Raw genomic sequence first — 72,089 nt, forward strand, 5'->3', positions numbered from 1 at the left:
ATTTATTCATTCATGCAATGTGGGTGTCACTGCCTGGACCAGCATATATTGCCCCACTGGTAATTATCCAGAGGGTAGCTCAGAGTCAGACATATTGCTGTGGGTCTGGAGTCACATGTTAGCCAGGTCAGGTTGGAATGTCAGATGTCCTTCCCTAAAGGAGGTAAGTGAACCAGATGAGTACTTCCTACTGATCAACAATGTTTTTATGGTGGCTGCACCAATGTCTTGTACAGCCACAACATAACATCCCAACTCCCACTCTCAATGCTCTACCCAATGAAGGTAACCATCCCAAATGTCTGCTTCACCAGCCTGTCGACCTGTGACACCACTTTCAAAGAACTGTGTACCTGCATCCCTGGGTCTCTGACTGACAACACTACCAGGGTCCGAGCATTAACAAGTCCCACCCTGGTTTGTTTCAATAAAATAGAACACTTCACCTTTATCCAATTAAACTCCATCTGCTATTCTTCAGCCCACTATCCCAGCATTACTGTCCATCCTGTTGTTTCATAGATAACCTTCTTCACTGTCCACTTTCCCACCAATGTCAGTGTCACCCAAAAAAAGCTTACTTACCTGGAAACAAATACTCCCATCAAAACCATTTATCCAAATGACAAACAACAGGGGACCCACTCCACCGCTGGTCACATGCCTCCAGTCAGAAAAACAACATGTCTCCCATCACCCTCTGTCTCCTACCATCAATCCCAATTTTGTATCCAGTTTCCTAGCTCCTCCTGAATGTCATAACATTTTACAGTGATCTGAGCTTATTACCCAGTTTACCACATGGAAAGTAGAACACAGAACAGTACAGCACAAGACCCTTCGGCCACGATGCCACGTCAATCTTTTATCTGACTGTAAGATCAAACTAACCTACATATTCTTCATTTTACTGCCATTCATGTGCCTATCCAGAAGTATATTAAATGTTCCAAATGCATCTAATTTTACTGCCACTGCTGGCAGTGCATTCCACTCACCCACCACGATGGATGTAACGAACCAACCTCGGAAATTTCCCCTTATCCACTGGCTAATCACCTTAACATTTCCAAACAACGCGCTCCACGAAGCCGGAAGCGCCATCTATTCAATAAAACATTTGACAGAGTTAGATGCACGACTTGATCGCCATACCCGTGTTGTCTGCGGCAACCCCACCGGTCTCAATTGTTTTCACAAACAAATGCAAAACATGAAGTATGTGCAGGATGAGGCAGACCTGGTACAGTCTCGGAGGAGAACCAGCCTTCTCTTCAAATCAAAGATTCGTTCATGTTATATTCCTGGATCTCTGTTAATACTTGTCACACGACTTCCAGAGGGAATTCGTTCGCTTGCTCACCTCTCATGCATCGACACTGGAGTTATCATATCACCAGCAATATAATAGAGCCATTAATAAAAGCCAATTACTGCGGATGCTGGAATCTGAAACCAAACGAGAAAATGCTGGAAAATCTCAGCAGGTCTGGCACCATCTGCAAGGAGAGAAAAGAGCTGACGTTTCGAGTCTAACTGATTAAAGATAAAGATAAAAACAAAGGGGGAGTGTTATGGAGCTATTTATACCACGCTGAGAGAAGGTGAGTCAAGGCTCCAGATGCAAAGGTGATAATGACAGTGCATGGAGAGATTAAAGGGAGATTAAGAGACGTGAATTACCCAGGCTGAAGCCAGCGCTATGTGACAAAATATGTGAGGGATGGGTGAAGCAGAGACAAAATGGAAAACAGGGGAGAAGTGTAGCAAAGCGGGAAGAGGACAGGAAAAAGGTATTGAGACAGTGGGGAGCCAGAGAAAGAGAGACAATCAAGAAATAAGAGGTACAGAACAGTGAAAAAAAAACACAACTAGAAAAGTTAAATAAAATAATTGAAATAAAATTACCTTAAGTTTTTTGAATTCAACAACTTCAGACAATTTTACTTCTTTTTTTTATTTATCTTTTTTATCATTTCACCTGCACTATCATAGAGCCATTAGATATGGACAGCACTGAAAACACAGTCTTCGGTCGCACTCGCCCATTCCGAACAGATATCCTCAACTGATCCAGCCGCGATTGCATGCACTTGACCCATTTCTCTCTCAACCTTTCCTATTCAAGTACACGTCCAGATTCCTTAACAGTATTGGAATTATACCATCCATCACCAGCTCGTCTGGTAACTTATTCCAGAAACGCACCACCCTCTGCATGCAGCCGTTGCCCCTCACTGCCTTTCGAATTCTCACCCTCCCACACCAGATTTATAGCCTCTAGTTCTGAACTGCCCCACCTGAGCGAAAGGAACTTGTCTATTTACCCGATTCATTCCCCTCATGATTGAAAAACCTCCGTAAGATCAGCTCCCAGCCTCTGACGCGCCAGGCGAAATAGTGAACGAGTGTTCGGCCTGTAAACGTTTGCACCTTTTCCATTTTCAAATGTAGGATGATGTAGCATGCTGACTGAAGCAATCATTTTAGCAGCTGACCTGTCGCGGACAAACTCTGCAGGAAGGCCTGATAACTTGCTAAATATGCTGTCAAACGAAGATTGCATAAGCAACATGAGTCATTGAGCAAGACGTGCAATTGACATCTGAGCTGTTGCTGACACCAAAGCAACTGCGTCGTTCGGGAGCAGAAAGAACCCCGCTGATAGATTACAATTCAAATGCATTTGGCATACGGTTCGGAGCAGTTAGTCAGTAGCACATAACCCTGACTCCAATGTTCTGTGAGTATCCAGAAGAACAGTGAGCGATCGTTGAAGGTACGGTTCTCCAGACGAAATTTGTCAATGTGAGAAGATGCGTCTGAGCTGGTGGCGTTGCGTTTGAAATTGCATGTGTCCGGACATTGTGCTTAATTTTAGATATCAGAGCAAATGGTTACACTCGAGTATGCGCGTTCGTAAAAGTCAATGCATTTTTTGTTGAAAACCTTTGCAACGAAAGGAAATACTTCAGACTATCGTACGATCGATGAGAAGCAGAAAATGCACTGCCGCATTTGCTTTCATCACACCAGCTGCGCTCATCAGTTAGCTCAGCTGTAACCAGCGCACAAACGCCACACATGGTTAGTGTGGGGATTGAACCCACATTCTTGGCGTTATTCGCACCACGCTCTAACCAGCTGAGCTAACCGACCAACGTGTACCACGTGTCGAAAGCAAATGCCTATATTGCCGGTGTTCACAATCACGGTATCAGGGTTTCCTGCCTCGGGGATCTACCAGGAACTCTTGATAAACTTGAAGGTGGGACCCTGTGACGAAGAGGTAGTCTTCCTAGTAGTTACGGGGGCAGCATGGTCGTCGCTGAATTTTAAACCAAAGAAAGTAGGAATGTTAACACGGTCAATTACTGTTTCCAGGGGTTCTAGGGGAAGAATTTACTGTTCCAGTATTTGAACCTATGATGATAGAAGGTCCGGAGGATACAGTTACAGGGGAACAGTTGTATATCCCTGATATAGGAAGTAACTTAGTAGGGAGAGATTTAATTACCCTCTTAGGACTGGAGATTTGAATTCACGAAAAAAGAATTAGTTGTACAAATGGCAATGTTGACAGAAGATGTGGAGAGAGAGGTAGACCCTATTATATGGGCGAGAGATGGCAATCGTGGAAAAATACAGATCCGTCCCTTAGAAATAAGTTTAAAAAGGTAAGGGGATGTTGTTTATGAGCAACAATATACCATGTCCACAGAAGGTAAACGAGGACTGCAGCCACTAATTGATGGGCTAGAGATGGACTGTTGGAGCTAAGTATGTCTCCTTATAATATCCTAATTCTCCCAGTGCGTAAATCTGATCGAAGTTATCGATTGGTGCAGGAGTTGAGAATATTGAATTGTATGTTATTAAGTACGATCCCTCATGACCACAAATGGTTTAGTGTGATAGATTTAAAGGATGCCTTTGGGAGAAAAGTCGGAATTTTTTGCCTTTGAATGGAAAAATCCCCAAAAAAGGACGGAAACACCAATACCAGTGGACCGTGCTCCCCCATGGGTTTATGCAATCGCCAAATTTATTTGGCCAGATGTTAGAACAAATTTTGGAGAAATTTAGCAGCCTCAAGGGAACCACCCTGTTGCAGTATGTAGACGACCTCTTAGTAACAGGAAAGAGAAGAGAAAGAGTAGTAGAAGCCACGAAAAAAAAATTGCATTTCCTTGGTCAGCAGGGACCGTGGGTATCTAAAAACAAATTACAATATGTGGACCGAGAAGTGAAATACTTGGGACATTCAGTTCGTGAGGGAAGCGAAAGGGAAGCCTGGAAGGGTTAAAGGGAATAGTGGGGAATCTGCTGCCAGGAATAAACGGGAATATCATAATTTTGGGGTTTAACGGGATATTGCAGATTGTGGGTTGATTCTTATGCTCAAAAGACAAATAAATTATATCTCAAACTATTAGAGGAGGAACCAAAGTGTCTAAGTTGGGAAGTAGAGGAAAAGGAACTACCTAAGAATTCAAAAGAGATCTGATCCATGCCCCCGGGTCAGCCTTACCTTCTCTAGATAAACCTTTCCATCTCTTTGCTACCATATATTAAGAGTGCGGCTTTGGGAGTATTAACCCAGAGGTGGGGAGGAATGAAATAGCCAGTAGCGTATCTTTCAAAGCTATTGGATCCAGTATCCCAGGGGTGGCCTGAGTGTGTGCAGGCCGTGGCTGCCACTGCACTGTTGGTGGAGGAAAGCAGGAAGCTTACACTTGGGGGAGCCCTTATAGTAAGCACCCCACACCAAGTGAGAACGATCATAAACCAAAAAGCTGGGCGATTGTTGACAGACTCGCGGGTTCTGAAATATGAGGCAATATTAATGGAAAAGGATGATCTAGTGTTGGTCACACATAATTCTTTAAATGCAGCTGCCTTTCTTTGGAAAGGGGAAGGACAATCCCCTTAGAATCCAGAGCACGACTGCCTTGACATTATAGAATACCAAACTAAGGTCTGCATGGACCTGAGAGATGTTCCGCTTCATGCAGGAGCCTGACTCTTTATCGACAGATCATTCCGGGTGACTGAAGAGAAAAGACATAATGGGTATGCAGTTGTAGACGGGATGGAACGTGGTGTGGTAGAGGCAGGAAGGTTGCCAAATGGGTGGTCAGCTCAGACCTGCGAACTCTATGCATTGGAAAGTGTCCTTAGGGCATTAGAAAATAAAGAGGGAGCAGCAAACAGTGACTCTAAATATGTATTTGGTGTTGGCACTTTCGGAAAGATATGGCAGGAACGAGGGCTGATCAATAGCCGGGGGAAGGAATTAGCACACGAGGAGTTGATTAAACGGGTCTTGGAGTCCCTATTACTCCCCTGAGAAATAGCGGTAGTGCATGTAAATGGTCATCAGAAAGGAAATGAACCAGAAGTTAGGGGGAATAGATTAGACGATGAAGTGGCTAAGGAAGCAGGCATGGACACACAAGGAGTGCTAATTCATTCCCTAATATCTCCTGTTCCTGATCCCCGGAAGCTCTTATATTTACTGAAAGAATTGAAAAAGAATTGACAGATTTTGGGGCTGAAAAAATAACAGCAGACGGGCATTGGATGTTACCTGATGGAAGGGAAATGTTAAACAAAATGATGATGTGAGAAATTATAGCTGTCCTACATCAAGTCAGCCATTGGGCCGTACAAGCAACGTATCTTTTAGTTCTTAGGGAATATGGATGTAAAGGAATATATACAATTGCTAAACACATATGTGAGGGATTTATCATATGCAGAAAGGTAAATAATAAAGTCTTAAGAAAACAGACCCCGGGAGGAAGAGACCCAGGATTGAGACTCTTCCAGAGTATACAAGAAGATTATACTGAACTACCCAGAGTAGGAAGACTAAGATATATACTGGTGATAGTAGATCATCTATCTGGTTGTGTTGAGGCATACCCCCGAGCTACTGCCACTGCGAGTGTGGTGTGTAAAACAATATTGGAGCACATAATTCCCCGATATGGGCTAGTGAACCATATAGATTTCGACCAAGGAACTCATTTTACCTCTAAAGTGTTACAGGAGATAATGAAAGGGTTGGGAATTTCCTGGGAGTACCATACTCCAGGGCACACACCATCATCAGGAAGGTTTGAGAGAATGAACCAAACACTCAAACGACAGCTCTCTAAATTGATAATAGAAACCAGACTCCCTTAGACCAAATGATTACCTATAGCTCTCTTGCGAGTCCAAACAGACCCAAGGAAAGATTTGGGACTATCCCCTATGAAATCATATTTGGATTACCTTATCTGGGAACGAACGGAGAATTGACAATTCCCGAAACTAAAGACTTGTTCTAAAGAAATATACACTGGGCTTGCCCGCCTCTTTGTCTCTCCTCAGGAAACAGAGTTTATTGGCACAGACTCCACCCCTTGAATTCACCGTTCATCCCATCCGGCCGGGAGATTGGGTCTTAGTAAAATCATGGACAGAGACTAAATTACAGCCGGACTGGGAAGGGCCATATCAGGCTCTTTTGACGACCGAAACGGCAACAAGGATGGTGGAGAAAGCCTGGACTCACTACACTCGGATCAAAGGGCCAGTAGAATCTCCAGTTGAGGAAGAAGTTTGGACAGCCGAATCAACGGAAGACCCGCTGAAACTCAGGCTGAAGAGATTTAGAGTAACTGATTATACAGTGGTGACACGAGTGCGGGATTATTTCTGTAGGATTGTGTATTAAGTTTTATTGTACTTCAGCAGAATTTTTAGAATGCTGGGGATCTTAGAGTTATGATGCTAGCTCTCTTAGTATTGGGATTTGGTCAAACAGAATTTCATCTGTATTATTAGCGGTCCCTGCATCTGATAATCCACAAGAAATATACGCTGATGCATGCAGTTTAGTAAATTGTGGGATGTAGATAATCAGAGACAGTACCGCAGCTCAGAGATACATCTTAAGTCCTTTGGGGATGGTACTTGGTATAATGGTCTTGTAACAATACACAGGGCCACCTTGTGGTTTTCTCCCACAATCAAAAGATATGCAGGTTAGGTAAATTGACCATGCTAAGCTGCACGTTCTGTTCAGGGATGTGTAGGTTATATGCATTAGTCAGGGGTAAATGTCCAGTAATCTGAGAGCAGAATGGTGCTGAGTGGATTATTCTTTGGAACGTCAGTGTCGACTTGTTGGGCCAAATGGCCTGTTTCCACACAGTAGGGATTGTATAAACTTAGAATTGTGTTTTGCTAAACAAAACTGACAATTTTTTTAACTGTTGCATTTAAAACTTACCTTTAACTGTCAATTGTCAATATGTAAAATATCTCAATGTTACTGAAATCAATGTTCAAACAAAACACTGCACATAAAGCCGCACAAAGATCGTCATGACCATCTAATTACTGTTCAGAGAATAATCACAGTAAAATTTTATTGTTTCTGAGATCAATCGCACTATCACAGTAAGGAACTGGTTATCATTCCCTTCAATAAATGCAATCGTTGTCCTCTGGTATTTCAGTTCAGTCGTTATACACCATACTGGTTGTTCAAAGCATGGTTATTCTTTATTAGGAAGGGCCAAGTGTTCTAACGGCAAGAGATGTTGTTCGATCTGATTTGATGCATGTTCTCAAACAAGTTTTCACTATAAATATTGCAAAAAAATGTGTTTATTTGGTATTGTTCAGCTGCTGATGCTAACATTTTCAGTTCATGTTCATTAAGCATGTTTGGAGATAGTGAGGAAAGCTGTGGTGTTGCAAAAGTGCAGGCACATTCAAAGAGCAGGAGTATCGAAACGATTCCTGATGAAGGGCTTATGCCCAAAATATCGATTCTGCTTCTCCTTGAATGCTGTCTGACCTGTTGTCCTTTACCGGCACAACGCTCTTGCCATTAGAAATATTTGACTAAATATTCAGAGACAATACTAAAAGTTACCTCTGTCAATTTAATTTACTGTGTTTTCTATTCACGGAACGTTTGATGTTAATTGCTCCTCTTTTTCTTCTTAAATCTGATACAAATTTCAAAATACAGAACACATTAAAATTCACATGAATTATAAATTTACATTCTCGACAAGAAAACCAATGAAAGGCGATATAGAATTCTTGAACAGCCTACACATTTGAATGAAAAAGCAATTCCTTCTAAAAAAATGTTTCCACGTCTGTATCTTTTTCTCAATTCAATAATCCTGCAAGTTTATAATTGTCAGTTGATCTCTCTGAATGAGTACCTAATCAATGTCAATGTAACAGCTGAAACATTAACAACAGATTGATAACTGGGTGTTAAAGACCTTATTTGAAGCCAACAAATGTTTGATATTTCCTAGAATTCCACCAGAAAACATACTTGAATCATAATACAAGAAGTGAGATGTGCAAACCTTATTTTTAAATGAGCAAACTCCAATATTTTCAAAGCATTTCAATCTTACTGTCGAAATGAACAGGTGAATGGAAAAATAAAAACAAGTTTCTGACAATTCATAAACTGAACAACAATTACAAATTCACTTTGATCAAAGTACAGAGTAATAGATAGATGAATCACAACATTTAGTAACAAAGTAGGTAATCAGCTGACTGACAAGTAATACGTGGTAGCATTTGTTAGTTTACTGAAGAAGGTATCAACTTTATTTTCAATTTATACTACGACAGAATAATGTCTAATGTGTTTCAATTTTTTGGACTTGCCCCTTTGCAGCAATAAAAGATCAATCTCATTACTTAGACATCGTAATCTTTAATTCTGCAACATTTTCAAATATTCTCCAGGAATTTATAAGCGACAAAATTAGATACAGGTCTCCCCACTATCCGAAAGTAAAGCGTTATTATGAAACCTTACATAAACTGAAAAGGCGTTTGTCGAAGAAGCATTAATTTATATGGGAAACACCTCCCCTTTTCTTCGTAAAAGTGAAAATCCTCTTCAGATTTCTTTCAGTCAGAGAAAACAGGGACAGATGTAAGTCTTTTGTAAAAGCAAAGTGGCTAAAGCGAATTTTCCAACACATATTTCTTGGTAACCTGACACAAATAAGCATCAGATTTTGTGATTATTGATATAATAGATAAAAGCAGATCTAATGTTGGATTGAAAAGCTCGAATCTCCATTCAGATAGCTCTTGATATTTTTGTGTTGAAGGTGTGATTTGAAACCTTCCCTCGGGTCTAGTAATAGAGACACTGCCACAGTTCCAAAGGCTCCTTTCGTAATGTTCCCACTCAGGACGGTAGGACTACAATATTATGTTTAATATGGTTACACAAATGAAAACTAATCAGCTGTTTATTTTAGTAATTTGAATGGGAATTAATTAGGTAGTTTCTGTGTGTAATGGACTGGAAATGAAACAATATTTTACACGAACAATAAAGAGAATCTCATGACAATTCTTTGAAAGACAAATTGACAAAACTGCGTGATCATTGTACTTTAATTTTAAAAATGCATCAGTCATTCAATATGAACATTCAGCCGAAGACAAGTTCCCTTCCTGTCAACAACGTACAACTTCCACAATTTCAAAATGAACAGTCATTGATAAAGGAAGGAACAAACAGATGCTAATTCTATTTTCTTCACATAAACGTGCGATGAATTTTAAGTAAGTTTCATATATGTAAAAAGGAAACTCTTATTGTGGTTCTAAATACAATAAGTGTTAGCATGAAGTGAAACATAATCAAATCAATTTAACTGTGTTTTCTCAGTTAAAATACCGTTCAATATTCAAAGTAGTCGAGTGATTGTACACTGCAATATCTTTACATTAATTCAGTGCTGAGACATAATTCCACATTTATACCCCTTATAGTGAAGCAAACTTGTGCCAGGAGTCTGAGCAGTTGGGGAGATCTTTACTGAGTACTTTGCTTCAGTATTCACAAGTGAGTCGGACCTTGTTCCTTGTGAGGACAACGTGAAACAGGCTGATATGGTGGAACAGGTCGATGTTAAGACAGAGAATGTGCTGAAAATATTTAAAAATCATGGGGATAGATAAGTGCCCTGGGCCAGAAAGGATATAACCTAGGTTGTTATGGGAAGGGAGGCAAGTGATAACTGTGTTTTGGCAATGATCTTTGCATCCTCACTGTCCACTGGAGTCATACCAGATGATTGGAGGGTGGCAAACGTTATTCCCTTATTGAAGAAAGGCAATTGAGATGATCCTGGGAATCATCGATGAGTCAGTCTTACATCAGTTGTGGGCAAATTCTTGGAGAGAATTCTGAGAGACAGGATTTATGATTATTTGGAAAAGCATAGATTGATTAGAGATGGTCAGCATGGCTTTGTGAGCGGCAGGTTATGCCTCACAAACCTTATTGAATTATTTGAGGTTGTGGCAAACACATTGGTGAGGACAGAGTAGTGGATGTGGTGAATAAGGATTTCAGCAAGGTATTTGATAAGGTTCTCCATGGTAGGCTCATTCAGAATGTAATGAGACATGGGATATAGGGAAACCTGCCTGGTTAGATAATAAATTGGTTGACCCATAGAAGATAGTGTGAGATTAAATGGATAGTTTTCAGCTTGGAGCACGGTGACCAATGGTGTTCTGAAGGGATCAGTTGTGGGACCTCTGCTCTTTGTGGTTTTTACAAATGATTTGGATGAGGAAGTGGAAGGGTGGGTTAGGAAGTTTGCCAATGACACGAGGGTTAGTGGAGTTGTGGATAGTGTGGAGGGCTTTTGTAGGTTGCTCGAGGACATTGACAGGATGCAGAGGTGGGCTGAGAAATGGCAGGTGGAGTTCAACCTCGGAAAATGTGAAATTATTCATTTTGGAATTTCAAATTTGAATGCATATTTTTCAGATTAAATACAGGATTCTTGACAATGTGAAGGAACAGAGGGATCGTGGGGTGCATGTCCATACATCCCTCATAGCTGACATCTAAGGTGATAGGGCTATTAAGACAGTGCATAGCGTGTTGGCTTTCATGAGTAGGGAGGTTGAGTTTAAGAGCCACGAGGTTATGCTGCAGCTCTATGGATCCCTGATGAGACTATACTTGGAATATTGTGTTATGTTCTGATCACCTCATAAGACATAGGATGTGGAAGCTTTAGAAAAAGTGCAGATGAGATTTATCAAAATGTTGTCTGGACTGGAAGGCATGTCTTATGAATAAAGGTTGACAGAGCTGTGGCTTTGGTCATTGCAATGAAACAGGATGATAGTTTACTTGATAGCTTTGGGTAAGCTGATGAGAGGCATAGATAGAGTGGATAATGAAAGACTTTTCCCTACAAAGTGGCATAATTTTAAGATGAATGGGGGAAGTTGTGCGGAGATGTCAGAGATAGTTTCTTTATAGATAGTGGTGAGTGTGTGGAATGCACTGCCAGTGGTGGTAGTAGATTCAGATCCATCAGGGACATCTAAGCGACTCTTGGATAGGCACATGGATGATAGTAAATGAAGGGCATGTTGGTTAGTTTGATCTTTGAGTCGCATAAAATGTCGGAACAACATCGTGGACAAAGGGCCTGTACTTTGCTGTACTGTTCTATATTCTATGGATTGAAATTAACAATTATTTTATATTAACAACATATAGATTTTCAAAATTCTATTACCATACTTAAGAATAATGAAAAATTTCATCTTGTTATTTGACTGTGCTATCTGCAGAAATGAACGGAATTATTGCAGGGAAAAGTAATTAGGATTTTCTAAATTTTTAAAGCTGGAATTACACAGATCATTCAAATGAGCAAAAGTCATATTTTTGACAGTGCGCATTGCATCAGAAATAATGGATTCTTTTGTAGGTGTGTTGATTGGAAATAAAATGGATTTTTATATTACTGTATAGGTACTAGGGAAGATTGGATTAAATTCAAATATAAACTTCACTGTAGTTGTTAGCAAGACTAAACTAAAGCATACTATAATTATTGTCATTCAAATGCATTAACAGTTACTGTTAGAATCCTGAAAAAAGGATATATTGCACCATTTTTGAAAAAGTCAATAAATTAAATTGTGAACCTCCGTACGCTTGTTACCCAGGCCAATTATGATGCAATTGTTGTAATGGTAATGACTTGATAACTAATGCTAAAACCTAAACAGATAAATTGGTTCAATACTTTGTCAGCATGTTCGTCTGAAATTGATTGGATATTTGTGAAGATCGGTAAACTGAGGGACAAAATATTGATCGATTGAATTGAAGGAAAAAATGAGACAGTGTTTACTGAGCAGGATTGTTTTTGTTTAAAAATGCAGTTGATGCAAGAAGAGTATATTTTCCTCCATTGGTTTTCTTGTAGATACACTTTTTTTTTCAATTGTCATGATTCAAGGTTGAGACACTTGTGTCAGAGTCTGCAAAGGGGAGAGTGAGAGAGTAAGAAATTCTAAAAAAGCAGTAAGGAAAGGAACTGGCGAGCAGAGGAGCTCCAACTGTAGTGTCTCACCCTGCTAACATCTTATTGGGTGATTTGGAACGCAGACTAGTCAAGCAACAAGCTGACACAGTCATACGCACAGAATCATAGCTTACAATGCCCTAGACACCATCGTCACCATCCCTGTATGTCCTGTCCCACCGGCAGGACATGGATGTAACTGAAATTCTGGAACATGCAGGGTAATGGACTAAGATCTGCAGAATATGATCAATGTGATTTATTTAACATTTCTCCAGAATATTAAACTCCAGTACAAATTGAAAAGTTACTAGCGCCATCAGACTTGAACTACAAATGTCAGAAAAAGAAATATCAGATATTTACAGCACACTTGGCCAATCCTGGGTATGTGTTGGCTGTAATAGAACTCCCCAGACTTTACAGCTTTTTGTACTCAACATTGAGAGCAACGATTTCAGACTGAACTCTGCCATCTATGCTTTTATAATCTGTTTTTAACATGTTACTTTGGCAGCTGGACACCTTGTTTCCTTGTTTCTTTCCCAGCTCTAACTCCATTCCCCGTGGCCTTGAGGGACGACCATTTCTGCCATTTAATCTCTCCTGCCTTCCCCCGTGTGACAGACTGTCTTTATATCCTTGTCTCACCCCCACCTTGCTCACAATCTGTTACATTTCTGATGGTTCCCAGACCTCAGTAACTTTCACTGCACCCCCTAGGTGAATGGCGCGAGTTTTGCATTCTCTTCCTCCTGAGATAATCAGAAATTTTTCCGGTTGCAGTGTCCCCCAGATTTTATTTTGAAAAGCAGAGCATTTGTGTCAGAGTCAAGTATTTGTGAGCCTTCATCCACAATTCCTAGCATTTGGATGTAATTTGTGACCCTCCCACAGATGTGTAACGTTACTGGCTTGGGCATGCTAACATGGTCGCAGTGTGCAATTTAGGTGGGTTGGGCTAGCCATGGTTAATGTGTGGTTATTGTGGTAGCGTGGGTGAGCAAGTCATTGCAGACTTGATGGGCCGAATAGATCTTTCTGCAACCAAAGGATTCTGTGCTTCTAACTAGTTGTGATTGTTGTCATGTTTTCCTCATGCCAGGTTCATTCAACTCAGATACATATGCTTCCTTTATGATTCTGTGAGTGCTCACTCACTCATTTCCTTTAGTTTTACATCAATTTCACACTGTATGAGAGGGTGGGAATGGATTTGTAAATATAAATACTCCAACCAAAACCCCTCACAGGTCAGGAACTGTTTCTGCTACTTTCATCACTCACAAGGAAGAGGAAAATATAGGTTCTGTCACGGATCTTACAGGACCATAGCGGTTATACTCACCAGGAAAGGCTGAACAGCTCAAAACGCTTTTCTCAAGAAAAGAGGAGGCTCAGAGACAAGCTGTTACAAGTAGAAAGCTTTGTGTCTGTGTTTTCAGAGATTTGTGGTTGAAATCATTTGTTTGGAAGCATGTTTCATTGCCCCAGATCATCAAAGGTGCTGTCGAAATGTGCATATTTCTATCTGTCTGAGTAAACAATCAGATGGACAGGTCAATGTCTGAGTGTCTTACCAAATCCCTGATTGAATCTGTCTCCGCCCACAAACTCAGGTGCCTCACCACTCACTGGGTCATGGAGAAACTCTGCCGTTACAATGAGAACTGTCTTTGCTGTCACTGCTCCTCGTACTTCCGCCTAATCCCCACATCCCTTCATTATATCCCAGCTGCCTCTCATCCACCCACATGGACACGTTGAAGAGCATGACAGGAGATTGGATTGAAACCGAGAGTTCAATAACCCGAATGAAATAGGAAGAAGGAAATAAACGGTGATTGTGGATCCCAGGGGATACAGACTCCAGGATTAGTCCTTGTGGGCATTCCTGCAGTAATACGAGACAGCATTCCATGATGAGAGTTAAACCCGGGTGGCAGGAAAGGGAGCCACTGAACATTAGCAAGTTAATTTCAAACACAGGAGGTTTGTTCAGTCAGTAACAATGTGTTAGACATGGAGGTGAAGTGAGCAGTGAGGGGAAATGTTGCCACAAGCTGACAATGGTTAACTTTCATTGGATCAGGAGGAGGCCATTCAGCCCCTCAACTCTGCTCTGCCATTCATGATGATCATAGCTGATGTGTGACCTAACGTACAATTTTCAAAACCCTCTAATTTCATCAATAAACTCCTCTGCAACAGACAAGAGGAGTATTGGAAAACTAAACATCTGCAAATGCTGGGAAATCAGAAAAAAAAACACAGAAATCGCTGGAAAAATTCAGCAGATCTGGCAGCATCTGTGGAGAGTGAACCTTTCAGGACCAGTGACCGGTCAGGTGACCAGCTGCAGCTGACCATTCTGCATCTTCTGGAACACACTCTGGAACAGGTTCTGGTGTGAGATTGTCAATAATAACTGAGAGAAACAGGAGGACGGGCTCAATCAGAATAAGGAATTCACTTAACCCTCCCAGTGGGACACTCACTGACACAGTCACACTGCGGAGAGGCCGTTCACCTGCCCCACGTATGGGAAGGGATTTACTCGATCTTACAACCTGCTGAGGCACCAGAGATGGCACAGTTGGTTCAGACCCTTCACCTGCTCCATCTGTGAGAAAGGATTCATTCAAATCTCTCACCTGCGGAGACATTGTTGCATTCCCACCGGGGAGAGGCCATTCACCTGCTCAGTGTGTGGGAAAGCATTCATCAGTCCTCTGACCTGCTTAAACACCAGCGAGCTCACTCTTGGGAAGGATCATTCACTTGTTCCCAGTGTGGGGAGATTCACTCAAATACAGGACCTGCGGAGTCCCCAGTGAGCCCACACAGGGGGAGAGGCCATTCAGATGGTCAGTGTGTGAGAGAGGATTCAGTGATTCATCCTGCCCCACTGAGACCCCAGTGAACCCACACAGGGGAGAGCTCATTCAGATGCTCAGTGTGGGAGAAGGGATTCAGTGATTCATCCCACCCCCTGAGACCCCAGCGTGTTCACACTGGGTAGGAGCTGTTCACCCCTATGTGTTACAAGGGATTTGCTGCGTCTTCAACTCGACTGAGAGCCCAGTGAGTGCTCACAGGGAAGTGGTCATCCCCCTGCTCCATGTGGACTGCAGGACTCTGATTCTGATGTTACTGTCCATCAGAGTCAGGAGTGGACCTTGTACATGATGACACTGCTGGAGTATTGATGTTGTTGTTAACCACATTAACTGGGCTGGAGGTGACTGAACTTACATTGCCACTTTCTGAACCTCAGGATGTCTCTCTAGGCAGTAAGTCTCCACAAACAGCACTGTGACAATGAGCAGGGATCATCAGTTTTGATTTAAATTGTGACTGTAGCACGGCAGCTTCACAGCATCAGGTACAAGGTTGGAGTCAAGCCTTGGTCAACGGCCTGTGTGGAGTTCCCACATTCTCCCCATGATAGTGTGGGTCCCCTCCAGGTGCTCTGGTTTCTTCCCACAGCCCAAAGATGTGCAGGTCAGGTGGATCAGTTGTGCTAAAATGACCACAGGATCCAGGATTGTGCAGTCTAGGTGGATCAGCCATGGGAAATGCAGTGTTACAGTGATAGAGTGCTCTGGGCATGATGTTCTTCGGATGGTCGGTGGGGTTTGATGGGCCAATGCTCTCTTTCCACACTGTAGGGATTCTATTCTATGATTGAGGATAAAGGCTACACAGCAGGGTGTCCTTGGAGAAGAAGCATGTGGTGTGCATCAGTGCTCTGGATGCCTTTAGATGGAGGTGGGCACCGCAGGGGATACAGTGCTTTATATCCACCACTGCCCCCTCCTCACAACTCTGATTTAATCCCTTCTCACTCTGTCACTTGTAATGGTTTGCTTGGCCTGTAATGGGCTTTGTTTGGAAATATTTATTTGGTTACACAAATGGTTTACTGCTGTTAATTATATGTCTAGATTAGAGTGGTGCTGGAAAAGCACAGCAGATCAGGCAGGATCCAAGGAGCTGGAAAATCAACGTTTTGGCGAGAGGCCTTTTCCAGCACAACCCTAATCTAGGCTCTGGTTTCCAGCATCTGCAGTCCTCACTTTTGCACTGCTGGTGATTATATGTTAACCAAAAGCAAAATGGCATAATGATAATTTTGATGGTGGGAAGGTCGCTGTGATCACATTTTTGTGTCGGAGAAATAGGGAAAAAGAACGCTTCACAGCTCACAGAACGAGAACTGAAAAGTAGTTCAATCAAACCAAAGGTTCAGATAGGGAGGGAATATTTCCCTGGAGTTTGAGGAACTGGAAAGTGATGGTGTCTGGGAATAGACAGGATTTTGTTTTACAAAGGTTGAAAACTTTAAAACTGTTATATTCAGACAGTTTAATTTATTTTCTTTAATTTTATTTGCTGTGCAAAAAGCTTTTACGACATTTTAAAACCAAAATTTACAAACCTTGTTTTAAAGATAAATGTTAAATAAAATCCATCAAACCATCCATCACTGAAAACTGTTGTGGAAGTGCAATCTTCTGGAGATTCCCTGCCCACTTCTTCCTACCCGGGCTCCATGGCTATTTACATACCTGGGAGATAGCAGCAGGAGGAGACCATTCAGCATTTCAATCCTGCTCCACCATTCAATGGGAAACAGCTGACCATCCAGCTCAGTCTCCTGTTCCTACTGTGTTCCAATCCCCTTTCATGACGTTATGTCAAAGACTATATCCAAGTCCTCCTTTGGTTTCACTGTCTTTTGTTCCAGTGATGTTGCGGTGTTACTGTGTGGATGTAGGCAGGGGTAATGTGATGGTGCTGCTTCCTGGAGGATGCACTCAGCATCCCTCATCATCCTGCAGTAACATCAACTGGGTTTCAGCAACTAGAGATAGAAACCGTTTCCAGGATATGGGCATCACTGGCTCAGCCAGCATTTATTCCCCATCTCTAGTTACCCTTGAGAAGATGGTAGTGAGCTGCTGTCTTGAACCATTCACAGTCCGTTTGGCGCAGAGAGACCGACAACGCTGGGAGGGAGAGTGTTGCAGGATTTTGGCCGAGTGATTCTCCATCTTTGGTTCTTCAAATGTTGTTTAATCTAATCACAATCTGCACATGATTTTGAGATTTCAGTCAGCAAATCTTCACCATCTAGCACCCTGAATAAAGGAATATGTACAGATTAGAAATTCAGAGCAGACAATTCTAATTTCTCTGGAATATCTTATTCCCCTTTCTTCCCCCGAAGCTGTAACCCTCCAGCCCACTTACTCTCTCCTACCATTCTGACTCTGCTATCCCCTAATGTACACCCTCCCCATTCTCATGGTGTTACTGGTAAACAGATCCATGCCACCATTTCCCATCCCTGGTTACAGTCTGCACCCTTTCTGGGTTCACTTCCTTTCCCTTCAGTTGCTGCAAGTCAATAATGTAAGAGCAGAATGAAACAGACGGAAACAGGAAGGGAGGTGGCAGATCCTGGACAGAAGAGGCACCTTCAGGCTGGGAGAATGGGTCAGATCCTTCTTCGTTCCTCATTAGTTGATTCCCATCATTGCAATGAGTTGGAGATGGAGGATGGTCCTATATGGATGTGGTGACACTGACCCCCAACAGATCAATACTATGAGCAGATGCATTCCTCCTCCAGCCAATCACAGTGTGAAATACTTTCTGCAAAGTATACTTACCCAAAGCACATGTTGCAAAACCTGCCCACTTTCTGTACATGTACAGTGCCAGGTTTCCACACACACGTGTGGGCCCTGCTTCAGGGATTGTGGGAGTTGTAGTCCCCATGAAGCCACTGGAGCCCCGTCTCTGGAAAGTGAATGAAAAGTGTGGACTGGAGGGTGTTGTGTATCGGATCCCCATTCAGACACACAGAACATATTGACCGCCACTGGGTTTTACTGAGACATCTGCTTCCACAACCTGATTTCTGATGTAAGGAGTATAGATTCAGCCAACTGTGGAGTGGGGTGGTTAATAGGAGGAGCAGATTTTAAGCAGAGGTGGCTCAATGGTTAGCATTGCTGACTCACATCGTCAGGGACCTGGATTTGATCCCTGCCTTAGGTGACTGTGTGAAGTTTACACGTTCTCCCCGTGTCTGTACGAGTTTCCTCTGGGTGCTGCAGTTTCATCCCACAGTCCAAAGTTGTGCAGGTTAAGTAGATTGGCGATGCTAAATTCCCACAGTGTCCATGCCTGTGCAGATTAAGCCATTAACCATGGGAAATACAGGGAATGGGTGAGTCTGAATGGGATGGATTATAGGGTTGGTGTGGACTCTATGGACGATTACCCTGTTTCTATTCTATTCTCATGAAGAAGAATGTACCTATATCAATGTGCTGTGAATCTGTGAAATTTCCTATTCAAAATGCAGTGGATGCCAGGACAATGAGCAAATTTACTGAAGAGATACAGATGTTGAATTTGCAATGAGTTGAAGGGTGAGAGAGAGAGAGCAGGTGGGAAAATCCAGCTGAGACCGAGGTGAGCTCAATCATCACCGTATTAAATGGTGGAGCTGGTTCGAAGGGCTGCATTGCCTCCCCTGTGCCCAGGGCTTATCTTCTTACAGTAATAACTGGTAAGGTGAATCCAAAACTCACCACCTTCACCAAAGGAGATTTTCGGAAAAAGCAGGATAGTCAGGTGGATTAGCGTTCCAAACTGAGATAGTGAGGAAGCGTGTAGGAGATAATGATTATGCAATTTTAAGCTAAGGTGAGTTACAAAATAACACAAGTTATCGTCCGACAGGTTTAATTTGATCATGATGAAGGAGCAACGCTCCGAAATCTAGTGTGCTTCCAATTAAACCTGAAGGACTATAACCTGGTGTTGTGTGATTTTTAACTTTGTACACCCCAGTCCAACACCGGCATCTCCAAATCATGTAAACTGAGGGGAGACGGTAATTTATGGTTTTAAACTGTGTAGTACATTCACACCGTCCAGAATACTCTGTTGTGAATATCTATCCTGTACTTTATTACAAAGCCAAGGTCTCTGACAATGAAAACCAAAACACCCAGGAAACATCATCTCACCTCGTAATCTGATAAAAGACTTGTGATAAGTATGGTTGAATTTCGAATACAGTTGGAAAGCGGGAAGATTAAATCCAATCCCACGCTCCTGTGCTAAAACAATAGGATGAGGCAGGAGTTGGCTAATGTAGACTGAAAGTAAAGACTTTAGGGTGGGACAGTTGACAGACAGTGGAGGAATATCAAAGAATTTTTCAAACTGCTCAGCAAAAGTATATATCAGTGAAAAGGAAGGACTGTAGGAAAAGGAGTAATCTGACACGGGTGGCTAAAGAAATAAGGGAGTTTATCAAACTGAAATAGAAAGCATTCAAATTGGCAAAGACCAAGGAGAATCGAGGAGATGAGAAAAACTTTAAAGATCAACAGAAAGCTAGATGGGATTGGGGGAGAAAAGTGATGAGTAGCTATCCCCAGGGCCAGAATAGCTGTTTATACTGCTAGAGGGGAACCTATTGTGTAGGGAACATATGGCCTCTGTAATTGTTGAAGCACTTAACTGTTACCATAGAGATAATCCTGATCAAGTTCAAAATCATAGCACACCCCAAAAGCTTGTACTTCCAAATAAACCTATTGGACTATAACCTGGTGATGTGTGGTTTTTAACTTTGCCCACCCCACTCCAATACCTGATCTTCCACATCAGAATCCTGATAGACAGCCCCACTGAAACTGAAGTGCCTGTCAGATATCTGACTGAGCCACAGGGGCGTGAGGGAGGGGTATGTGGTTTAACCACAAAGTGTTGAGCTGAACTCGACTTTTTAAACTACCGTTGCCATGGAAATAATACTGAGAGACAGTGTCCATTGAAAACCACAAACCACAAAGGTATAAGAATGGGAGCCATACATCGGAAAGGCAGGGAGTTACCTGATGCTGCCTGGAGGTGTTTTGCATGTACACTATCCAGGTAACTGCCATGTCTCATCAATAAAGACTCAAAGAAGTCCTTTCAGAGTTCTGTGCCCAGGTATTCCTATCCTGCAGGGTTCAGGAATATGAGTACACAGCAGTCAGTCTTCACAGTGGAGGATACGAAGAACATGCCAGTAATTGATAAGGAAACTGAGGAAGGTGAGGAGCAAGGAACAATAATTATCACGAAAGTGTTAAAGCTGGGCAATCTAATGAGCTAAAGGTGGACAAGTCTCTTTGCCCTGATGGAATACATCCCAGGGTGCTACCAGAGATAGTGGGAGAAATAGTAAATATACTTAGAGTCAGAATCCTACAGCAGAGACAGGCCCTTTGGCCCAAACTGGCCCATATGCTAACCAGAATGTCCATCCATGCTAACCCCATTTCCCTGCACTTGGCCCATCTGCTTCTGACCCTTTCCTATCCATGTATTTGTCCAAATGTCTTTTACATGTTGTTAATGTACCCACCTCAGCCACTTCCACTGGCACCTCATTCCAAATATACATACCACCCTCTGTGTAGAACTGTTGTCCCTCAGGTACCCTTTCATAATTTCTCCTCTGACCTTAAACTGATGCCCTCCACTCCTTGATTCCCTGGGAAAGAGACTGAGTGCATTCACCTTACCTCAGCATCTCATGTTCTTATACACATCCAGAAAAGATTCCCCTCTCGGTTTCCTCTGCTCTAAACAAAAAAAAATTCCTCGCGTGTCCAACTTCTCCCTATAACTCAGACCCGAGCCCTGGCAAAAATTCTTGTAAATTTCTTCTGCACTTTTTCCAGTTTAATAACTGAAACCTACACTGCACTCATCACGTTTCCAGTGTTTCCCCATGGCACTGGAACCGACGTGACAATGTCAATGGATTACAGACCATGATCGAGAATTAATTCCTTTACTACAATCCCGTTTTCATAATTTTTTCCATGGTGCAGGCATCCTTGTGTCTGTCTGGTTGTATGGTTAATTAAAAAATTGTCCTCATACAAAACAAATCTGCAGCTTAATTGTTCCTGGGAAATATGCCATGATTTTTTTTTTCAGACTTTTAACAACAAATGAACTCTCTCTCCACAGTCACCACTCTAACATGGACTTGGCTGTGTCTCAGTACTTTTCCAGTCACACTGACATTTGAAATATTCGCCCACGGACAGAATACACACCTTTCCTTCCATATGAAAAGGCCAATGATATTCAGATCGGCACGGATCAAGTAACTATCAAAACTGAACATGGAGTTCAATTTGAATTTCTCATCCACAAATCCGCCCTTTCAGTACACACAACAGAGAAAACAAGTCGCCACCGTTAACACAGGATGGAAATTCATAAGACAATTATATAGTATTAAATATTAGTTTCTTTGTTCCCCCAAAGCTTTAAATCTCAGTCTCACAATTGCTCTCTTCTGTGAACTGAAATCCAAACCAATCTCCTCACCCTTTTTCCTCCACAACCAGTTCTCACACACTCTCTCTTCTCTTTGAAATCAGCTACCTAGCTCCTGCCTGCAGACTCAGAACCAAAAAAAAGGTTTCCTCCCAAAATCCAAAGATGCGTAGGTCAGGTGAATTAGCCATGCTAAATTGCCCATCGTGTTTCGTGCATTAGTCAGAGGGAAATGGGTCTGGGTGGGTTACTCTTCCGAGGGTTGGTGTGGATTGGTTGGGCCGAAGGGCCTGTTTCCACACTGTAGGAAATCTAATCTAATCAAATCAATGAATCTGACTCGGAGCCTCCTGGATGTTGGTGAACCCTCCCCCCACCTCCCAGGTTTCCTTCCTGGTCAGAACCAAACTGATTTTTTTCCCCCAATCTGGAACATTTTATTTATTTCCCCCACACAGACCCTCTGATGAAAGCCATCCTGTACATACTGGCCAAATCATATCTGATTGAACTAAGATGAACTAAATTAGAACTTTAATTACAGGCCCTTCTGTGTTCCTTTCCATAATATTCCTGAATCTTCACCCGAGTTCTGATAACTTTCTGCAAAATGCTCCCCCCACTGATAGCCGACCACTTGTCACGATATCAGGGCAGGGGCCATTTCCCTGGGTCCTGTTCCCAGAGGGAGGAAACTGCCAATGACAGATTAATCCCACACACGCACAGCCTCCCTCCTGGCACTGGCCCGCCCTGCACATACACCAACAATTGGCCAGCACTGCGCCAGTGCACTGTTCTCCCCTCCTGCCGCACATGCTCCAGATCACACACGAAGCTGGGTGATTGACAGCAGCAGCTGTCCAATAGTGTGGAGGGGGCAGGGCTGGATATTGTAAACAATGAATGAATGTGGAGAACACTGGGGGATGGACAGGTGAGTGAGGGACAGGATCAGTGCAGCAGTAGGAGGGGACCCTGGACAAAGTGAGCAATGGGAGAGTCTGACAGGAAAGCAATGGGAGAAACTACAGGAAGGTTCTGTTGAGGCTCAGGCAGGGACAGCTGGGAGACATTATGGCCTGGTGGCTTGGGCACGTTTTCCAATCAGCCTTTTCAAAGATGCTGTTACTCAACTCTGAGGTCGATTGTCCTGGTTCAGAGGTCAGGGCACAATTTCGTGGTGGGCTAGTGGATAGAAGGGAAGATTTTCTCAATCTCTCTCACATGGAAACTCCATGAGCTCCTCCCACTTACTGTCTATGGTGGGGATGGAGACAGAGCAGATGGGAGCGGGGTTAGGGATATAGGGACTGCCTTTCAAATGGAACTTACCTGTGTGGGTGGTATTAACAAGACTCAACACACAGTCACTAACACAAATCTGATGTACTTGAACTTTATCCAGAATATTAACACGCATAACGACACAGATCCCAATGTACAAAGTTAAGTCCTGGATATTAATAATGGCTTTGTGTATGAGAAATCACGCCTCATGACCTTGAGTCATTTTTTTTGAAGTAACAAAGAGGATTCATGAGGGCAAAGCAGTGGAAATGATCTACATGGACTTCAATAAGGGGTTCAATAAGGTTCTCCATGGGAGACTGGTTAGCAAGGTTGATCTCATGGAATACAGGGAGAACTAGCCATTTGGATACAAAACTTGTTCAAAGGTAGAAGATAGAGGGTGGTGGTGGAAGGTTGCTTTTCAGATTGGAGACCAGTGGGGTGTCACAAAGGATCGGCGCTGGATCCACTAATTTTCATAATTTATATCAATGATTTGGATGTGAATATAGGAAGTAATGTTAGTAAGGTGACACCAAAATTGGAGGAGTAGTGGACAGTGAAGAGGATTACCTCAGCGTATAACGGGATCTTGATCAGATGGTTGAATGTGCTGAGGACTGGCAGATGGAGTTTAATTTAGATAAATGTGAGGTGCTGCATTTTGGAAAAGCAAATATTAGCAGGATGTATACACTTAATGGTAAGGTCCTCGGGAGTGCTGCTGAACAAAGAGACCTCAGAGTGCAGGTTCATAGCTCCTTGAAAGCAGAATCGCAGGTAGATAGGATAGTGAAGAAGGTGTTTAGTATGCTTTCACTTATTGGTCAGAGTACTGAGTATAGGAGTTGGGAGGACATATTGCAGCTGTACAGGACATTTGTTAGGCCACTCTTGGAATATTGCGTGCAATTCTGGTCTTCTTCCTATCAAAACAATATTGTGAAAGTTGAAAGTGGCCAGAATAGTATTAATGCATGTTGCCAGGGTTGGAGAATTTGAGCTACAGGTAGACACTGAATACACTGTTTTCCCTGGAGCGTCAGAGGCTGATGGGTGACCGAAAAGAGGTTTATAAAATCAGTAGGGGCATGGATAGGTCTTTTCCCTGCGGTTGGGAGGAGACACAATGGGAGGTGGGAGATAGAGGGGGAAGACCGAGAGCGGAGGGTGACCGTTATTTTGTAGGTCCACAACACAACCCTGTTCCTGTTTTCTCCCTATCCCCTTCAATCCCTCTGAAGGGCTCAGAACAAGTGCACAGTCCCTGGAAAGTAGAGCTTCAGGGTGACCAAGTGCTGAAGGCTGCATTTGGGACGCTGACCTTTATTGGTCTGTGCACTTATCAATAAATGGACCTGGGTTCAATTCCACTGTCGTGGATTTATGTCTGTGGCCACAGATGCGCCTGTCTCTGGCCCTGACTACTGAATCGCCTGTCACTATGGGTCTGCCATTCTCCTTCCTCCAGTTCTGTGCAGCGGAGCTATCTGTGGTGTCATGAACCTGGCTGTTGCTGATTTCCCCAGAGAGTCCACCCCACCCTGAGGAATCCCAACCGCTGCACAATATCTGTTTGAGAAGGGGAATGATCACTGGGTTGTCCTGCACTTCCTTCCTGAGCCTTTTACTTGATCTGATGGTCACCCATTCCCTTTCTGCCTGTGTAACCCTCACCTGCAGTGTGACTAACTCACTAAACGTGCTGTCCATAACATTCTCAGTATCGCAGATTCTCAACAGTGAGTCCACTCACAGCTCCAGGTCTGAAAAACAGTTTCCCAGTAGTTGCAGATGGGCACTCTTCCTGCACATATAGCCGTCACAGACACTGGAAGCGTCCCTTATTTCCCATATTGTGCAAGAGGAGCACACCACGGGTCTGAGGTATCCTGTCACAACGTCTCTCTAGTTTCAGCTTGTTACTCCCATTAAGAGAATATAAATGATCTAGCAACCTTCCTTCACTTCAAACATGTCCTTTATAATCAAAAGCCCCGATCTTTACTTAAGCTGACATTTTACACTTTTAGAATCTGTTTTAAAGTAAACTTAGCAGGTATCACTTACAACTTGGCAGTTCCCATTGGGAACATGTGAATTTCTGAACAGCCTGAACTAAAACTGAAGCTGAGCTTCACCTTCTCCCTGTCTCCCCTCCCTCTGTTTACACCCAACTCCAAAACGCACTCATTGAGCCAAGCAACCCTCACAGTGCAGCCCTGTCATTTTCATGGTCTTCTCACACCTACACTGCCCTCAGCCTCCTGTACTGTTCCAATGCACCTCAATGGGAGCTCAGGGACAGCACCTCATCTTTCAATTCAGCCCTTTGTAACCCCAGAGTCAACATGGACTTCAGCAGTTTCTGAATGAACAGACAGTTGTCAGAACCTGGGACATTTCACCTGAAATGGTGCTGGAATTTGAGTCCACAAGGAATTTTAATGAGAAGTTTGCAGGGAATTGAAAATAAGGAGTTTACAGGCTAACATCATGAAGTGGGTGACTGGGACAAAATCTGACATCTCTGAAAAAGAGACGAAGTGTAATTTGGATAAATCTGTGCTCCCTCTCAGGGCAATATCACCTTCCACAGCTGCAGGGCCCAGAAGAGAGCACAAACCCAAAGGGTGATCCAACCACAAATCTTTCTGATTTTTGCTCGAAAATAAAAGATACTTTCCCACAGACAGAACAGACAAACCTTTCTCCTTTCCACAGTTAAATATCAATGGTATTCAGATTCTGATGACCCTGCTGATTATAGAAAATTGCTTTTGAGATCCCTGTCTCAATTATTCTCAATTAATATCCTGTAAAATGAATTCAGAAAACAAAGCTCACAGTCAATGCAAGATGAATAGTGAAAGCAAACACTTCTCTTGGTATGTGTTTGATGTGTAAATGTTCCTCTTCAAATCACCCCTTCCCCACCCAGGAAGAGGACATGTCCATGTGCCTCGCTGTACCTTGCCCTAAGTAAAGCTGGCGACCATAACCCAGGACCTATCACTGACTGAGGCCCACAGCCGTTTTCCCATTTGCTGTAAACATGGGACCAAGAGTTTCTAATTCAGGCCTAACTACCTGTACAGAGTGTAATTAAACCCTCCCAGTCTAAACTGGATCCAACTCCCCTTTCCCGTTTCCTCCTCCTGCACACACCAAGGGTCATTCTAGGTGTAGTGACCCTCCCTCAGAACCGACGGCAGTTGGGAAAATTAGAATCCCTACGTGTGGTAACAGACCATTTGGCCCAACAAGTCCACACCCACTCTCTGAAGAGTTTCTCAACCAAACCCATTCCATGACCCTATTCTTCTACATTTCCCCTGACTAATGCACCTAACCTATACATCCCTGAACACTACGAGAAATTTAGCTGGGCCAATTCACCTAACCTGCATATCTTTGGACTGCAGGAGATAGGGATTAAAGAGTAAATAATAGGTGGGGACAGAGCCCAAAGAGAGACAGGAACATTTGGAAAGACAAAGGAGTGGACAACAATCTGGCTGGGAGGGTGCATAGCTGTTAATGGAGGGGACAGGAACCTGTGTCTGGCGGCATCTCAGTGGAGGTGCTGGAAATGGCAGCTGATGATCTACATTCTGCTGCAAAACAGACCCTGAACTTCCAGTTGCCTATCACTTTAACACACGAGTCTGTTCCCTGTCCAACATCTCTGTTTCATACTTACTGCAGTGTTCCAGTGAAGCTTGATGCAAGCTGGCAGAACACTCTAGAACACCCCATATTTCAAGGACTGCAATTTCCCCTTCCATGTGGTCAACAATACTCTCCAGTGTATCTCCACAACTTCCCACACCTCTGCCATTGAACCACACCTCTCCAACTGCAACAAGGATAGACCTCCCAGTCCTCACCTTCCACCCAGATACAACACATCATCCTCCACCATTTCCACCACCTAAAATCAGATCCCACCAAATATATTTCCCTCTCCATTCGTTTCAGCATTCCACAGAGACCATTCCCTGTGAATTCCTAGTCAGATCCATGCTCCCCACTAACCCACCCTCCACTCCCAGCACCTTCATTTGTCAATGTAAGAAGTGTAAAACCTGTGCCCACACCTCCCCCCTCACCTCCAAAGGACCCTTCCACATCCAGCAGAGATTGTCCTGCACATCCAAACACCCCACATATTATGGCCTTTGCTTTCGATGTGGCCTCTTGTCCACTGGGGAGTCAGGACACCAACTTGCGGAATGTTTCAGGGAACATTTCTGGGACACATGCACCATCCAACCCCACCATCCTGTGGCCGACCACTTCAACTTCCCCACCCACTCCGCCAAGGACATGCAAGTCCTGGGCCACATCCACCACCAAATCCCAGCCACCCGACGTCTGCAGGAAGAAAACCTCATCTTCCACATTGGGACCCTTTCACCACAGAATCAAGGTTTCCTCATCTCCCTTCCCCTGCCTTATCGCAGGTCCAACCCTCCAACTCGACACCACCCTCTTGAGCTGTCCCATATCTTCCTTTCCAATTATCCACTCCACCCTCTCTCCATTACCATCCACCTACATCTACCTATTGCCCTCCTAGCTCCCTTCTCACCAACCCCACACATCTCTCTTATTTATCTCTCAGCCCTCTTACTACTCCCCCTCCCCCTCTAATCCCGGCATTCCTGATGAAAGGAATATGCCCAAAACGTTGATTCTCTTGCTCCTGAGATGCTGCCTGATCTGCTGTGCTTTTCCAGCGCCACACGTTAACGCAAGCTGGAAGACAACACCTCATCTTCTACTTGGGGACACTGCACCGCTCGAGCCCCAGTATCAAATTCAATAATTTTAGGTCCTGAACTCTCCAATGTCCTAGTGCCCTAGCCTCTTAACCCACATGCCAGGCCTTGTTATTACAGCCAACCATTACACATTAACTATGGTTAGTCACTAACAGTCCCCATAAACAGGTATTCACCCTCCCCCAGCCAGATCATTATCCACTCCTTTGTCCAATTGCTCCCATCTCTTTGAACTCTATCACCACCTATCATTTACTCCTTAACCCCTACCTTCTGCATATAAACCGACATTTCTTTTCAGTAACATCTGTTCTGAGGAAGGGTCAGCTGACCAAAGTTTTAACTCTGATTTCTCTTCACAGATGCTGCCAGACCTGCTGAGCTTTACCAGTCCCTTTTGGTTGTTGTGTGAGATTGACAGCATCCGCAGTTCTTTTGGTTCTAATTTACCAGGAATTTCTAATTCAGGTCTAGCAGCCTAAAACCGTGCATTTATAAACCCTCCCAGTCCACAATCGCTCCTTTTCTTCCCCAGACTTTGCAGACTCTCCCACTCCCTTCACATTCACTAGGTCCCCCCTCACCGTGACACTGCGCCTGCACAGATCATGGCCACGTGTTGGCCTGCTGGACCCATCCCAATTCACTCCCATTGGCTGGAGGATCACGCCAATTCTCCTATTCGTCTGAAGCTGCTGTCAATCACCCGAAACCCATTGTGACAGGCTCCTCTCAAGAGCATCGGATGCTGAGGGGATAGAGCTTTATAAAATCATGAGGAGTATAGATGGGAAAAATAGACAATGTCTTTTCCCTGGGGTGGGGAAGTCTAGAAGGAGAAGGTGTAGGTTTAAGGTGAGAGGGGAAAGATTTAAAAGGGACCCTAGATGCGACTTTTTTCACACTGAGATTGGTGCGTGTATGGAATCTTCTGTTCAGGGAAGTGGTGGAGGCTGGTACAATTACACCACTTGGCATCTGGATGGGTATGTGAATAGGAAGGGTGTAGAGGGATATGCGCCAAGTGTTGGCAAATGGGACTAGATTAGTTTGGGATATCTGGTCGGTATGGACCAGTTTGACCAAAGAGTCTAATTCCATGCTGTAGGTATCTATGACTCTGCCCTGGGATGAGCTTCATCATTCACAGTGAATGGTGCAGTAACACAAAGCACAGGGGTTTGGAGCTATTCAGCCCATTGGGGCTGTACTCTCTCCCTCTGGAGATGGTGCCAGTCTATCCCATCTCACCTCCCATTTGCCTGTAGCCCTCCAAATCCTTCATTAAAAAAGTTAAATCCCAAATTTATTTTGACAATAACTACTGAATCTGCATCCAGCTGTCGGTCAAACTGTTCCAGATGCTCAGAACTTAGTGAGTAAAATAATCTTCACATTTTTAACCTGCATTATTTGCCAGTTACCTGAAGGTAGTTACTAAAAATTGTGACGTTAATAATTTCTCCCTCTGTCTCTCTGTAAATTAAATATACTGGATTCAAGTCTGCTCCTGGTCAAAATCACTGCCTAGCCTTCTCAACTCCAAGGAGAATTATCTGACCTTCTGCTAACTCTCCATAAAAGAGATACCCATCCTAATTTTAGTAGTGCCATAAAGATGTACAGCAGAGAAACAGAACCTTCGATCCAACTTGTCCATGCCAACCAGATATCCTAAATTAATCTCATCCCTTATGCCAGCTCTTGGCCTATATTCATCTAAACCTTTGCTAATCACGTACAACATCTCAAAAGCATAATTTGGTAATTGTACCAGCATCCACACTTCTTTTGGCAGCTCATTCCATACACATACCATGTTCAGCTGAAAACATTGCCCCTTAGATCCCTTTTAAATCTTTTCCCTCACACCTGAAGCTTGTGCCCCCAAGCATTGGACTCACATATCCTGGGAATAAGACCCTGGGATTTCACCCTATCCATGCCCCTCACAATTGTATCTGATGCTCCAGGGAAAACAGCCCCAGCCTATTCACCCTCTACCTATATAGCTCAAACCCTCAACCCTGACAACATCTTTGTGGATCTTTTCCGAACCCTTTCAAGTTTCACAATATCATTCTGATAGCAGAGAGACCAGGACTGAAAGCAGAATTCCAGAAGTGGCTGAATCAATGTGCTGTGCAGCCGCAAAATGATGTCCCAACTCCACTGCTCAATGCTCTGACCAGTAAAGGCAAGTACACTAAACACCTTCAACACTACCCTGCCTATGATTCCACTTTCAAGGAACTATGAACCTGAACTCCAAGGTCTCTTTGTTCAGCATCACTCCCCAGGAGCTTCCCATTAAGTGTATAATTCCTGCTCTAATTTGATTTTCCAAAATGGAGCACCTCACATTTATCTGAAATAAAAACGATCTGACACACCTCAGCCCATTTGATTGAAGTCCCATTGTACTCTGAGGTAACCTCCTTCGCTGTCCAGTGCGCCTCCAATTTTGAAGTCCACTGTAAACCGACGATCTATACCTCATATATTCACATAGAAATCATTGATATAAATGATGAAAAGTAGTGGACCCAGCACCGATCCTTACACCATATTGCTCATCACAGGCCTCCAGTCCGAAAAGCACTATCCTCCGTCTCCAACCTTCCAGCCAATTTGTATCCAAATAGCTGGTTCTCTCTGTATCCCATGGTGTCTAACTTGCTAACCAGGCTGTTATGTGGAACCTTTTTGAAAGTCTTTCTGAAGTCCAAGTTAGTGATTTATGGACAAAGCCATGCTGACTATCCCTAATCACTTCATGCCTTTCCAATTACATATAAACCTGTCCTTCAGAATTCCTTCCAACACCTTGTCTGCCACTAACTTTAGGCTCACCAGTGTATTGTTCCCTGGCCTTTCCTCATCACCTTTCTCAAATAATGGCGCCTGTCTTGCAGCACCTCACCTGTGGCTGTCGGTGATAGAAATATCTAAGCGAGGGGCACGGCAATCACTTCCGTAACTTCCCACAAAGATTTGGGATACACCTGATCAGTTCCCACAGATTTACTCAGCTTTATGTATAAGACATCCAGTACAACCTCCTCTAATATGGATAGTTGTCAAGTTATTACTCTTTATTTCTCCAAAGTCTCTAGCTTCCATATCCTCTTTCAGTAAAAGCTGACATGAAATCCTCAGATAGTAGCTCTCTCACCTTCTGTGGTTCCAGAGACAGCCTTGTTGATCTTTGAGGGTCCGTACTCTCTGCCTGGTTACTCTTTTGTCCTTAGTGTTTTGTAGAATCTCTTTGGATTGTCCTTAAACCTCTTTCCCCCCAAAGCTATCTCATGTATCCTTTTTGCCCTCCCGTTTTCCCTCAAGTGTACTCCTACTGCCCCTATAGTCCGAGGGATTCACTCAAACTCAGCTGTCTGTCCGTGCCATCTCCCTCCATCATCCTTTTGACCAGACCGTCAATTTCTCTAGACACACAGCATTCTCTACATCTACCAGACTTGGCCGTTAACAGGAACAGACTGTCTATGTACTCTTGTTGTCTCATTTTCACAGGCCTATGGAGTCAATGGCAAATGAGGACATGGAAACTGTCATTCTCAGTAAAGAGGTAGTGTTGGGAAAGATAACAGCCCAAAGGTACATGGGTCTCCTGGTCGTAATGGAATGCATCCCAGGGGACTAAAAGAGATGGTGAAGAGTCTACTGTCCTTCCTTGCTAGAGGGATGGTTATGCTGCAGCTGTACAGGATGCTGGTGAGGCCACACCTGGAGTACTGTGTACAGGTTTGGTCTCCTTACTTCAGCAATGATGTACTGACACTGAAAGGGGTGCAGAAGAGGGTCACTAGTTTGAGTCGGGAGTTGAGAGGGTTGTTCTATGTGGAGAGACTGAATAGACTGGGCCTATACTTGTTGGAATTTAGAAGAATGGGAGGCTGTATTGGAAAAAATAAAATTAAGAAGGGAATAGATAAGATAGAAGCAGGGAGGTTATTTCCATTAGGGGGCGGGTCAACCTAGACAGCATGACGTCAAAATAAGAGGTTATCTGATTTAGGACAGAGTTGAGGAGGAACCTCTTCAGTGAAAGGGTTATTAATCTGTGGAATTCCCTGTTGAGTGTAGCAGTTGACATTATCAACTTGAATGTCTTTAAGGCAAAATGTAGATTTGCAAACAGCAAAGGAATTAAGGGTTATGGTGAGAGAGCAGGAATGTGGAGCTGAGGCCATGGAAAGATCAGCCCTGATCTTATTGAATGGCAGTGCAGGCTCGAGGGGCCAGATGGCCTACTCCTGCTCCTATTCCTTCTGTTCTTATGTTCCCACTTTCCAGCCGTCCCTTCACCTGGGGGTTGCAAAAAAATATTGAAAGTTCTCGCCTTGTACCGTCGTAATTCATCATTGTCCAATTTTGAACACCAACTTTTAGATCTGGTCTATTATTTTCTGCAACTATTTTAAAAATAGTTGAATTATCGTCAGAGAATCCCAAGTGTGGAAGCAGGCCATTCGGCCCATCACATCCACAATGACCCTCAGAGCCTTTTATCTTACCCCTGTAACGCTGCATTTCTCATGGCCAATCCACCTAGCCTGCACATCCCTGAAAACTATGGGCAATTTCACATGGCCAATCCACCCAACCTGCACATACCTGAACAATATGGGCAATTCAGCCTGGATTATCCACCCAATCTGCACATCGTTGAACCTTGGGAGGAAACCAGAGCACCCGGGTGAAACCCACACAGACAACCTCAATAAGGTGATCATCCTGTCCTTATTTCCCAGTTCCACCCAAGTAATTTCAACGGGCGAACTCCCATGAATATCTTCCATAAGCACAACAATGTTATCCCTAATCAAAAACACCATTCCAACTACTCTCTTACATCTCTTCCCTGGAACATTAAGCTACCTGTCCTGTCCAAACTAAGCCACGTTTCTGTAGTACCTACTATATCCCAGTCCCTTGTTCAAAACCTTATCTTAAGCTCATCTGCTTTCCCTGTCAAACCTCTTGCATTGAAATAACTGCAGTGCAGTGCTATCAAAAGGACAGACTGATGGGCAGAGGGGGTGGAATGGCCCTGTTGGTGAGGGATGACATTCAGTCCGTTGCGAAGGGGGAGACACAGAATCAGGAGACGTAGAGTCAGATTGCAGGGTGGCTAATGTTGTCCCACTTTTCAAGAAAGGTGGGATAGAGAAAACAAGGAATTATAGACCGGTTAGCTTGATGTCAGTGGTGAGAAAGATGCTGGAGTCAATTATAAGATATGAAAGTATGGCTCCTTTGGATAGCAGTAATAGGATTCGTCAGAGTCAGCATGGATTTACAAAGGGGAATATATTGACTGTGATTGAAAATCGGCTGGCTGACAGGAAGCAAAGAGTAGTGATAAACGTTTCCTTTCGGAATGGCAGGCAGTGACTAGTGGGGTATGACAAGGTTCGGTGCTGGGACCGCAGCTGTTTACAATATACATTAATAATATAGATGAACATATTAAAAGTAATATTAGCAAATTTGCTGATGACACAAAGCTGGATGGCAGGGTGAAGTGTGAGGAGGATGTTATGAGAATACAGGTTAACTTGGACAGGCTAGGTGAGTGGACGGATGCATAGCAGATGCAGTTTAATGTGGATAAATGTGTGGTTATCCACTTTGGAAGCAAGAACAGGAAGGCAGATTACTATCTAAAAGGAGTCATGTTTGGTAAAGAAGAAGTACACCGAGATATAGGTATTCTTGTACATCAGTCAATGAAAGCAAGCATGTAGGTACAGCAGGTAGTGAAGAAAGCTCACTGCATGCTGGCCCTCATATCAAGAGGAATTGAGTACAGGAGCAAAGAGGTACTTCTGCAGCTGTACAGGGCCCTGTTAAGACCGCACCTGGAGTATTGCGTGCAGTTTTGGTCTCCACATTTGAGGAAGAGCATTGTGGCTATTGAGGGAGTGTTGGTAGGGTCACAAGGTCAATTCCCGGAATGGCGGTATGATCATACGTTGAAAGATTGGAGTGACTGAGCTTGTATACACTCGAGTTTAGAAGGCTGAGAGGGGATCCGATTGAGACCCCCAAGATTATTAAAGGGTTGGACATTCTGGAGGCAGGAAGCATGTTTCAACAGATGGGTGAGTCCAGAACCAGAGGACACACTTTAACAATAAGGGAGAGGCCATTTAGAACAGAGTTGAGGAGAAATGTCTTCACCCAGAGAGTAGTGGGTTTATGGAATGCTCTGCCCCAGAAGGCAGTGGAGGCCAAGTCTCTGGATACCTTCAAGAAAGAGATGGATAGAGCTGTTAAAAGATAATGGAATCAAGTGTTACGGAGATAAGACAGGAACAGGATACTGATTGTGGATAATCAGCCATGATCATAATGAATGGTGGTGCTGACTCAAAGGGCAGAATGGCCTATTCCTGCACCTATTATCTATTGTACCTTGTCAGTCCTACCTCATTCTGTACCTTGCCCTTGCCTGCCTTGCCTGTCTAACTTCTCAACTGTACCCGCCTCAGACTTACCTCCTTTCTCACTATCTCTTTAGGCTTACCCCCATGCCCTCACTGGTTTAATGTCTCCCGAGTAGCACTAGCAAATCTCCCTGCTTGGATATTAGACACCTTCCAATTCAGGTGTAATCCATCTTTCTTATGCACGTCAATTCTACCCCAGCAGAGATTCCAGTGATCCAAAAACTTGAATCCTTCTCCCCTGTATCAGATCCTTGGCCACGCATTCATCTGCTCTACCCTGCTATTCCCACTTATGTCATTGGTACCAGTGTACAGCGACCTCCCACTGATCATTCTCCCCTTTCAGAATATTCTGCACCCTCGGAGCCATCCTTCACTCAGATAGTAAGGAGGCACCACCCCATTCTGATGTCTCACTGTTAGCTACAGAAACTGCAGTCTGTGCTGCAGACTAGAGAGCCCCCTATCACCATCGATCGCGTGGAACCTGATATACCTCACATTACACTCGTAACTTGGCTGTCAGTGCGATATTCCCCTGAGAGTCTGTGACCCCTGACGCTTCCCAAAATAGTACACTTGTTTGAGATGGAAATAACCACAGGAGACTCCTGCAATACTTGCCCTCCACTCCTCCCTTACCGAGAGGAAACCCATCTACCTGACTGGATCGGCAGTTTTACTACCTTTCTGATACTGCCACCTACCACACCCCCCGGCTCCTGTAAATTCTTCATTACCTTTAACCATCGCTCCATCTGATCCATGAAATCCTACAGGATTTGCATCCTCACTTCCTGCAGACAATCAGGATCATTGAAACTTTCCTTAATCTCCTATGTCCAACTGGAAGAGCACATCACTGTACAAATGGCCATCTCCGCACCTGAACAGTCCACAGACTCAGAAAAAGGCACACAGTCTTACAGCTTTACAACACACGACTCGAGAATAAATTAGGACCAATATTTTGTATTTAAAAACTTAATCAAAGTATAAGATGTGTATTTAAAGAAATAAACCGTCGCCCTACTGAATGTTGTAGCTCTACTAAAATAAAACAGACGAAGATTTATCTTTGAAGAGACTGAAACCTACCGAGCTGTGAGTCACAGATGAACAGCACTAAACAGAACCTTTGGTCAAATTTGTCCATGCCGACCAGATATCTGAACCTAATCTTATCCCTCTTGCCAGCACCTGGGCCATATGCCTCTAAATCTTTCCTATTCATGTCAAGTATCCAAATGCCTTTAAAATGTTATAATTGTCAGCCTCCACCACTTCTTCTGGCAACTTATTCCATACACGCACCACTCTCTGCATGAAAAATTTGCTCCTTAGTTCCCTTTTATATCTTTCCCCTCTCACCCTCAACCTATGCTCTCTATTTCTGGACTCTCCTACTCAGGGAAAAGACCTTGTCTGTTTACCCTATCCATGCTACTAATGATTTTATAAACCTCTATGGAGGTCATCCCTCAGTCTCTGATGCTCCAGGGAAAGTAAGCCCCAGCCTTTTTGCTCTCTTCCTGCAGCTCAAGCCCTCCAACCCTGGCAATATCCTTCTAAATCTTTTTTGAACCCTTTCAAGTTTCACAACATCCTTCCGAATGGCGGAGAACAGAATTGCACACAATACTCTAAAAGAGGCCTAACCAATGTCCTATACATGACCTTCCAACTTCTGTACTCAATGCTCTGATCAATAAAGGAATGTATTTCAAACACTTTCTTCAATATCCGATCGATCTGCAACTCTACGTTCAATGAAAAATGAACCTGCACTGCAAGATATCTTTGTTCATCAACACTATCTAGGAATTTGCCACGAAGTGTATCAGTCCTGTTAAGGTTTGTTTTTCCAAAATGCAGCACGTCACATTTATCTGAATTAAACTCCATCTGCCACTTCTCACCCATCTGAACAACATCCTGTTGTAATCTGAGGTAACCCTCTTCACCGTCAACTATACCTCCAATTTTGGTATCATCTGCAAACTTACTAACTATACCTCCTATGCTCATATCGAAATCATATATATATAAACGACGAAAAGTAGTGGACCCAGCACCGATCCTTGTGGCACTCTACTGGTCACATGCCTCCAATCTGAAAAACAACCCTCTACCACCACCCTGACTTCTACATTTGAGCCAATACTGTATCCAAACTGCTAGTTCTCCCTGTATTCCATGAGATCTAACCTTGCTAACCAATCTTCCATGGGGAACCTTGTCGAGCGCCTTACTGAATTGCATTGATCATGTCCACCTCTCTGCCCTCATCAATCCTCTTTGATACATCTTCAAATAACTCAATCAATTTTGAGAGACATGATTCCCACGCACAGTCATGCTGACTATCACTAATCAGTCCTTGCTTTTCAGAATACATGCGCATCTTGTTCCTCAGGATTCCCTCCAACAACTTGCCCAGCATCAATGTCAGGCTCACCGGTCGATCGTCCCCTGGCTTGTCCTTACCACCTTTCTTAAATAGCGGCACCACGTTAACCAACCTCTCGTCTTTCAGCATCTCACCTGTGATAATCAGGGATACAAATATCTCAGCAAGAGGCCCAGCAATCACATTCCCAGCTTCCCAGAGTTCTCAGGATCACCTGATCAGGTGCTGGGGATTAACCAAGTTTATGGGTTACAAGACACCCAGCACGTCCTCCTCTGTAAGATGTCGACATCTATTTCCCCACTTTCTATATTGCCCATGTCCTACTCCACAGTAAACACTGATGCAAAACATTCAGTTAGTATCGCTCCCATTTCCTGCAGCTCCATGCGTAGGCTACCTTACTGATCTTTGAGGTGCCCTATTCTCTCCCCAGTTACCCTTTTGTTCTTAATGTATTTATAAACACCCTTGGGATTATTCATAACCCTATTTGCCAATGCTATCTCATGTCCCCTTTTTGCCCTCCTAATTTCCCTCTGAAGTATACTCCTACTGTCTTTAATGCTCAGGGTTTTTTTTGGGATTTTTGGATTGAAATAAATGCAAAATATTACATATTGATAAAACAAACGAGGGTAGACTTACACTAATTAAAAACAGGGCCTCGAGTAGTGATATGGAACAAAGAGGCCGAGGGGTTCGGGTCTTTCAAGTCTGTGTCACATGCAGACAGGGTGGTTAAGAAGGTGCTTAGCACACTTGCCTTCATTGCTCAGACCTTTAAGTACAAGAGTTGGGACGTTATTTTGGATGTTGGGTAGGCCTTTTATGGAATTCTGTGTCCAGTTCTGGTCGTGCTGATATCGGGAGGACATTACGTAGTTGAATCGGATTCAGAAGAGATTTACCAGGATGTTGATGGGAATGGATAGTTTGAATGATAAGCAGAGGCGGGGTGGCTGCGACTTCTTTCACTGGCGCGCAGGAGGCTTAGCAGTGACCTTATTAGACGTTTCTCAAATCGTGGAGGGTTGGTATCAGTAATGTGAACAGGCGTCCTTACCAGGAAGGGACACGATTCAAGACTGGGTACATACATTTTAAGGTGACAGCAGAACAGCTTTAAAAAGGCGTTCGGAATTTTTTTTTAAATTTTTCTTCACATAATGGTTTGTGTGAGGAATGAACTATCAGAGGAAGTGGTAGTTGTGAATCAAATTACAATTTTAGGGTGACACAGTGGCTCAGTGATTAACACTGCTGCCAGGGCCCCAGGTTCGATTCCAGCTTTGGTCAACTGTCTCTGTGGGCCTTGCACATTCTCCCAGTGTCTGCATGGGTTTCTTCCAGGTCCTCCAGTTTCCTCCCTAATGAGAGAGCAGCCCTTTGGTCTGGTAGGACAATGCTGCCTTTACCTTTTACACAGTGATGCCACTGTGTCTCTGGGATGGGAAGAGGGAATGCCGAAGGTGGTGGATGGGACACTACTCAGGCACAATGCTTTGTCCTGGAGGATGTTCACTTTCGTTAATAGTGTTGGGTGCTGCACTGATGCAGGCAAGTGGAGAATGTTCAAACACAATCCTGATGTGTGCCTTTTCGACAACAAAGAGACATTGGGGAATCAGGGGTTTGGGGAAACTGAGATTGTTCTCCTTGTAGCAAAGGCAATTAAGAGGAGCTGTGAAAGAGTGGTTTAGAAAAGTTACATGTTGGAATAATAAACCTTATACCCATCAGCTCATTATACAAGGATTACAGGACACACATTAAAGGTTTGGGAAGATTCAAAGGAGAACTTTTATGCATCAAATGGGATTCAGATGGAATACAATATTCACACACAATGTAAATATCCAGGTCCTGATGAATTGACTAATTCAATCAGAGTTAGGTGTTACAATCACTGAGATTACAATCTGAATGTCCACCTGTAGTATCCTGTAATACAAGTTTATGAAATCCATCACTGTCAGTTCAGGTTAGAAACTCACACCATCCCTTAATCCTGGCCCAGGATGACTGGACACATTACCCCTTGTGGAGGTCAGCAGTCAGTTCAGGTGGAAATCTATGTGGGTTTCTAGGAGTTTCCACCTTGGAATTTCATGTGATTGAACAGGGCAGATCATTGACACATGGGACTGAATATTCCAAGAGTCAGTGAGATGTGTAGAGCAGGAGTTGCTTCATTTTTACCCTTCGGTGTTGCTGCTGTGGTTCATCAATAAGACATGGGGGGTGAAAGGCTCATGCAGCTCGATGGGTAAGTTGCCTCCATGCTGACCAATGGGCAGCAAACTCCTCCCATAGAGTATCTCTAAAAACAGAGCAACTCTGCATGCTTCACACTGCCCAGTGCTCCCAGTAAATGTTTAGAAGAATGGGGGAGGGGGGGGGCGGCGGCTCCTGGAAACGGCATAACTGTAAAGTTCTAAGAGGATTGTGAAGAGGGAGAGATGCACAGGAGAAGGGGGCAACAAGTTGTCAGATAAAGTATAATTTGGGAAAAAGTGAAGTCGGTCATTTTGGAGGGGAGAATAGGAGAACAGAGTGCTATTTACATGGTGAAAACTGTAGAAAACTGCACCACAAGGGATCGGGGGGGGGCGTAATTGTGCAGAAAACACTGAAAGCTAGCAGATTCTGTGTCAGTCATGAAATCAAGGGTTCATTTCAGATTCATCAAGTTTAAGGTAACACTGACACGGGTATGGGGTTTCAGTCGCAATGGAGGTGGGGTGAGGTGGAGACAACCAATATTTTCGAGATTGGAATTCTTGGTGTTTGTGAATGCGTCGATGTCTGATCAGAAGGTCACCTTGGGGTGATAGATATGACAGCAATGTTGTGAAGAGTGCAGTTCTGCCTCAGACTGCACCCAGTGAGAGGGAGGGGCTGAGCAGTAAGGGAAAGGAATTTGTAATAGCAACTGAAAATAATGGGTTTAACATAACATTGTTTCATTGGAGGAAATTGCAGCTAATCGAGTAGTGAGAATGTGATAAGCAGTTTGGTAACTGATTAACAGTGGAGCAAAGGAGAGGGATGGTGGGGAGGGAGAACAGGACATCGTCAGTGTACATGTGAAATCTCACACTGTGCTTTTGGACGATGTCACCTCCTGGTAGTGCGTAGGTGAGAAACAGGAGGGATCAAGGATAGATCCTAGAGGGACACCAAATACAAGGAATTCAGAAAGGAAAGGGAGAGTGGAGATGGAGCAGGATTTACAAACGACGGCGAGATCAAATGTTAGTTTTTTTGCAGAATGGATGAGAAGGACATAACCAGAAAAGACAGACAGACATAACAAGGAACAATACCTGTGAATTGGGGAGGGGGAGTGATGAGGAGGAAACAGAGTTGGAATGTCTGTCGTTTAGCGAGACGAGTAAAAGATCAAGGTGAGCTCTGATAAGGCTTGAGAAGAGACTGGAGAAAGATGTAAGTTTGGGACAAAAATCAGGAACACCACGTGAGGCAGTTTGTCTCGGTGGGCTAGTGGGAGGGAGGGAAGCAGCAGAAGCAACTGATCGGATTGTCTCAGTCTTAGTGACAGAGAAACTCAATGTGCTCCTTGCTCTTCTTGTTGGACGGAAGGATGAAGGAGACAGGGTGATGGACACAGGATGATGGACAGTTTTACAAAGAAACAAAACCAGGGTTAGTGATATTTAAAATGAGTGAACAAACCTAATGTATTTAACTTTTATCCAGAATATTAAAATGTACAAATGAAGTCCTTGTTCGAATCCCAGCTCGGCAGATGGTGGAATCTGAATTCAAGAAAAAAATAACTGGAATTAGGAATCTCCTGATCTCCATGGAACTATTGTCAATGGCGAAAAAATTCCTGCCAACCTGACAGTCGCCCAACAAGCTACTCACTGTATTAATCACTGCAAAGTCTCAACAAAGGAATGAAACTGGATGGACCACTTGGCATTTAACAAGGCATTAGGAAATACAACCACAGAATCAGCCCTCTCGACTCTGCAACATCCTGCTCACTAACATCTGTTTTTTTTGTGCCAAAACTTGGCAAGTTGTCTCACAGACTAGTCAAGGAACAGCCTGGCATAGTCATACTCACAGAGTAACCCCTTACAGATAATGGCCAGACACCACAATAACCATCCTTAGATATCAAGAGTGTGATGATGGAAAAGCACAACAAGTCAGGCAGCATCCGAGGAGAAGGAAAATCGACGTTTCGAGCCTAAGCCCTTCATCAGCCTGACCTGCTGTGCTTTTCCAGCACCACACTCTTGACTCTGATCTCCAGCATCTGCAGTCTTCACTTTCTCCTGAAATCTCTGGATATGTCCTGTCCCACCAACAGGACAGTACAGGCAGAGGTGATGGCACAGTGGTGTACACACAGGAACCATTTGCCTTGGGAGTACTCAGCATTGACTTTGGACACCAGGAAGTCTCATGGCTCCTGCTGAGTACCACGTACCGTGCTCCCACGGCTGATGAATCAGTGCTCCGCCATGTTGAACAACACTTGGAGGAAGCACTGAGGCAATAAAATGGTGACAAGCCTACTCTGAGTACAGGATTTCAATGTCCTCTACCAAGAGTAGCTCAGCAGCAGGATGACTGACTGAGCTGGTCGGGTCCTCAAGGACATAGCTGCTCAACTGGATTTGCAGCAGGTGGTAACGTAACCAGCAAGAGGGAAAAACATACTAGATCTTATCATTAAGAATCTGCCAGCTGCAAATGCATCTGTCCATGACAGTATCGGTAAGAACGACCATCCCACAGTCTTGTTGGAGACAAAGCCTCACCTGAAAGTTGAGAAAAACCTCCATTGTGCTGTGTGGTACTATCACTGTGCTAAATGGGACAGATGTAGGAACTCAAACTGGATCTCTCTGAGGTACTGTGGGATAACATTACAGCAGCAGAACTGTACTCCAGCACAATCTGTAATCTCATGGGTTTGTAAATCCCGCACTCACCCATCACAATGGACAGGAAAGGACGGCATGCCATGAGCAGCACCAGGCATACCTAAAAATGAAGTGCCAAACTGGTGAAGCTACCAAGCAGGACTACCTGCATATCATAAAACCATAAGACATAGGAGTGGAAGTAAGGCCATTCGGCCCATCGAGTCCACTCCGCCATTCAATCATGGCTGCTGGGCACTTCAACTCCACTAACCCGCATTCTCCCCGTAGCCCTTAATTCCCCGAGACAACAAGAATCTATCAATCTCTGCCTTGAAGACATTTAGCGTCCTGGCCTCCACTGCACTCCGTGGCAATGAATTCTACAGGCCCACCACTCTCTGGCTGAAGAAATGTCTCCGCATTTCTGTTCTGAATTTACCCCCTCTAATTCTAAGGCTGTGTCCACGGGTCCTAGTCTCCTCACCTAACGGAAACAATTTCCTAACATCCACCCTTTTCAAGCCATGTATTATCTTGTACGTCTCTATTAAGTCTCCCCTTAATCTTCTAAACTCCAATGAATACAATCCCAAGATCCTCAGCCATTCCTCATATGTTAGACCTACCATTCCAGGGTTCATCCTTGTGAATCTCCGCTGGACACGTTCCAGTGCCAGTATGTCCTTCCTGAGGTGTGGGGACCAAAACTGGACCCAGTACTCCAAATGGGGCCTAACCAGAGCTTTATAAAGTCTCAGTAGCACAATGGTGTTTTTATATTCCAACCCTCTTGAGATAAATGACAACATCACATTCGCTTTCTTAATCACAGCCTCAACCTGCATGTTGACCTTTAGGGAATCCTCGACTAGCACTCCCAGATCCCTTTGTACTTTGGCTTTACGAATTGTCTCACCGTTTAGAAAGTTGTCTGTGCTTTTATTCTTTTTGCCAAAGTGCAAGACCTCGCATTTGTTCACGTTGAATTCCGTCAGCCATTTCCTGGACCACTCTCCCAAACTTTCTAGATCCTTCTGTAGCCTCCCCACTTCCTCAGTACTACCTGCCCGTCCACCTAACTTCGTATCATCGGCAAACTTCGCTAGAATGCCCCCAGTCCCTTCATCCAGATCATTAATATATAATGCGAGCAGCTGTGGACCCAACACTGAACCCTGCGGGACACCGCTCGTCACCGGCTGCCATTCTGAAAAAGAACCTTTTATCCCAACTCTCTGCCTTCTGTCAGACAGCCAATCCTCAATCCATCCCAGTAGCTAACCTCGAACACCATGGGCCCTCACCTTGCTCAGCAGCCTCCCGTGTGGCACCTTATCAAAGGCCTTTTGGAAGTCTAGATAGACCACATCCACTGGGTTTCCCTGGTCTAACCTACTTGTCACCTCTTCAAAAAATACCAACAGGTTTGTCAGGCATGACCTCCCCTTAGTAAATCCATGTTGACTTTTTCTAATCAGACTCTGCTCTTCTAAGAATTTAGAAACCTCATCCTTAATGATGGATTATAGAATTTTACCAACAACCGAGGTTAGGCTAATTGGCCTATAACTTTCCATCTTTTGTCTTGATCCTTTCTTGAACAATGGGGTTACAACTGCGATCTTCCAATCATCCGGGACTTTCCCTCACTCCAGTGACTCTTGAAAGATCTCAACCAATGCCTCCGCTATTTCCTCAGCCACCTCTCTCAGAACTCTAGAATGTATCCCATCGGGGCCAGGAGATCTATCAATTTTAAGACTTTTTAGCTTTTCTAGCACTGTCTCTTTTATAGCCACCTTGAAAGGCTTTGCTTAATCAGATGGAGCTCATACCAAATGTAAGTTGCTTGTCCCACCTTCCCACTAAAGCCTTCCAACTGCGGAATTAGATATGCATCCTTTTTTTAACTGTATTGACCTTGCGATAGTCCACACATAATCGTTGGGTACCATCTGGTTTCAGTACCATGACTTTAGGTGAGTTCCAGTCACTGTAACTCAGGTCGATTATGTCATCTTGGAGCATGCGTTCAATCCCCTTCTGAACCTGTGCCAACTTTAGAGGATTATGCCTATAAGGATGCTGCTTAATCAGAACAGCATGTCCTTATGCACAATTAGGTAATATTTCCCATTTAATTTCCTGATATCTCCCCATATAATACTAACAACTCTATCACGTCTTTTTTTTTTCCTCAGAGAGGTTACTCAATAATTTATCCCAATTTTAGAAAACTTCCTCATTGTCCACTTTAATTTGAGGAACGTTCAATCCAGAATCCTCTGAACTTGGTTCTTCCTTCTGTACTGTAATCATTAACACATTCTCCTGTTGCTGTCCGTTCCCTGTCAAAATACCTTTTGAGCGTATTCACATGACATACTCTGTGAGATTCCTTTCTGTCTGGAGTCCCTATCAAGTAGTTACCCTCACTCAATATTCTTTCGCATTTGATAAGTTTCACCAGTCCTTGCTTTTCAAGATCCCCCATCACGAGAAGTAACATACATACTTTATCCCCGATAGCAAAATTGAAAATTTTTGAGTTCTTGTCCACTTCCTGTTTAGGTGCATTCTGCAATACTTTTAAATGCCATCTCGCCAACTCCCCAGCGCTTTTTAATCATTCCAGAAAATTTGAGACATAGTCCAACAGTGTGGCCTTTTACTTCTGATTTACTAATTACTCCTTCATCGACTTTAACGGTCCTACCTCTTAATAACCTAATTAAAATGGACAGAATTTGGTCAATTCATTTTGTGCATCTCTGATCACTAAAAGCCCTTACACCAATCAGCTGGATAATCCTTACCATAAGCATTCAACATGATCGTTAAAGTTTGATGTCACCTTTCTCATGCTCGCTGCGATTTTAGATGGTTCACAGTAGATTTGAATTGATTTATTACAGAGCTGCCCTTAACTTCCTTGAACTGTTTGGATGTGAAGTTTGAACTTTGGTCGCACTGTATCTCTGTTGATAGTCCATATATATTTAAAAAAGAGTATTTCCTTTACCATCCTTTTCGCTGTGACGTTGCATAATGCAATAGCCTCTGGAAATTTCGTGGATACATCAATTATTGTTAACAAATACTGATTCACACTTTTTTTGTTGTTTGATATAGGGGCCCTAGCCAATCAATTAAACTATTGTAAAAGGTTCCTCAACTGCAGGAATAGTTATTAAAGATGCAGGTTTTATTAACACCTGTGGTTTTCTAATTACCTCACGTGTATTTCACGTCTGGCAAAATTCAACAACATGATGGTGCAGTGTAGGCTAGTAAGAATGCCTTCTATTTTAGACTGTGTTTTCCTCACTCCAAAATGACCTCCACCTGGTAATTCATGCTTCACTTGCAGCTTCTCCTTTCTGTACCCCATTTGCAATTCAATTTGATGAATTTCTGCCCATTTCTCATCTCCTTCAGTATGTGATAGTTTCCATCTCCTCATGCAGACACCATTTTAAAGGTAATAATACTCAGGGATACATTCAGAATCCCTAATGTATATGCCCTTTTGATACAACTACTTTAAAATTTCATCTTTCTGCTATAACTCAATTAGTTTAGCTGAACTAAACATTTGTGCATGATCACCTATTTTCTCCTGTTTTGTCACAACTATCTGATGGAACGAAGTATCTCCTCATGCCGCTTCAGCTTACTTACCTTTACATTTTTTTATCTCTCCTGTTTGAACTCGTGATATTGGGACCTTGTTACCCCACATTCAGAAAACATTCCAAGATAAGGCATTGCTTCAATTGGCTGTGTCTCCAGTGGTTTTTAACCAGAGCAGGCAGCACATCTACCGGTGAATCAGTTGCATACTTTACAAGGAAAAGTTGTATTCCTGGAGCTGAGAGTTTGTCCAGTACTCCTATCACAATTTCTTCACTCTTCACTGGACACTCTATCCTCGCTTAACATAACTATGTGCTTTTTTTTAGTCTCACAGTGAATTCCCTTTAATAGTAACTTTTCTGGAAATAGTCCATCAGGAATATATATCTCCTCATCTTTCAGCATCACAGACTGAGAGGATCCTGTGTCCCTTAATATTGCATCCTCTGTACCTGCTACTTCTGGCCTATGTGAATAAACTTTCCCTTTGAAGGTATATTTTATAAGCAAGATTCGGCACTTCCTCCTTGACCAATCTCCGATCAGCTTGTACACTCTGATGAAGCTTTCTCGCCTCCATTGTGCTTTCTGTTACCACTCCAACAAAACTCCCAGGCTTATCCTGTTTTCCTACATTTTTTTTTTCCCTAGCGCACCAACAGAGTGATTTCCCGTGACCTAATTTTTTGCAATGAAAACATCGGAGTTTTTTAAACTTCTTTGTCCTCTTCTTGGGTTTCCTTTTTACCCCTATCGTAAGTTATCCTTATGATTTTCACTGAGATCTACATATCCCTTCCCACGTGAGGATTTCTCTTTGCCCCAGTTTACTTACCTCATGGACTGAAATTTAGTCTGGAAGCCAAACTGTGTTTTATGGACCAATTCATAATCTTCAGCCATTTCAGTTGCTAACCTTGCTATCTAAACTCTCTGCTCTCCCACAGGAGTTTGCATTACTTCAGGCAGCGAATTTTCGAATTCCTCCAAAATAGTTACTCTTTATGTGCATCATAGGTTTGCTTGAATTTTAAAGTTCTTTTCCATCTATCGAAATTACTTTGTTTGAACCTTTCAAACTCAATATACGTTTGACCCGGACCACTCCTTAGGTTCCTAAATGTTGTCTATAGGCTTCTGGAACAAGTTCATGTGCATTTGATTTGCATCCTCATACTCCCCAGATCCCTAAGCGTAACGTCAGCCGTCATTTCCATCCTTTTAAGCTGACCTTCCATTCTAAATGTCTATCTCTGAAACGCAAACGCGCTCTCTTTTTCTTTTTCTCCTGCTAAACATTTGTTTTTTTTTTCTTTTTCTCTTTCCTGGATTAAACCTATTCGTCCTCTTTCTTTTTCTTCTAATTTTAGTTGCAACGCAAACTGTTTCGTTTCTGCTTCTAACACAAGCTGCTTTATTTGCGATTGAAGTTTAATCTTCTGTGCAGATCCCGATGGAGTTTCCAGCAAGTTTGAATGCAGAACTACTGCTGCAATCATCTCATCTTTCCTCACATTAGGAGGCAGCTTCAACTGCAGCTTGTCTACTAATTCTTGCAGCTTGGATTTATGTGCATTTTGTAAAATCCCCAAGGTCGATTCTTCCACCTCCAAAACATCCGTGGTTCCTGCAAGAGCCATTGCTCTCTAAAGCTCTGTTTACCAAGACAAATCAACACACAAAATAAGAGACACTAACACCTGCCACTCGCTGCCTAAATCCTGCAAAGGCCCCCAATATGTCATGGACCAGGCCTGATCCCTCAAAAATGTTTAAGCAAGTAGCCCAGACCGTAACTTTTTATTTGTTAAAGGTAAGTGTGTAGTGGATATTCGCAGAGTGAATTAGCTGGTCAGACTGCAGTATTTTAAACAAACATTATTTGTTTCCCAAATTACAGAATGAAGTGCATGAACTGAAGGGAGAATAGCTGAATAACGTATCCTATCCAACCTACAGGCTATCCGGACTTAAGGTTGCTGCATCAAAATACTTGCAACAACCGCAATGAACAAACCCATTAACACAAAGAGTAAATCTGAAACAAAATGCTTGCAGTTCATGAGGTCAGAAGTGCAGAAGGAGGGGGTGAGCATCCAATTTCAACAGTGACCCTGACTCAACTCGCCCCCAAACTGAACAGATCTGCCCAGCTACAGAGCTGGACACATCCTTTGATTATGCAGGGTTTTTTTTAAAGAATTGAAAGCGTTCTGCCTGATGCATTATCTGTTATGTATAAATGAAGGGACACTAATAAACCTTTTAAAAAATCAGACATATTGAAACCTTGGGTCATTTAGAGCATCCCTGAAAATAAAGATCAAGAACAACATAACCCTGTAAAGGGACCAGATTTGTGACAATTTGTGACATTTGGCTTTGAAGTGAATTCAAAAAATGAGTGTTTGTGAGTTAATATAAAACAGTGCTGAAGGGCATTGGGTATTGAAGATACAAGATTGGCTTATTAGAGCAATGAGAGGAATGTCCAGACAGATTCACACTTCCTGTGTATGGTCAGGGCAAATATGCCCACTGTAAATCTATTGGCTGGCGCCTGTTCTGTGGAGGAGACATCAGTACGGTAACTACATCTCGGTTGTTTGTTTTGGGGGTGATGGTGATGGGAGGTTCAGGTGGTTATAACATTGCAAACGGACAACACATCAGAATCATCTAACTTGTGATAGGAAAATATCCTCATTGTCCCTCACCACTAATGTCACGACAGCAATTGGTGGTGGGAGATGTGACCAACAGCCAGTGATGCCAACATGCAATCCAGTCCAGTTCGTATTGTGAACGGAAGGTACCACACTGAAAGGAGTCAACTGGATCTGTTTTTTCAGTGACTGTGATTGAGGTCAGTCTCCATGTATTTTAACTGTGGCACTAGATGTGGCACCCCTCTTCTAATAGTAAGGAGCTTCATGCAATGCTTTATGCCATTGTCGCAGCAGATGCATCATCTCCAACACTAACAGGGATCAGCAGCTGCAGAGACAGTGAGAGGAGAGACAAACATCTGAGAATAGTCTGGAATGTTTCATTTATGGATCAGATTTTAAGAACTCTAGATTGGAATACTGCAACAATGGACAGGAGTTTATCCTGGTATCTTGCCTATTTTTCCTGGTCTGGGTTCACATTATCACATCGGATATATGGGTTCACTGATGATTATTCATGCGGGCTACTATCCCATGCTCGCTATTGTTGGTGTTCCTGGTAAGTCTTTTCATCTCTATCCATTTGTTAATCCATAAACCATGGTGAACCTCATTGCTATTTCTGTTATCTACATTTGGCAAAGACAGAATCCTTTGTCTTCAGTTTCAAATGCAAATTCCATTCATTACTACAAACTTCTGAACTGCCCAACAAGTTCGTCCACACAAACATCTGAGAACAAGACTGTTCACAATCCCGAAGTACCTTTTGGACCCGAATTGATTTATTTCTTGGTATTCTCTCCATCACCAAATCTACCCACTACCAGCTCCATAATATCAGCAGTCCCCACCTTGACGTCAGTGCGGATACTAAATAAACCATTATCCATGCCTTGATAAAATTCAGACTTTATGGTTCCAGTTCTCTTACAAGCGCACTTTCCGTTACAAATATGTCAATCACAACCTTGTTCTTGTCTCTAAAGTAAATTCATGACAAGGATAATGTATCAGAGAAGTGATGTCAGCGGATATGTAATTCAGAGGCCCAGGTTACTGCACAAAATACACTGTTTTAAATCTTACCTCAGATATGTCAGAACTTAAATTCAAATGACAGGAATTGGAAATAAACGATAATTTCACGAATATTTCAATAACAGCACCAGCATTTTGACAATACGTTTATCTATAGCACTGATATCCTTTGGTAAAGAAATCTAGCATTATTACCGGACTGTCTTAAGACTGATGTCAGATCCACAACAATGTGATTGGCTCTATACTGTGTCAAAGAATGACCTCACAATAAAGAGCATTTAGTGAGGTCAATAAATGCTGCCCTTACCAGCGATGCAGACATCCCATGTCATAATATTATGGAAGTTTAAATAAAACAAAGAATGATGCAAGAGATCAGAAACAAAAAAAAAAGAACGAGAAGCTGCCGCAGTAACTGTTCAGATTTGGCACCTGTGGGTCGAGGGCAAAATAGAATTGACATTTCGAGTTCGCTGACCTACGATCATAACTGAACACAGCTTGTAAATATTGTGATTGATGTTGGTGACAGGGATGTCTATGATGAAGGGGACAAGGAGTGAGTTGAATAGACAGATAAACGAGAGATAAAAGAAAATAAGCAAACAAAGGGTTTGAAGATGATCAGCTGGAATGGAAATTAAAAAACGAGGTTAATCTTATTTTTTTTCTCCTGTTCCCATATTACCGAAAATCAAGCCCATGTAGCGTATAAATCAAGGTTCCTGTTTAAAGTGAGTTATGTCCCTTTGTCTGTCTTCCCTGAGTGTGATTATCCGCCTTTATTCATTAGTGGGATGCTGGGCCAGTATTTAATTCCCTTTCCTCATTGTCCTTGAGAAGTGTTGGTGAGCTGCCTTCCTGACCCACTGCTGTCTGTGGGCTGTGAGTAGTCAGTGCTTAGTTCAGTCCGGTTTCATTTCTTTGATGTTTATAGTGAGTAACTAACTGAGCGGCTGGTTTGGCTATTTCAAAGGACAATTCAGAGTCAAATACATTGCGGGATTCACATGTCAGTCCGTCCAGCTGAATGTGGTAAATATCATTCCCCGACGAACATTAGAGTGTCAGGTAGGATTTTCAGATAATCGGTAATGGTTTCATAGCTTCATTCGATTTTATTGAATTCAAATGCCACCTTTTAACATGGTGGGATTCGAATCCAGGATGGGGTCAGCACCCGGGTCCCCAGATTAATAAACTGGAGATACTACTGTTAGGACATCGCCTTCCTGGCATCTCTGACCATCTCAAATGGCAATCGTGGTGTTGCTGTTTGTGTGGCTGTACTTGAAACACAGCTGTTCGCAAGGCAAAAGAATGATTTGGTAAAACATGCCATCCTTCTTCATTTTGAACTAATTAGAACGTTAAAGAATCAGAACGGCCGTTGGCGAAAATGAGCTGTGTTCCTTGGTCAGAAGTCACAAACAGAGTTCATACCAGGCAGCAAGTAATCAACACAGTAAATTGTATACTGTCCTTCTTTGAAAAACGATTCAAGAATTGGAGTGAAATACTTTCCTACCGTGCTAGAGTGTTGTTCAGAAGGTACTTGGGGCACTGTGTACAGATTATCTCTCCTTTATAAGGAACGATCACCTTGCCACAGCGAGCCAGTGTAAAGGGGTTTCACCAGATTAATCCGTGTGGTGATGGTATCATGAGAAGACTGCGAAGGAAATAATCTATGTCACTACAAAAGAAAAAAAAAAGTGATTGCATTAAACCTTGAGCGTAATGGACCAAAACTCATTATTTTCAAAACAAAACATTGATAGTGTTAAATAAAGTATGTATTTTCCCATAGGCAAATGTTTTACTTAGATTTGATTACTTACAGTGTGGAAACAGGCCCTTCGGCCCAACAAATCCACACCGACTCACAACCCACCCAGACCCATCCTCCTACATTTTCCCCTTTACCTAGCACCTTGGGCAACTTAGTAGGACCAATTCACCTAACCTGCACGTTTTTGGATTTTGGGAGGAAACCGGAGCACCTGGAGGAAACCCACGCTGTCACGGAGAGGATGTGCAAACTCCAAACACAGATATGCTGGAGGCGGGAACGGAACCCGCCTCGTGCGCTGTGAGGAAGCAGTGCTAACCAGTGTGGCACAGTGCCGCCCACAGGTGCCGCCTATATAGGGAGAAAACGATTAGAAGAATGTGGGTAAAGTGTAGGGAATTGGGGTTAGCATGGATGTAGATTTAGGTCAGCATGGACCAGTTTGGGCTGAACGGCCTGTCTCCGTTAAGTTAGACTCTACGATTCTATGATATTATACGTACCTGCGTGGGACCTTATGTTGGTTAAGCGAGAGCTCCAGGCTCTGAATGAACTGTCACTGTCTCAATGAGCAGTTGGTGTGTGATCCTGGACTGAACGTTATGTTTTCACAAACCTGTCAGCAGCCATACTCTGATAGAGTTCGCCATTCCCAGCAACTTCTGACCTTCATAGAGGACACTAGCCTGCCTTCTGGGAGATGCCTCCTTGAGACCTGGCACAAACTGTCCGCAGTCCCTCCTCACTGTTAGCAAACCATGGTGTCGTTAATATAATGGGTGTGCACCATTAACAATGGAGCCAGGAGGAACAACATGGGCCAGTCTGTCTGTGCAGTCTCTGCTTCATTGGTTTTGCAATGTTGGAGCATCAGTGACATCCTATACAGTCTGGACGGGCTGAATAGTTTCTTCTCTTTATGCGTTAGTGTTTCGAGGGACAGAAAGTCCTCCTTCTGGTCCCAGGGAAAAAAGGTTCACGGGCATTATTGGGCGACCCTTGGTTCCTGCTTACCAGCGTGATGTACTGACTGAGCTCATTATCTTCCTATGTAATAGCAGGCAGGCAGGGGCATGGAAGAACACAGCAAGTCAGACAACATTGAGTTCTCCAATTTCAAATAACCTGCCTTCCAATCCCCCAACTCCATTCCCACCTCCTTCTCCTTCCTTCCATTCTAGCTACCCTTCTTTCAGATTCAGCTGGATTCAGTTCTCCCATCGTCCAACCCAGTGGTACCCCTTTAACCTGTGTTCATCTATCCCCACCTCACCACCCTGTCTCCTCCTCCCTCGTCCTGCCTCTTTATCTGTAGCTCCCTTACCCCACTCCAGTCCTGAATATTTATCCCCAAGCAGTTAACTTCTCCACCTCCTGATTTTGCCTTGTTTGTTGCGTTCTTCCAGCCTTCTGCCTGTCTACTTTGCATTTCAACATTTGTAGATTTTTTTTAATCGCTTCCAGTGTAATCGGCTGGAGAAAGCGAAAGGTACCGTGTCTGTTCTTATCCAATAGTTTTGATGGGCTGAATGGCTCTGTCAAATTTCCGTGAAAGCAGCTAAAGATGCTGCATGAGCTTCGTTTTTTTAACGAAGAAATGTGCAGGGTCTGGTCTGACTGTTGCATGAATGTTCCGGACAGTTTTACTGCATGAGCTTGAATGTTGTCCAGGTTTTGAAACTTTAGCTCCTGAGGAGGTGACACATTGTTCTGAACATTGTGTGATCTTCACTGAACATCCCCAGCTCTGAAGGTATGACGGAGGGAAAGACATTGATGAACGAGCTGCAATTGTTTGTGCCGAGAAAGTTTCCCTGAGGCTCATCCACAGAGATATCCAGGGATTGAGAGGATTGGTCTCCACCAGTCACACTGTGTTCTGGATGATCCAGCCAATGGGGAGTTTACAACTGATTCCCATTAAGTTCAATGTTGTTCAGTCTCCTTGACACCTTGCTCAGTCAAATACCGCCGTGATATCAGGGCCAGTCAATCTGACGCTGTGTTCATATCTATTGTTCATTTCAATAAGTCACGGTATATGTGTGGAGAGTGTTTCCTTCTCTCAGAGGGTAGTGAATGTTTGGGGCTCTCTATCCCAGACAGTTAGGGGGAGCTACATCATTGAAATGCTTGGAGCACGGCGTGGTGTTAACGAAAATTGACACATCAGGGAGTTGAATGCTACAAAGAATTGGGCATAAAAGAGAAATTGTGGCTGAGAGCGGATCAGCTGTGCCCTTACTGAAAGGAAGGGCAGGTTTGCGGGGCTATACAGAGATTGTCTTCTTCCAGTCTTCCTATTGTCCAGTCACTTGGTGGCCTCTTACATTTCCTGTGTTACTAACTTGAAGTAGCTGAATAGACTGCATGATCGACTCTGGGTACAGTTTTACAGGCTCGAGTGGCTGACTGGCCTCCTCCTGTTACCGTGTATGTGTCCAAGGCCTGAAAAGGACCATCCTGTTCTGGTGTAACTTAAATCCATATAGATTAAATCTACTGCCCTTGGAGAAAGTAAGCACTGCAGATGCTGGAGATCAGTTAATATTCTATGATGACGTAACCAGGAAAGTTGATTCGGCCTGGCCGGTAGATGTTGAAAATTGTGGTGCTGGAAACACTCAGCAGGTCATGCAGCATCTGAGAGGCAGGAAAATCGCTGATTTGGACATTTCTGATGATGGGCTGATGCCCAAAACGTCGATTTTCCTGCCTCTCCGATGCTGCCTGACCTGCTGTGCTTTGACAGCATAACATGTTTCGACATGTACCGGCCAGACCTCGTCAACTTTCCTGGGCACGTCATCATAGAACTTTAACAAATTCGTCAGGTACAAACTTCCACTCATAAAGTCATGCTGACTAATCCGAATCAAATTCAATTTTCCAAATGCATGTCCAACGTATCCCTGATAATCTTCTCAAGTAACGTAGAGATGTTAAACTTCCTGGTCTATAGTTTCTAGATATTTGCTTTTCCAGTCCTTCTTGAATAAGATACAATATTTGTTTTCCTCAAGTCTTCAGGGATCTCAGCTGTGGTTAATGATGATCAGATTTATCAGCCAGGGCCTATCAATTTTTTCTCTAGCCCCTTGCAGTTTTCTTGTATCAATCTGTTAAGGACAATGAGATTTATCCAGCTTCAAACATTCCAGTACATTCAAAACCTCACCTACTGTGCTATGGACTTTCCCTAAGATACCACCACTAACTTCCCCAAGTTCCCAAGTATTCATGTTTTTCTCCACGGTAAACACAGACATCGCCCATCTCTTATGGTTCCACACATACATGTCCACTTTGGTCTTTGATGGTCCTATTCTTTCAGCAGTTAATGTTTTTTTTTCCTTTAATATTCAAAATGAACCTCTTTGGATTCACCCTGATCTTCTCAGTCAAGGCCCTTTATCGCCCTACTGATTTCCTTCTTCACTAAACTCCAGTATCCCCTGTGTACCTCCAATGATTCCCCTGATCCCGCCCGCCTGGACTTGAGCCACACGTCCACATTTTTTTCTGGTCAAAGCCTCAATATCTCCTGTCATTCAAGTTTCCCCATTCCTGTCAACTTTCCTTTCACCATCACAGGAACATATAGATCTTGAATTCTAGCTGTCTCACTTTGAAAGGCTTCCACTTGCCAGAGGTCCCTTTGCCTGCAAACAAACGAATCCAGTCAACCCCGCAAACTCCTGTACAATTCCGGCAAAATTTACCTTGCCCCAATGTAGAACTTGAATCTGAGGACCAGTTTTTTTTTTCTTGTACGTAACTATTTTAAAATTAATAGAACTATGGTCACAAGTTTCAAACTGCGAATCCACCGTCACCTCACTCACCTGTCCTGCACTATTTCCTAAGAATAGGTCAAATTTTGCCTCTTCCCGATTAGGATCCTCTACATACTGCTTGAGGAAACTTTCCTGACGCACTTAATGAATTTAATATCATCAAATCCCTTAATGCTCTGGCAGTCCCAATCTGTGTTATAAAAATTAAAACTACCATTATGACAACCCTATTGTTCTTTCAAGTCTCCCTAATCTCTGTACATATTTTTGTTCCTGTAATTACTATTGACTATTTGGGGGCACAATAATGTCACCATCCCCTTCTTATTTCTTAATTCCACCCACAAAGACACCCTGATTGTTCCTTTAGTTATTTCATCTCTGATGCTTTGTGATACTCTCCTTCATCAGAAGTACAAGTCCCCGACCACTCTTTCCACCATTTCTGTCCCTCCTAATGCATTTTACCCAGGTACATTAAGCTGTCAATCCTATCTGTCCCTCAGCCATATTTCTGTAATAGCTATACTATCTCAGTCCCACGTACATATGCACACCCGGAGATCATCAGTCTTACCGATCAGCCCTTTTGCATTTAAATAAATGGAAATTAAGCCAACAGGCATTCCTTGTTCCCCGTCTTGTTCCAGCTTGACCTAACGTTTCACATTTCAAATCCTGATTACTGTATCTTTTTCCAGCATCGCAGTTGCTTCCCTGCTCTTGAGGATCCCACCCCCTATGCCAATCTCGTTTCAACTCTCCCTTGTAGCAATAACAAAACTAGCTGCGAAGATATTCGTCCCCCGTCTAATGCATTTGCAAACTGTCCCTCTTGAACGGGTCACCTTTGTCAAAAAATTCCCTTTGATCTAAAAATCTGAATCTCTGTCCCGCACCAATTCTTTAGCCACATATTTATTTGCCATATCCGCCTATTTTTACCTTCACTAGCTCATGCCACTGGAAGTAATCAGGAGATTACCACCGTCAAGGTCCTGGTTTTTAACTTTCCTTCTCGCTCTCTGTAATCACTCTGTAGGACCTCATTCCTATATCTACCTCTGTCATTTGTGCCAACGTGCACAATGACTTCTGGCTGGTCAGCCTCCCCTTGAGAACGTTCTGCAGCCACTCGGAGACATCCTGTCCTCTGACACCTGAGATGTAACACACCATCCTGGATTCCCGTTTGAGGCCACAGAATCTACAATCTGTCCCCCTAATAATCGACTCGCCTACCTCTAAGACCCTGTTTAACTTTACCCTTTCCCGCTGTGCCCCAGAGCCAGTTGTACTGCAACCAACCTGGCTGCTGCTGCTTTCCCTTGAACGTTCATTTCCCGACACCCACCCACTCCCCAAACCCAAAATCAGTATCTAGAATGGTATATTTGTTTTCAAGTGGAATAGTCACAGGCGATTCCTGCACTCTCTGCCTACTCCCTTTGCCATTCCTAGTGGTCGCCCAGCTACTCTCTGCCTGGAACACGACAGGAAGCAAGGAACGCTTGTTGGAATAAATAGCGTTTCTTTGAAGGCAACAGGGCTGACAAGAAAGGCAGATGAACTCAGGACATGGATCTTTACATGGTACTGTGATATGACAGTCATTGCAGAAACAGGCTAAGGGAGGGATTTGGGTGTGCCCACCTCACTAAAGGTCTTATCTACGAAGTTCTCCGTATCTCGGATGACCCCGAGAGCAGCCATCTACAGTGCCCAAACACTTCCCACACACGTGTATTCATCAGGAACAGTGGAAGTCTCCCGAAGGACCCACATCCCGCAGGTAGAACATGTGACTTCCCTAACTGCCATCTCGACTGCTGTCAGACAAGCATTAAAGAGACTTTATCTGAGCTTATCTGCACATTTTGCTGAGCTGCTGCTTACTGAAGCTTCTCAAACCAAAGCATTACTACCTACTCTGCTAATTACAGCATGTCAATCGACCACTCCACATTTAGTTATGGTTAGGGAAGGAGGGAAACACTTATTTTTATTTCAAAAATATACTTTATTCATAAAATATTTTGTTGATCTATACAATTAATGATGCAATTCATATGTGCACATTGCATTTCTTTACACACAGAGATCGGAATTAATCCTTCGCATATAAGAAGTCTGTACGTTTACCATCCATATATTTAACTGAGTTGCCAGCGGAGCCCACTTAATGAGTGGGTCCCCTGTTTTTCTTTGGTGGACAGACATGGCATGGTGGTCTTTCCACACCACGTCTTGGCAGCAGCTGCCCAAAGATTCAGCACATCCCTCAATACGTAGTCCTGGACCTCAGAATGTGCCATTCTGCAACACTCATTCGGGGGCAACTCCTTCAGCTGGAATATCAAAAGGTTTCAGACAGACAAAAGAGCGTCTTTGACCAAGTTGATGATCCTCCATGCACAGTTGATGATCGTCTTAGTGTGCATCCCAGGAAACAGACCATAGAGGATGGAGTCCTGCATCACGGTGCTGCTCAGAACAAACCTCAACAAACACCATTGCATTCCTCTCCAGATTTCCTTTGCATATGCACATTCCAGAAGGAGGTGTCTGACAGTCTTGTCCCCTCCACACCCGCTTCGAGGGCAGCGTGTGGTGCGGCTGAGAGACTGGGCGTGCATAAAGGATCTCACAGGCAGAGACCTTCTCAACACCAGACAAGCCATGTCTTGGTATTTGTTGGAAAGTTCTGGCGATGAGGCATTCTGCCAAATGGCTTTGACAGTCTGCTCAGGGAACCGCTCGACAGGATCCGCCCTCTCCTTTTCCCGACAGGTCTCAAGGACGCTACGTGCTGACCACTTCCTGATGGACTTGTGGTCAAAGGTGTTATTCTTCAGAAATTTCTCCACCAAGGACAGGTGATACAGAACGGTCCAACAACTTGCTGCGAGACCAGGCCCCTCCTTTGCAACACCGGGGGCAGGTGGAATCTCAGTACGTCGTGACATTTCTTTTTTGTGTATCGGGGAGCAACGCACAGCTGCACACAAAGGTTGCCATCAGTGTGAGGGTGGCATTGGGAGTGTTTTTCTCCCCAGTTGCCCGGATCTTTGTACGTCGAGTCCAGCTTTGATCTCCATATAAATTGGAAGATGTCCCGGGAGACTGCGACGGCACAGGTTCTGTGAATAGGCCAGAACTGTGCCACATATAACAATAATGATAGTGTCTCACACCAGACGACCAAGTTTTTCCCGTGATGGAGAGCGACCGCTGCTTCCATCTGCCCAGTTTCTTACTCAGTTTCCTGATGCGCTCCTCCCGAGATTGGCACACGCCCCAGCCAAGCCGAAACAAATACCCAGCACCTTCAGTTGGTCAGTCCTGACGGTGATGGGGATGGAGGATTGGTCAGTCCAGTTCCTGAAGAGCATGGCCTCACTCTTGCCTCGGTTTACCTTGGCCCCCAAGGTCTGTTTGAACTGGTCACATATGCACATGAGTTTGTGCACGGACAGAGGATCCCATCAGAAAACGGCGACATCATTCATATAGAGGGAGGCCTTAACCTGGAGGCCACTGCTGACACGAATAGTCACCGCTCTCAGGCTCGCATCCTTCCTGATGGACTCTGCAAACGGATCTATGCAGCACACAAACAAGGCAGGAGAGAGACGGCAGCCCTGCCTGACTCCAGATCTTACTGGGAAGCTAACTGATTCCCACCCATTGATTGAGACTGCACTGACAATGTTGGTGTAGAGCAGTCTGATCCAATTGTAGATTCCCTCACCAAAGCCCATTTTGGATAGAATATCTCTCATACACGTATGAAATATCCTATCAAAGGCTTTCTCCTGGTCCAGTCTGAAGAGGCAGGTGTTAAACGCCCTGTCCTGCATTAAGCCGATCGTATCCCTGAGGATTGCGAGACTCTCAGCGATTATCCTGTCCAGGTTTGTACAGCACAGGTTTGGTCAGGATGAATCACCGACCCCAGAGCAGACCTGACCCGGTTGGCGACGAACTTTGACAAGATTTTGTAATCCGCATTCAATAGTGAGATCGGTCTCCAATTTCTGATTTCCTCCCTCCCCCCTTCCGCTTGTAGATGAGGGTGATGATGCCTTTCCTCATGGATTCACTTATAATACCTGCCAGAAACATACTGACATACACCTTCAGCAGTTCCTTGCCAATCAAGTCCCATAGAGCAGAATAGAGCACAACCAGTAAGCCGTCACTTCCGGGAGTTTTATTCTTTTCAAAGGACTCGAGTTCCTTGGTTAGCTCATCCAGAGATAACGGCTGGTTCAGCCTCTCCCGTGTTCTGTCGTCAAAGACCTCGGTGATAGAGGACAGGAACGACTGGGAGGCAGCGCTGTCGGATGGCCTCGAGTCATATGGACTGGCATAGAAGGATTTGCTGATCCTTATGGAGTTAGTAATCTTCTTCCTACTTTGTGCACCTTCTGGAAGAAGAAAATTGAGCACGATTCCATGGAGCGAACCCTGGACTGGAAGATTTTCTTAGAGGCCTTCGTTGTAAAGAGCGAGTCTTGCTGGCCCTTCATCTCCAGTTCGTTCATGACATTGACCCTCATCGTCTGCAGCAGGAGCAAGTTTTGCATGCTTTCCTGGAGTTGGGACAATCTTGCCCGCCTCTCTATCGCATCCTGAACACCTTTGAGAATCAAGAACCTCTTGATGTTCCCTTTTACTGTTTCCCACCAGTCTGCTGGAGACTCAAAGAGGAGCTTCATGTTTCTCCAACCTGTGTAGTCCCTCTTGAGCTCCTCAATGTTTCCTGGGGCCAACAGCTTTGTGTTCAGCTTCCACGTTCCCTTACCAGACTGCTTCTCGTCCTGTAGGTGACAGTCAGCCAGCAGGAGGCAGTGGTCAGAGAAGAACACCGGCTTGACGTCGCTGTATCTGATGAAGAATGTTCGGGACTCAAACAAGTAATCTATCCTTGAACACATAGACCCGTCTGCCCGTGAAAAAGTATAACTATACTGTGCTCAGTCTGCAGGGGTGCTGAAGACGTCATGCAGCTTGGCATCCTTTACCATTACCATCAGGGGTCTGGACGTGGTGTCCAGTTTACTGCCACACCCTCCCCCTTACCCCACCACCCTCCGCCGCCGGATTGTCCATCTGCATCAATGATACCGTTCAAATCTCCTGTCAGAATGACCGACCTGGACGTAGCCAGCAAAGTTGAAGCTGTTGCAGGACGGCCAATCGTTCACTCTTACCCACTGGGGCGTACACATTGATCAGTCTCTGGGTAGCATTCCTGTCCATGACGTCGGTGACGAGGATTAACCACGGAGATGGTGAATTTGCCTCCTTGTAACAGGATACCCAGGCCGGAGGCGCTGTTATCATTGCTCCCCAACCAAACCGACGGCCCATGGGCCCACAAGCTCTACCATTTCCTCTAGCTAGTGAGGTGTGGTATCCCACGCTCCTGCAGAAACAGGACATTGGCTTTCACATTGGCTAAGAAGGCCAACGTAGAAACACATTGCATAGCAGATTTAATGCTTTGCACATTAATGCTGGCAATTTTATACGCATTTTAACAGTTTATGAGGTTACCAGTGTCCATTTGCTGTTGGTTGTGCCTCTCTGGTGTAGCTGTCTGCATCCCTGTGGTGTAAGCGAACTGCTGGACCCTTGCAGGGCTGAGGTAGCTGTCTGACTCCACGCTGAGGACATTTCCTCGCTCTGGTGTCATCAGGCTGGGCCGAGGGTCCGCACAATCCAGGTCTCTATCTGACCGCAGGGCTGTCAGAGGATCGCTGAAACCAGTTATCTGGGGCTGTGGGGCGGTGTGTATACCTCCTGGTTCTCACTGGGTGGGGGTTGGTCTTTACCAGTCCCCAAAGAGGGTTCGTCTTTTCCTGTTTGGGGGGGAGGGGGGTGCTGCCCTCCTTTCTACCCACGGCACTTTGTTTCTTCTGGTGGTGACGACTCTCCTTACACCCGTCCTCAACATCCGAGGAGCTGCCCATTTCCTCCTCTTGCAGGTGTCGTTTCCCCTTTGCTGGGTGTTTTTGGGGACCTGTAGAGTTTTCCACTTATTTTTTTTACAGGAATCCACTCCTCGCCCCCCATGGTTCCCTCCTCTTCCATTACCTCTGCCTGACCTGTAGGAGTTTGGATTGGCTGCTGCACCTCCCCGCTGGCTGCGGCCTACTATGCCCCAGCCTGTCTTTCCTTCTGGGTTCCACCACACACCGTTCCCTTGCTGGATTGTGGTGCCTTGCTGATCTTTTGCCGTCCACCTCTGGCCATCTGAGAGTACGTGGCGGCCGCTCATCTTGGGCAGGCCTTGTACATATGTTCTGCCTCTCAGCACAATTACAGTTCTTATCCTCTTTGCATTCCTTGGTTGGGTGACCCTCCTGCTTGCAGTTTCAACAGAGTCACCTTACAGTCTGCCGCCATGTTTCCTGACCTTCTGCAGTTTTGGCACACTTTCGGTTGCCCTCTGACCATCATGTAACTCGGCTCCCTCTGATTACAAAGCTGGAGTGTGGGTGGAGGATGTTCCCACTGGCATCGACCCTCAGAGTTACCCTGACCTGCCGCTTGCTGGTCAAGATCCCGAAATGGTCAACCACATTAGTGCTTTCTCCCTCGACCTGGATACATCTTCTCAGGAAGGTCAGGACATCAGCTGCTGGGACGTGGGTGTTGTACATATGAATTATAACAACCTTACTCCTCTGTGCAGGAAGCACATACAACGCGACCACCCACCAGATAGAGAACAGATCCCCCCCTGCCTTCTCTTTAAACACCTTCTGGAGCTGATCGCAATGCTTCATGCTCCAGGGGGTCATATCGAAATAGCCTGCCTAAGGGAAATCCTGCAGGCAGTACACGTTTGCTGCGTCAAACCCGCAGCACTCGAGCATAATTTTCTTGAGGGACAAAGTCCGATCGACCGGTGTACATTCCTCCATCTTCTTTACAGTAGCCCTGACTGTGCTGTGAATACCCTGGCCTGGGCTTTGAGCGGTTGCTGTGGCCATAGCTCCTAGGTTGTCAGGTCCCTGATATGGTGTTAGGCTGAAACCAGCATGAGGATCCACCAAGAGCAGATCAGCACAAACAAACGTCCTCCAATCACAATCCAGCGATGATCTCAACTAGCTCTGATGATTCGCAACTCGACACCCATTCTAATAAGAACAGACACTTGATCCTAGACTCATCTTGGGAAGATCCACCTTATTGATCATGTCATCTCCCCTGCTAGGGAAGGTGGGAAACCAGTGATGGAATATTTAGCCTTTAGCATTCCTTGACACCAGGTTCATGCGTGCCCATGGAAGATGTGTTGCTGAGGTCTTCCCTCTGGTAGTGTTGACTGCGCTGATGCAAATCTTCACCCTGACAACCAATCGCCATTGTCGCATTCCTCTGGTCTTTGCTGTCGTTCTAATAAGAACAGATGTCACCCTTGTTTTAAAATCTGTCCATCTCAGCCTTGAAGATATTTAGTGATCCAGCCAAAACAGCCTTCACAATTCTGCACAATGGTTTCCCTCCCATTGATGTGAGTCTTGGTGATCTTTAGACCCCATTGTTTTTTCTAGCACTCTGCATGGAAGTTGAACTTTCATGAGATTTTGTCCTGTTCAATCACACCTCCTCTGTGGCCAGATGCAAAACAAAAAAAAACCCACAAGATTTAAGAGCCTGTAATCTCCTCCCTCATCTTCCACATTAGTCTAATTTGCAGTTCATCTGGATCTTGGGATTAGCCCACTTTTAGTCCTGCATCAACTTCCAATTCTTCCTCAGCATCAGTGTCAATCTGCTCAAAGACACACTGTCAGAAACTGACAGTGAATCCAGGAACTGCTTCTCCAAAGCAAAGACTGATATGTCGTACGTGTTTAACATATTCTCTGGTTCTGTGCACAGGCTGCTTCCTCGGTCCCTAATACACCCCATTCTTTGTCTTGTTACCCTCTTACCCTTAATACATCGATTAAATGTCGTTGAAATTTTGAAAATATTGCCAGCTAATGTTTTTATCATTCCCATTTTTGCTCTTCTACTTACTTTCTTGAGTTTATCCCTATATGTTCGCTACTCTTCTGGGATCTCCATTGACCTGCCCACTTTAGAACTGTTTTAAGCATATCTATAATTTTGAATTCCATTCTGAATATTTGTAGACATTCAAGGTTCTCCTGTCTTGTTTTCATAAATTTCATCTTCAGTGTAACATGTTGCGGTGACACTGGCATCGATTCCATTTTGAGAATGTGACCCCCACGCTCATCTGCTACAGTTTCACCCAGAAGTAACTGTACTATGGCCAGATCATGACTTATTTTTAATACAATCTGCCTCAGCAGTCCAAAAATCTTTTCTTTTTCGGAGCTATTTCTTTTGGTCTTTTCCTTAACAAGCTAAAAATGCATGAGTAACAGTCACTGATGCTACAATGCTTTCCCAATCCTGCCTGCAATAACTAACTGGCTTCGTTCTCCACAGTTATGCCCAGCACTATACCGCCCATTGTTGTACCTGCTCCATGTTGATATAAGAAGCTGTCTGGATTAAATTTCAAGACATCTTCCCCACCTTAAAAAGTTATCTCTGCCCTAATGAATATGTGGAATTGAAATACCTGAATATAATGATCCTTCTATTGTAGTTACACACCTCAGAAAATTGGTTTTATATTGCTTCTGTACTCTCTTTTATGTGGGGTTCTATAATATATCCCCAGCAGTGTATCTGTAATGGTTTTGATTATGAGCTCGACACGCAAAGCGTCATTAGAAGATCCTTCCAGTGTATCGTCCCTTCTTCCTGCAGTCATTGACTCCATAATTAACAATGCAATCCCACCTCCTCTTTTTCCCCTCTCCTGCCGTGCCTCTCGTTCTTGTAACACTGAATATTGAGTTGTCAGCCCTGACCTCCTTCAGATACGTCTCTGTGATGGCAAAAATGTAACACCTTCACATGTCACCTTGTTTCATTATCACATCTGTCTATCTGATAATATTCCCAGTATTAATCCAAAGAACATCCAGCCTGGAATATTACACGTGGAATACTCTGTAACTCGGAGTTCATCAGTCGTTTACTGTTTGTTATCAAGCTGCATAATCCATGAAACAAAACTGTAACTCTAGAACTGTTGAATTGTAATTTATTTTTTAATTAATGTATTCATCAAATGCAACATTCTAGAACTGAACAGTCAGCTGCACATACAATGAAAACCTGGTGATTAATTCCCTGCTCAGTGTGCGAGGAGTCAGCCCTCAATAATGGAAAAATGAGGACTGCAGTTGCCGAAGATCAGAGTCGAAAAGTGTGGCGCTGGTCAAGCACAGCAAGTCAGGAAACATCACGAGGAGTTGGAGAGTGAAATCCATGGACAGAAGTCCTTCATCAGGAAGTCATTCGTGCCTTCACATTTTTTCCATTCCGTGATTCACAGGATATTGTGAACTGTATTTGCTCGGGAGGGCAGCCCTGAAATGGAAATCATTCAAACAGTCAATTGGTTGGGCAGGGATTAGACAATATGAGGTGAAGTGCAGATTGGTTGAAGTGCAAATATAAGGATAGATAAAACCCCTGGGCCAGACAGGAAACATCCGGGGTTATCACTGGAATTGGCGCCTTCTGCGATGGTCTTTGCATCCTCACTCTCCACTGAAGTATTGCCAGATGATTTTGGGGGGTGGGGGTGGGGGGGGGGGCGACAAATGTTAATCCCTTTGTTCAGGAAAGGGAATAGCAATAATCCTGGGAATTACAGCTTTGGACAAAGTATTAGAGAGGATCCTGAGAGACAGAATTTATGATTATTTGGCAAATGATAGTTTGATTAGAGATAGCATGGTTTTATGAGGGAAGATATGGTGTATTAGCGTTCATTAGCAGAGGGATTGAATTCAAGAGTCGTGAAGTGATGTTGCAGCTTTAGAGGACCTTGGTTAGGCCACATTTGGATTACTCTGTACAGTTCGAGTCACCTCACTTTAGGAAAGATGTGGAAACTTTGGAGAGGGTGCAGAGAAGATTTACCAGGATGTTGCCTGGAATGGAGAAGAGGTCGTACGAGGATAGGTTGAGAGTGCTGCACTTTTCTCATTGGAATGGCGAAGGATGAGGGGTGTCTTGATAGAGGTTTATAAGATGATCAGAGGAATTGAGTAGACAGTCAGAACCTTTTTCCCCGGGTACAACAGAGTGTTACAAGGGGACATAAATTTAAGATGAATGGTGGAAGGTATGGGGGGATGTCAGGGGTAGCTTCTTTATCCAGAGTATGGTGGGGGCATGGAATGCGCTACCTGTAGGAGTGGCAGCGTCAGAAATATTGGTGACCTTTAAGCAGCAATTGGATAGGTACATAGATGGGCGCTTAAGCGAGGACAAATATTCAGCACAACATCGTGGGATGAAGGGCCTGTTCTGTGCTGTACTGTTCTATGTTCGATCTTCTATCTTGGATCACACATCTTATTGAATTCTTTCAGGATGGAACAAAATGCATTGATGAATTTAGAACAGTGGATGTGATGTTCATGGATTTTAGCAACGTGTTTGACAAGGTTTCCCTTGGTAGGCTCATTCAGAAAGTAAGGAGGTATATGATACACGGAAATCTGTCTGTGCGGATATTGAATTATCTGGCCAATAGAAGACCGAGGATGGTAGTGCATGGAAAGTTATCAACCTGGAGCTTGGTGATCAATGGTGTTTTGCAGGGATCGGTTCTGGGACATCTGCTGTTTTGATTTTTATAAATGACTTGGATGGTAAAGTTTAAGGATGCTTTAGTAAGTTTTATGACGTAACAAAGATTGTTGGAGTTGTGGATAGTGTGGAGGGCTGTTGTAGGTTGTAATGGGACATTGATGGTATGCAGAGCTGGGCTGATAAATGGCAGATGGAGCTCAACCAGGATAAGTGTGGAGTGATTCATTTTGGAAGGTGGAATTTGAATGCAGAACACAGGAATAAAGGGAGGATTCTTGGCAGTGTGGAGGACCATAGGGATCTTGTGGACCATGTCATAGCATCCTAAAGTTGCCACCCAAGTTGATAAGATTGTTAAGACGTATGGTGTTCTGATTAGCCGGGGGATTTAGTTTAACAAATACGAGGTTGTGATGCAACTCAAAAAACTCTACTGAGGCGAGATGTAGAATATTGTGTTCACTTCTAGTTGCTTCATTACTGGAAAGACAATGCTTTGGAGAGGGTGCTGAGGAAATTGACCAAGATGCTGACTTAACAGGAGGTCATGTCTGACAAAGATTTTTGAGTGAGCCACAGCTTTTCTCATTGGAGCAAAGAAGAATGGGAGGTGACATGATAGATGTGTGCAAGATGATGCGAGCCATAGATAGAGTGGATATCCAGAGAATTATCTGGAGGGGGCATAATCTTAAAATGAATGGAGGAAGGTTTAGGTGAGATGTCAGAAGTAGGTTATTTACACAGAGAATGGTTGGTGCGTGGAATACACTGTCAGCAGCAGTAGTAGAGCCAGCTGCATTAGGGATATTTAAGCGACGATTGGACCGGCACATGAATGATAGTACAATGAAGGGTATGCAAGTTAGTCTGATCTTCAAAAAGGGTAAAAGGTTGGCAGGACGTCAAGAGCCGAAGGGCCTGTACTGTGCTGCACTGTTCCATGTTTCCTGTTTCACCCATCTTGTGGATTCTCATCAATTGTTTTACGTGTGAGGGAGTGATGTATATGAAATCAGGAAGCTGGGTGGGGCATTAATCCAAAACATCCAGTTATGGAGCGCACTGTCACCTGAGTGCCAGTACAATATCTGTGTGTGATGACGTACACCAGACAGAATCCGCCAAGTTCAGTTATGAATGTGATTCTTGACTTGCTATTTGCTAGTGTTTTCTTCAGATACAATCTGTTGGGTGACCTTAGTAATAATCAGATGTTTATTATGTTTCGTATATTGGTCAAAAATAAGATGTGAGCTATGATTATTCAACTGAACTATAATCCCTGAAAACAATTAAGTTGATTCTATGTTTATGGAACTAAAATATGTACTCCTGTCATGATTTTCTAACACAGAAATAAAAAACGTACATTTTATTTTATATCGAAAAAAACAACATGGTATCTAACTATATTGGTGACCAGAATTACATATTCAATGTCAGGATTCAAAACAATGCAATTTCACACCAATTGTTAGAAAGTGGTTGGCTTCTGAATGATTACATATTCAGCATAAGCAAACTATTGAACAAAATAATACAATTAGCTTTTTTATACATTTACGTATAATCAATCAGTTTAATTTCTCACTGAAATATACAAGCTTCAGCTATTTGCCAGCAGTTTAGAAATGGTATTAATTCGGCATGCACTGTGAAAATTAAACTAAATAAATGATCCGTGTTATCAAATTTTAGCGAACAATAAGTTGAAAACTTCCAATTTTTAGTAAGAATGAAATTTGATAATATATGTGGACAGTGTAAAAAACGATGAACGTATTATCATGTGAGTGAAAAGTCAGACATTTTCAAAGAGATTTGTGCAAAAGTGATGGCATATTTGGTTTAGCAATTGGAATAAAACATTTAAAGTATTCATGTTCTGAGTCATAATTGATTTTATAATGAAGCTGACCTTGCAATATTTGCATTTTGAATGCTTATGTTGAACCAAATAATCAAATATTGGCGAACATGTACAATGGGAAATAATCTGATACTGACTTTTATTCGCATCTGACACATGGCAGAGTGCAAAAGTTTAAAGTACGGGAGGAGACCATTTGCCACTGTGTGTGCATCAGCTTCAGAAATGTCTCCCAAGTCCCTCCCATTTGCCACCGATATCTCTGTAGCCAATTAAATTCATAATTTCCAAATATATACAGTTCTCCATCGCATATTTATCGACTACTTTCCCAGGCGGTGCATTCCAAATCCAAACAACTCTCTCAATAAATACGTTTTTTTTCCCCTTATTTCACTCCGAGCTCCATTGCTGACAATTTTGAAATTAGAACTCATTGATGCTGTAATGCCAGCTATTGGAAACAGAGTATTCTTGTTTTACTCAGCAACTTTCTCTTTTCTTAATTTTGAGCACTGCAAAAAGTTCACATTTTTATCTGTTCTGCTCCAGTGCGAATAAGCCCAATGCCTTGCAAGAACTGTAACAAATACTACATCGGAAAAAAAGCTGGAAACTAGTCACTCAGATACACAAACATCAACTCGCCACAAAAAAGACATGGTAAAAACAATGACTACAGATGCTGGAAACCAGATTCTGGATTCGTGGTGCTGGAAGAGCACAGCAGTTCAGGCAGCATCCGAGGAACAGTAAAATCAACGTTTAGGGCAAAAGCCCTTCATCAGGAATACAGGCAGAGAGCCTGAAGAGTGGATAGATAAGTGAGAGGAGGGTGGGGGAGGGGATGAAGTTGATAGGACGAGGGGGGAGGGGGTGGAGTGGATATATGGAAAAGAAATAGGCAGGTAGGACATGTCATGGGGACAATGCTGAGCTGGAAGTTTGGAACTGTGGTGAGGTAGGGGAAAGGGAAATGAGGAGAAAGTTGAAGTCTGCATTGATGCCCTGGGGTTGAAGTGTTCCGAGGCGGAAGATGAGGTGTTCTTCCTCCAGGCGTCTGGTGGTGAGGGAACATTTCATTTCAACATTTCAACTCTCCCTCCCACTCTGCCAAGGACATGGAGGTCCTGGGCCTCCTTCGCCGTCGCTCCCTCATGAAGCTACATGAGATGATGCTGGTTTGTACTATAGCCACTAATTGAGTACAGTTAAAGGAACAAACCAGCAATTGTCATTCCTTATTGTTTCAGAATATATCAGTGTTCATGGCTGCCACCGCAGAGAATCATGCAACAAAAAACAGGTCTATCACGTCTGCGCCAGAAAGTGCAAATCTACATTCTTTTTAAACGTCTGTGAGGTTACCCGCGTCAACCACCCTCCTCGGCAATGCATTCCAGGCACATACCACCATCTCAGTTCGAAACAGACTCCACAAATCCTCTCTCAATCCCCTGCCTTTCAGTTTAACAGTGTGTCCCTTTGTTTTCGATTCTTCAAGTGAGGCAAACAGCTGGTGACTGTTCATCCTCTCCATTCCCCTTATGCTTTTGTACACCTGTACCAGTTCTCTCCTCAACCTTCCCTGCTGTAAAGAAAACACAAGCAAATTTCGCCTTCCCCACTCATAGTTTGAGTACTCACTTGTCTTATTACGTGCATCATCCCACATTTATCAGTGTTAAATTTCATCAGCCATTTTATCTATCTATCTGAATAATCTGTTTAATCTTCCTGTAGCCTAACACTTTCCTCCTCACTGTGAACGACACTCTTCATCCTTCTGTTATCCACATGTTTTATAATTACACTGCCCCCTATCTTCCATATTCTCACCATCGTCATTTATGAATATCATATACAAACCATGATTTCCGTCTTGTTCTCCAGATGTTATTTATAGGAAAATTTGAGAATTCCTGTCCCTTGCTTTTCCTATTTTGGTGAATGTATGAGTGATGTAGTTCAGATCTTTTAAGAGAGTGCCACATATAGCATTTTCGACACAGAGTTGAATTCACATTTTACACTCTGCCCTTCCACAGCGTTTTTCATTAAAGCGTTAACTAAGTTAGGATGAAGTAGGGTTTGGCATCTTGCGCTGGAAGATTAGCATTTTGCCTGGCACTGTGATTTGTAACATTCCCTGCAATTGCCAGAGGTGAAAAAATTTTTCATCTGCGGGATGGACATGGACTCATTCATTGTTTGTTTAAATCAGTTAGTGTGATGCGGATAAATATTCAATTAAATGCTACGTTATGGACAAACTGAAAGAGAGAAAATCATATTCTCATGTCTACCTTGAATTGGAAGCAAATACATACCGCAAAAATATTCATATTCAAAATGTTGAAGCACCACACTAGAGGAGACAAAAAAACATGTCTGCACTTGGTGGAGATACCAAAATATCGATTACATGTATAATGTAAACAAGAATCAAATGATAGAAAACAAAGTACAAGAAATCTTTTCTTAATTTACAATGGAAACTCGATCTCGATTTTCCTGAACAGTGATGTTTTCGCATCCAATCTCACTTCCCCCAAAACAAGCTTTTCCCTGTTACTAAAACTTCATCTGCCATTCGTCCTTCTTCTTCCCAATCTTTCCTTACAAGCCTACATCCCTTGCACTATTTCTTCTGCTGATACATTCTCTTCATTGACGCCCTTCACAAACTTCTGCCGCTCCCACTGTAAGTTACACCAGTTACTCCAACTTCTTCTGACCATCCCTTTCCCTTTTTGCCTTCCAACTGGGATAATGGAGCTGCTGGTGTCTGTGCTGCTATTGGTCATCAGTTAATAATGGGATTGAGATGATCAATGTCCAATAGGAACAAACAATAGTGTGTGTCTGTCACTGTCTAATGCACCGTAAATAGGGTGGTTTTGTTCCCCGTAGTACAGAGTGGAGTTCCACAGGGCTTAAACAAATAGCCTCATCACAAATAGGACAAACCTATCCTCAGAATCAGAAGTCCATGTCTCAGTTTTCCTTTAAACATTGTGAGGAGAGTGAACACATTGTTCAAACAAGCCGTGTTCAATCCTTTTGCTCTTTATTATTTTAACTGATTTTCCAATGTCATTTGTGTGAGACCAGAGTAACTTCCCTTTCATCAACGTAGTATTTGGCTCATGTGGCATCAGGGACCCTGAGTAAACTGTGGTCAATGTGAACCGAAGGAAGTTCTGTGCTGGTAATTTCCTCACTGTACAATGACTCCTTCCCCAGAGCTATTGGGAATAACAAATAAACTCTGTCCTTGCTGGTGCCTTCCAAAACCATGAATAAATTTGTCCTGTTAACAACATCAAGACATATTATATTTTTACAGTTTGGTCAAAACTGTCAGAAAGATTAGAGCTTGCAGGTTGAGTACCACCCCGAAGAAATCAGTACGTTACTATAAGATTATGATCCCGATTATTTTCAATTCGTTTTTTCAGAGGACTGATCGTGCAATGTCAGTACCACTGAGAGCAACATATTCTCTGTCCAACAACATCGTATCAAATTGGGTCAAGGCTGCAGAACTCAACATTGGGGAAGTGAAGAGTAGGGAACTTGGCTACTTCGCAGAACATCTATGTTGAACATCTGCAAAAGACCCTGAGCTTCCAGTTGCCTGCCCGTTAATATCCTATCCTGTTTACTGGCCATTATCTCTGTGTCAGGCTTGCTGCAATGTCCCAGGAAAGCTCCACGCAAGCTGGAAGAACAACACATCATTTTCCGCGTACGGTCCCTGCAGCCCTTCAGACTGAAAATCTAGTTCAATAATTTTAAGGCCTTAACTCCCCAATATCCTTGTCCCCTACCCATACAACAGGTCTAGTTCTCACATCACCTTCCATTATTCACTCTCTAATGTTAGCTACTAATCGTTTCCATTAACACCTATCCAGCCTCTTCTGCATATCAACAACATTTTCCTAGCTGCCATCAGTTCTGAGGAAGTGTCACTGAACCCGAAACGTTAACTCTGAATGCTCTGTACCGAAGCTGCCAGACCTGCTGAGCTTTTACAGCAACTTCTACTTTTGTTTCAACATTTTCAGGGCACGTTCTCACAATGCAATACGTCAACGATATTTAGAGCCCTGTCAAACGTAGGAACTTTGTAATTTCTCATTTAATGTCCATAACAAATTACTCGAGATTAAACTGAGATAACGGTTTTGCAGTTATCATTCAGATCAGACCATTTGTCACAGTTCAGAAAGAAAAAGAAATCGAAACAACTGGGGCGAAACTTCGCAGGTCTGATAATATCTGAACAGAGATGCACAGACTTAACCTTTGATTCCAATATGACTTTTCAGAACAGTGTCTCATCATAGTCGATATGTTAACTCGGTTTCTCTCTGCAGATACTTCCTCATCTGTTGATTTTCTCCACCATTTTCAGTTTTTATTTCATATTTCCATATCATTATATTTCGTGTTTCGTGATAGGTCTACATGTTGAACTTGGTTATATTTGGGCAATTTGGTCCTTTCCTATTCCTATTATATTTGGTGAGTCGGTGACACTTGTATTACAGCTGAAGTCTGTTTCTTTTTGAAGTTTAAAATGAAAAAAAAATCTTTTTAAGAATATCCTGCAAATCTCAGGAAAGACACTTTGTTTGAAACAACACTTAAGAGGCAGCTGAACTTCATGAACTAATAGGAATAGATTATTGATGATGGAACACTCTGTGTCCTTCATTGAACAAGCTTATCTCCCCACTCTCCAAAACCTTTCAATATATATCACCTAAATGTTACACCAAAGGTGATAGAAACTCAGTCCATCGTGTCTTCCAGCTAAGAATGAGCTGTATGTCTACTGCTGTTCTCCTGTAGTGTCCCCATTGCCCTTCACGTTTTGCTATCAGTGTCTGTTTTTAATACAA

The 72,089-nt window shown here is 43.5% G+C and overlaps 1 long non-coding RNA gene across 2 annotated transcripts; it reads right to left on the bottom strand.

The window, feature by feature from the left end:
* Positions 1 to 16,781: 16,781 nt before the first annotated feature.
* LOC140484486 (uncharacterized) lies at positions 16,782 to 40,681 on the bottom strand. Of its 2 annotated transcripts, XR_011962184.1 has the most exons (4): positions 40,439 to 40,681; positions 38,584 to 38,683; positions 18,083 to 18,212; positions 16,782 to 17,548 (listed from the first exon to the last, which is right to left on the bottom strand). It is a non-coding gene; the product is annotated as an uncharacterized lncRNA (long non-coding RNA). The 2 variants fall into 2 exon arrangements; XR_011962183.1 differs by lacking the exon at positions 16,782 to 17,548 and having other exon boundaries at positions 17,979 to 18,212.
* Positions 40,682 to 72,089: the final 31,408 nt, after the last annotated feature.

The sequence above is a fragment of the Chiloscyllium punctatum genome, chromosome 13 (assembly GCF_047496795.1).
Source record: "Chiloscyllium punctatum isolate Juve2018m chromosome 13, sChiPun1.3, whole genome shotgun sequence".
In the NCBI taxonomy this organism is placed as follows: domain Eukaryota; kingdom Metazoa; phylum Chordata; class Chondrichthyes; order Orectolobiformes; family Hemiscylliidae; genus Chiloscyllium; species Chiloscyllium punctatum.